This window comes from Trifolium pratense, linkage group LG4, assembly GCF_020283565.1.
Source record: "Trifolium pratense cultivar HEN17-A07 linkage group LG4, ARS_RC_1.1, whole genome shotgun sequence".
NCBI lineage: Eukaryota > Viridiplantae > Streptophyta > Magnoliopsida > Fabales > Fabaceae > Trifolium > Trifolium pratense.
In genome coordinates this window covers 27,967,967-28,040,055 of record NC_060062.1, presented here as the reverse complement: position 1 = coordinate 28,040,055, position 72,089 = coordinate 27,967,967, and the positions used below count along the sequence as shown (strand labels likewise).

General features: G+C 31.4%; 3 protein-coding genes and 1 pseudogene across 4 annotated transcripts; 1 reads left to right on the top strand and 3 right to left on the bottom strand.

Moving 5' to 3' along the window:
- Positions 1-25,821: 25,821 nt before the first annotated feature.
- LOC123922399 lies at positions 25,822-27,908 on the bottom strand (annotated as a pseudogene).
- Positions 27,909-31,491: 3,583 nt separating this feature from the next.
- LOC123922398 lies at positions 31,492-37,886 on the bottom strand. The gene is made up of 7 exons (XM_045975119.1): positions 37,782-37,886; positions 37,638-37,725; positions 36,650-36,833; positions 35,741-35,995; positions 32,329-32,470; positions 31,665-31,896; positions 31,492-31,586 (listed from the first exon to the last, which is right to left on the bottom strand). The coding sequence occupies exons 1-7, from the start codon at positions 37,884-37,886 to the stop codon at positions 31,492-31,494; spliced, it is 1,101 nt and encodes a 366-aa protein (XP_045831075.1).
- A 14,275-nt stretch (positions 37,887-52,161) lies between these two features.
- On the top strand, positions 52,162-55,222 carry LOC123920167 (glutamyl-tRNA reductase 1, chloroplastic-like). Its single transcript, XM_045972359.1, has 3 exons — positions 52,162-52,619; positions 53,156-53,397; positions 53,692-55,222. Exons 1-3 carry the CDS (start codon positions 52,385-52,387, stop codon positions 54,820-54,822), a joined length of 1,608 nt encoding a protein of 535 aa, XP_045828315.1. The 5' UTR covers positions 52,162-52,384; the 3' UTR covers positions 54,823-55,222.
- Positions 55,223-66,168: 10,946 nt separating this feature from the next.
- Positions 66,169-69,917, bottom strand: LOC123920166 (auxin-responsive protein IAA8-like). 2 transcript variants are annotated; one of them, XM_045972357.1, is made up of 7 exons: positions 69,773-69,917; positions 68,931-69,379; positions 68,555-68,727; positions 67,978-68,210; positions 67,737-67,869; positions 66,797-66,858; positions 66,169-66,425 (listed from the first exon to the last, which is right to left on the bottom strand). In XM_045972357.1, exons 2-7 carry the CDS (start codon positions 69,348-69,350, stop codon positions 66,388-66,390), a joined length of 1,059 nt encoding a protein of 352 aa, XP_045828313.1. In that variant the 5' UTR covers positions 69,351-69,379; positions 69,773-69,917; the 3' UTR covers positions 66,169-66,387. The 2 variants fall into 2 exon arrangements, with proteins under 2 accessions (XP_045828313.1, XP_045828314.1); XM_045972358.1 differs by having other exon boundaries at positions 67,978-68,207; positions 69,773-69,916.
- Positions 69,918-72,089: the final 2,172 nt, after the last annotated feature.

Sequence of the window (72,089 nt, the reverse complement as noted above, 5' to 3'; positions counted from 1 at the left end):
CTCAAATTTGGGCATGGAATTTGTGCATGATGATACCACTTTTTTTAGAAGAAATATATATATAAATAATTTATTAGAAGAAATATTTTAGCAATTTATAATTAAAGAGTAGTTAAAGATCACTTTGTTATTAATTTTATTATTTTAGAATATAAAAATTAATTTAAAATAGTTTTATTTAATCGACCTTAGTAATTTATCTAAGATTTGTATTTTATTTTTTATAACTTCATAGTTTATGATAATATTTAACATTATATTTAAATGATGTGAGTAAAAAATAATGAAAACATATACATTAGAAGTTGGTTATTAATTTTTTTTTGTCATGTAACTTATTGATTAGAAAGTCCACCTTTAAAGAGAATAAGTGGGGTATTCAAAGTTCGAACTTGGTCCCTACATATATAATACAATATCACTACAAATTGAGGTAAGCTCATGGGAACATTAGAAATTTGATTATATTAAAATGAAATATTTACTAAATGAAAGAAATGTAGGTTTTAATATAAGATAAAAAGAGAATGAAATTCTTTTATAGAAGGGGAGTGCAATTTTCTCTAATACATTTTATCTAAGAGAGAAAAAGTTCGTATATATTTTAATAAAAAAAAAGAGGAGGGATTCGTTGATTCCAAGAGTAAGTTTCCATTGACTTACTCCGCTTAATAACTCGATATCGGCATTATATTTCTTAAATCTAACCGTTGAATTCAAAGATCTCAATGAGTAGATCAACTCCAAAAAAAATTATAAAAATATAAAACCGTTTGATACTTTTTCTGATAACTTCAATTGAATGTACGACAAACTTTTTAAAAAAATCGTTGAATTTTAATAGTCTGAATACATACCTACATTTTTTGAATTTTTATAAAAATTTGTGGAGTTGATCTACTCAATGAGATCTTTGAATTCAACGGTTGGATTGAAGAAATATAATGCCGATATCGAGTTATTAAGCGGAGTAAGTAAATGGAGACTTACTCCTAGAGTCAACGGATCCCTCGTCTAAAAAAATAGTGTAATTTAAACATCTCTAAAAAATAAGATTATAATTTAGTCATATAAGTCTCCTCGACTCTCATCTTATAACATTATTACATTGTTTATAGGCTTAATTGCAGTTTTGACCCCCCAAGTTTCACAATTGCTTGATTTTGGCCCCCACGTTTCGATTGCTTGATTTTAACCCCCTAAGTTTCACAATTGCTTGATTTTAACCCTCTAAGTTTCAATTGCTAGATTTTGGCCCCCCAAGTTTACCCCCTTTTGCATTTCCTAGCCCCCGTTGAATATTTTGATTAATAATTAGTTTTGTGGCATTTTAAAATGAAATAAGTATTTAAAAATAAATAAATAAATTACAAATTGTTTTTTAAAAACTAAATTATAAAATATATTTTTTATTATATGTAGTTTATAAAATAATTTTGTTATATAAAAAAGTAAAAAAAACATTTTATGAACTATTTTTTAAAAACTTTGTAAACTTTTTTTTAAATAAAAAATAATTATTAAACATTTTATTAAAAAAACAATTTTTAATACATTTTTATAAAATCAGATATTATTATTTTTTTATTTTTTTTATTTAAAACATATTTTTAATTTTAAAAAAATGTCACATAAGCAATTTTTAGTCAAAAAAGTCAATGGGGGCTGACAAATGCAAAAAGGGGTAAACTTGGGGGGCCAAAATCGAGCAATTGAAACTTGAAGGGCTAAAATCAAGCAATTGTGAAACTTAGAGGGTTAAAATTAAGCAATTGAAATGTGGGGGGCCAAAATCAAGCAATTGTAAAACTTGGGGGGCCAAAACTGCATTTAACCCTTGTTTATATGTTATTTAATTGCATTTCTTTATTTTCACTTTATTCTTTCTCTCCCACTAATTATTAACTAGAAATAAACCCGTGCGTTGCACGGGATCGATTAAAATACACACTTAAAATATTTTCATAAATGAAAAACAATAATTATGATAAGTATCATTATATATAATTAAATAATTGATAATATTTTAAAATATAGTGAAATAGATAGGTTTAATATTAATTTATATTAAAAATAAGAGGATTATTTAGAAATATGAAATTTTGTATTTGTTTATATAATTGATTTGTATATGTATTTTTGCTCACAAATATATTTTAAAGACAATTAATATATTTTAATGCTCACAAAAATGATTTCTTATATTATTTATAAGTGTGAAAAGATGTATTATATTGTATCTTAATTGTGTAATTTTATAAGAATTTAATTTTTTTTTATGGGTCTCAGTAGTGCACTCTCGCAAGTTGTTTTGTTTTTTTTTTTTTTACTTTGGTGTATTTTTTATTATTTTCAATAAGAATTATAGCAATAGTCATCCTTGCTAAAAATATTGTTTATGAGAAAGAAAAAATCAAACTCAACTTATAGAATGTGATTTATATATATGGTAATTTCGTCTTTTTCATCTTTTGCTCAGATTCCATGAAATTATGTATGAAATAGCAAAACTCCATATTATCTTCCATCCAATTTATTTCTTATATTTTAAGAAAATAAAATTCTTGTGTTGATATATTGACTTCTTTTAAAAGTTTCTGTCAAACTTTCACTTGGTGGAGTTTATTTTAACTACTAAAGAAATTGCAAATGAATGCATGCAGATTTGATTAGAACATACTTAAAATATATTATTACAAATGAAAAATAATAATTATGATAAGTATAATGACATATATATTTAAATTATAGTTACATAATTTAGTTGTGATCCTGTTATATTAAAAACTAGGGATAAACCCGTGCGTTGCACGGGTTCGATTAAAATATATAATTAAAATATTTTTATAAATAAAAAATAATAATTGTGATAAGTATAATCATATATAGTTAAAAGATAGACATTAATTTAAAATATGATTATATTTAATATTAGTATATAAGTATAAATTAAAAAAAAAAAGTTGTTTAGAAATATGAGATTTTTCATTAATTTATATCGTAGTTTTGTTTATAATTTAATGTAATAGATCTCTTATAATATTTTAGAATCATATTTTATTTTAATAGTGTAATCGTATAAAATCTTAGTTTTCTTTATATGAATTGCAACTGTATAGTCACATGTACCACTTTGTTTTTTATTTTTGATGTATTTTTTTTCCAATAAGATCTTAGTTTGGATGTTGATTTTCTTTATAAGATCTTAGTTTATTTTTGTTATAAATGTGAATATTTTTTGTTGCCAATATATAAGTTTGGATGATGATTTCATATATATGAATTTAGGCTTAGTTATTTGGCTCAGGTAAAGAAAGTTTATTATTTTAGAAGAATTTCACATGTCATCTTATTATTTGCTTAAAAAAATGTTATATTTTTCTTACAAACATCTCACTATTTTATTTTGAGCCGTAACTTAAACATTTTTTTAACACTTTATAGAATATGTACTTATTTTATTTAAATATTTGCATTATTATTTAAATCAAATCAATAATTTTGGAATTTTTAGTGAATTTCAGATCACATGCACACACTATATGTAAAGAATGAGATTATCTAAATCACCTTATTATTTTGCATGTAATTATGTTTTAATATCTACAGTTTCTACAATTTCTAAAATTTATTTTGACGTATGAGCATCAACAATTTATATAGTTGATGATTTTTCATCTTAATCTTGAAAAATTATAACTATTTACTCTACCCCTTCACACAATTTAAGGTCTCTCAGATTTATAAAAAAGACGATTCTTGTTCTGATAATAAATTGTTTCTATTGAAGTTTCTTCTCAAACATTCACCTGGTAGAATATTTATATCCCATATTTTATTGGTCAAAAATTTTCATAATGTTTTTAGCTAGCGGTTTTATTTATCTTCTTTTTACTATGCTTAATTCATTTTTTTTATCTTTCATTCTTTTTTAATGATTTTTTTTGTCCCCTCATTTTTTTTTTGTCTTTTGCTATTGAATAATTTTTATTCGGGTTTTCAGTATAGTTTAGTAGTGCTTATTAGAATGCAATACTCTTTTTTTATAGAGGGGTACTTTTTTTTGATAATATAGAGCAGTACTCTTAAATCATATTCTCAAAATATTATGCACAAAAAATTATTAGATCGAATTGTAGTCTTGCAAGATCATAAAAGCAATATAAAGGATACAATTTATAAATCCAGTAACCTGGTTACACATGAAAATTATTAGAGTTGATGTCTTGAAAGATTTTGAGAACGTATAAAAAATTGAAATTTATAAACAATAAAAGACATATATGTAAACTAATATAATTTTTTAATCATTGAATAACATAACTGATATTCAAGAGATTGACTCATCAACTACCACAAAAACCAATACTTGAAATGTAACCATCAACCCATAAGGTATTCAATGCAAAAAGTTATTTCATTCTAATAGAAGGTGAATAATATGTAACCTTTGAATAATGAATAAGAATAGTAAATGTCATTATATATACATAGTATATTTTTTATGTTGAGCATACATAAAATTTATATATACATACTTTAGTGACGTATTTTCATTTTTTTTCTTTTATAATTTTGATCCTCTTTTTTTATTTTAGCACCATTAATTTACATTATTTGTTACTTATTAATTTCCAATACTTTCAAGGTATGCATAGATATAAATATACCATATATAAACGTAATATTATGTTACTTGCATTTTATTTTTTACAATATTTGCATTTGTTTTAAACCCATTATAATCTGCCTAGATATAATTTATGTTAGTCTCAAGACCAATGATTTGGATGATGAAATGGACACAAAATAAATTTTAGAGTAATGTTTAAATATAGCTAGAGAAAATTTTCTCTAAAGAATGCTATATAGGCAAAAATTTGGAGGCTTCAAAATAACCAAAAGTAAAATACACAGCTTGTTGAAGACGAACCGTCACATACATGTTATTGGTCATATATCTAGCTCCAAAAAATGCATGTTGATTTTCACATAACTCCATTATAGAAAAACGTAATCCACAATTATTAGAAGACATAATTCATAATGATTATGAATGAAAGATGTAGAACATAAAGACGGTTGTAGTTTTAGCACTTTTTTTTTTACCGGAAAGTTTTAGCACATATACAATGTAATATCCACAATATTATGAAATAAAATAATGGAAAAAGATTTGGTTAATCTAAATATACAGTGACTTCAGCTTCAATCCTATAAGAAAAGCCAATGAAAAATTTTAAGAGTATCATCAAATAGTTGTTTGAATAAAGCGATGATGATCCAAAATCAATTTTTTTTATTATAGATAGATAGATAGATAGATAGATAGATAGATAGAAAGTTGTAGAATTGTAAAAGTTATATTATTTATTTATTCACCTAGAATAAGAAGTTGCATCACAATGCTTGCTTAATAGATAGAAGATAGATAAATAGATTTGAAAGTTGAAAATAAATACAATATTCTAACAACTACTTAAAGCTTGCAACTGTGGAACAAAACACTAAATGACAATTTTCAACCTGAAAAAAGATAGAGATAATTAAAAAAGTTATTAGATATGATGTCTTATAAGATCATAAGAGCAATCAAACAATTATAATTTACAAACTTAAATGAAAGACAATTATCTCATACCTATGTATATCAATTTCTTAAACATTGAGTCGCATGCTTGGGAATGTAACTATATATATATATATATATATATATATATATATATATATATATATATATATATATATATATATATAAACACACACTAATGAATTTATGTAATCTTTAAAATAAACTCATAACGCAAAAAAATGAGAATTTGAAACGATGATACTTAGCTTGTTGAAGTTCCTTTGAGCAAGAAACACATTTCAGTACAAAGAGGTTGATAGATTAAGAATGAACACACAAAATGAGTATTACAATTGCATGATGTGAGAAAGTGGATAGGTTATTGCACATTTATACAGGATACTACTCAACTACAAATATGTTTAATTTTGTAAACGTTTTATATATATGAAAAGTTGTGCTCTTTCAAGTTCTAGAGGATTAACACAATCATAAATTATATGAAAATTTTCCGTTTTGTTTTAGGAGTATTTAATTTTAGTTGGTCCCTTTTAATTTAATTTTTCATTTTTTCATTTTTTAGTATTGATATATCCTTTTGTAAGCAATTTTATTAGAGGTGCCACATCATCACAATGAAGGCTTTGGAGCAACTCAACCTTCCTTTTACTGGTAAAAGATAAGAAAGTATGTTGTTTAGAAAAATGAGATTTTATATTGTAAATTAAGGACACAATGAATGTAATTTTTAGCGAGTCTCTTATAATACTCCCTTCGGTCGTATATATAAGGAATACATTGAGAAAAACACACATATCAAGAAGGCTTATTTTTTTATTAAAATTTCTAAAATGTTATGTGTTATTCCAAAATTAACCTTGAGAATGTGTTTGTGTAATTAATGCATAACGTTGGAATATGTTGCATTTTACATAATTTAATAAGGATATATAAGGGATTATCTATTTAATAAAGAATAAATTTAAAGAGTGTTTCTTATAAAAAGGACCAAAACAAATTTTCAAAGTGTTTCTTATATATAGGACCGGAGGGAGTATCTCATAAGTTTGAAGAGATGTATCATATTTTATTCTGATAGTGTAATCGTATAAAATAATAAATAAAAGGAAAAACATAATATCTCTTAAGTTTAAAAAGATGTATCATATTTTCTTTTTATGGATCGTAGTGGTGCAATCGCAAGTTGCTTTTCTTTTTTATTTGTGAGAATTTTTTTAGTATGTTGTCCTGTTTACCTTTTTTTAATTGCTTAATTCTTTTAGTTTTTTTTTCTTTGCGAGGTTTACCTCTGTCCAATTTTTTTTTATGTAATTGAGGTGTGAATTGTTTAAATAATTAAGAAGAGATTTGTTAGTGTAATTCAATAATAATCATCAGATTACCAATATATATAGTTATATTTAACCAATAAAAATTATTGTACTGATAAATTATTTTTTCAATCGATGTATATATATTCACAATGTTCCACATTCTACTATACTTACTTTTAAACTGTGATTTTATTTTGTGTATTGATAAGAAAGTTAAGAAAACTATATATACATCTCATAAAAAAAAACTATATATACAATATCTTCCTCTATTTTTCTTCCTCTAAAAAAATAAAAAGAAATACATATATAATTAGAAAATAGCATTGACAGGTTGGGAAGAAAGTAATCTACTTGCTTGTGCAATAGAGATCTTTTACTATTTGAGGATGTTTAAACAATGAAGAATGAGCACACAAAATAAGCATAGGTGAAGAGTTGGTAGACTAATTTATACTTATAAAGTAATCTTTGCTACAAAATTTTTAATAATTTATTATCGTTATAAGAAACTTGATTTTCTCATACATTTATTTTTCTTATTGTAACTAATTTACAAATGAAGGTGGATTTGTGGTTTTATTTTCACGATTACTTAAAAAGACAAATTTAATTGAATATAATAATTGCTTTATCACAAAGAATAAGTAATATCAAAATTAAAATGATGTTTTTTTTGTTACAAATAAAATGATGGTTTTGTTGTTTTAATAATTTTAGTGATATTTTCCTTGAAAAAATAAGCAATATTGTTGTAGGGTAGTAAGTAAAAATATGGTATTATGAATAATAACATATATAGTAGAAATGCACTCAAAGATATATACTTACATAAATTGTCACTTTTCACAAACTTCTTGAGCATCAAAGATGCAACAAAGACAAAAATAGAGGTCTCTCTTTTATTCTCTTATCCTAATTCACATGAAAAAATTGTCAAATCTACGTTAAGAAATAGAAAAAAAATTAAGAAAAAAGTTAGAAAAGTAGGCTAACAAACATTATATCAATAAAAATAAGGATTTCTAAAATTTTCACACAATGTAAGAGTAACATAATTAATAAGTTGCTATATATATAGAAACTAATAAATTGTGAAAAATATGAAGAACCTATTGAAGAACATCTATCCAATAGTTGGTTGGAGAAAAGTGGAAAACTCAAATTTGCACTACAAACATTTAGCATTTGTGCACAAAATCATATATTTATACACACAATGGTTAGGAATGGGAAAAAGATGAAGGTTTAAAGGATTGTATGATAAATTTATTTGTCATAGTTAAGGAATAAGAGTTAAGGAATATGAAAGAATGGTAGTTTAAAAGTTGGTATGACAAAGTTATTTTTTTTTAAATAATAGCGAATAATAATTAATTAATAAACAATATAACTAAAGTATTTTCTTCATAAAATTTATTTATTTTGTCAAGTATGAAAATTTTTTGAGTAGTAATTTTTTTATTTGGTTTATTTATTTAAAGTAAATTTTTGCAAAGTGCAAATTATATTTATGCATGCATAGTTTATATTTTATGTTTGGTAGTGTAAAATATGAAAGAGCATATATCTATTCATTTTTCTTTTATAATTTGATCCTTTTTTTTTTGTCTTTTTTTCATTATTACTATTATTTATGTTATATGTTACACTTGCTACTAATTTAAATTACTTGTCACTTGAACTTCACATGTATAATTATCAACATGAATATAGCATTTTTTTTGTTCTTTGCAAAAAAAAAAAAAAAATTGGGAGCCATTATTATTGTAACATATAGATAATTACTTTGGAGGATGAATTAACACACAAAATAAATTGTGGGACAAATTTTAAATAGATATGAGAGCTCTCTAAAGCATGTCACATCATCATAATGTTTGCTTATGAGTAACTCAACATTCCTAAATAAAAGATTAATCAATGAATTAACAATCATGAATTCTTGTTTATATATGCATGGAAATGTGAAAATCTCTTATATTCCAATTTCAGATAGTCAACTACCAGAACAACAAATATTGGAAATGGTCAAATGATATTTATTTAAAAGGTAGAGGCAGTGGCAAATATTGATTGGCATATTCACTTTGTTTTGCTTTGTCGTTCAATTAAATCAAAGATACCTGCAAAAAATAAAAAAATAAATAAAACAAAGATACCTACAGCAACACAATCATATATGTATATATGTTTTATTAATTAAAAAAAGTCAGCCTCCCCACACGTTAATTAATTTTATACAGACTGTGCGTTTGATTTACAAAAATAATTGTCCAGCGTTTGATTTAAAAAAGAAAAAAAGGACAGCACAAAAAAAGTCACGAAGGACGGGACTGATAACAATACAAATATACAAATACGAAAAGAGAAAGACACGGCCAGAGTTTCAAAAAGTTATTAGAGAATATATATAAAACATAATGGACTCTAAACTAACAGGCCCAATAACATAGCCTATTATTTTATTATTAAACACCTACTCTCAAACTCATTATGCATCAACAAGAAGCATCATGAGTTTGTCAAACAAAATATGAAAAACATGTATCAATTAAAATAAACTTCTAACACTACCCCTCAAGCTGAAGCTTACTAAGCTTTAAGCTTGTTACAAATTAACCCCAAAAATAAATCAAACTAATTAAGATCACGACCAACGGAGAGCAACAATTCACAGTCAACAGAGAAACCATCAAAGAGAAGAGCAGCCAAAAGTGCATCCAAACAGAAGAATCAATAGGGGGAAGTGCAATAGGGAGAAGTGCAATACAATCAGAAGAGCAATATAATCAGAAGATAAGTGCAATAGGAAGAAGTGCAATACAATCAGAAGAGAAGTGCAATGCAATCAGAAGAGAAGTGCAATAGGGATAAGTGCAATGCAATTAGAGAGAAGTGCAATTGGAGAAGAAGTGCAATACAATCAGAAGAGAGGTGCAATTGGGGGAGAACTGCAATACCTTCGACATCTGAAAGTGGCATTTCCTCCATCGTAACTTTATTTTCCTCCATCAAAGGTGAAGTAACAAGTTCTTTACCTTCCTTCATCTTTTCCACTACACCAAGCAAATCCATTTCATTCTTCTCAACTCTTCTATTCCAATTCCCTCTCCATCTTCTAATCATCACATAAGACAACTCAAAACCAACACAAACAAAAACATAAACAATCGCAAACAAAAAACCATGATGCTAAGAATCCGAAGCCGCGACGGTCTAGAACGAGTAAAACTCGATAACCCAAACGGAACAACAATTTCAGAACTCAAACTTGGCTTGACTTTTTAATTTTCCTTATGCAAATTTTTCCTCGGTGTGTGTTTTGGATATTAATTTTATGGAGTTTTTATGATTTGGTTTTGATTATTGCAAATTTTATTGATATATGTAGTTTTTATAATTTGATTGTTTAAATAATTGTTATTTTATTGAAAAAAATAAATAAAATATTTTCATATCTTCAAAATTTTGTTTTCTGGCTTTATACAATGCAAAATCAATTATTTTACATCAAAAAGGGCATTATAGTCAATTTTGTATTATTTTGTCCAGTGCTTGACATATCAAACAAGGTACAGTAGAAAAATTGATTGTCCTATGAACTGATAATCAAACAGAGTACAATACAAAAAGTTGTCCTGTAACTCAATCACATGTCCAGTACTATTCTGTCCAGTAACCATACTCTTGAAAATCAAACGCACTCAGATTCTTATATATTCCGTCTTATCTTAAATATAACATGTATTTGGTCACATTTTTGCTAAAATTCAAGATAAGAATAAGATATGAGATATATATATATATGAGGGTATATATAATAAAAAATAAAAAATTATAGAATATATAAAAGTTATATTTTATTTAGCAAAAGCAATAGTTTTTTTTACATGCATTCAAGGATCTTTAAGTTTTACATTGGTAACAGATGTAACAATATGTTTTATGTTTTTTAGATAGGTCATTTTAGTTTTAGTTTATTGTATTGTTACTCTTCCGGCCTCTGTTATAAAAGCGCTAAAATAATAGTTAACTTGTATTGAAAGTTGCTTCTTGTTATTTGGAAGTTAAAACGCATTGTTCACTAAGTTATTTTTGCGTTTTTGTTATGGGAAATAACTTGAAGGGAAACGGTGCAATAAATTAGAAACTAAAAGGACATATTTATTACCTAAAAAACTTAAAGGACTTATCTGTTACAAACACAAAACCTAAATGATCTCTGAATGCATTTAGCCTATTTTTTATGTGGATTGCTTGTTTTATAAAATAATTAAAAAGTATCTTTACAATGTATTACTATATATTATATACAGTTATCCATCTTGATAAGATGTTCCTGAATGGGTATAATTTTTTGGCTGGATTATAGTTTTTGTTTCGGACTGGACCAGGCCTACAAAGTTGGCATTCCATGTACATCTTAAGCCCAACAACACTCTCAATTATCCAAGCTAAGACGTATTACCCCATAGCGCACCATCCATAGCGAATAAATGACCTCTCTTAGGCTCATCGTATTCTTATGCTACGTTACTTATATATCTAATAAATAACTCATGTCATGAGATATTCATTCGTCATTCCACTCACAGAGTGGAACCCACAAGACTGTTATTCACGTAATCTCTTATATATGCATATGCACTCATTCTAAAGATACACATATATTTAATTTGTAATTTTTTTTTTATATTAAGTTCTTTGGAGAATGAGAAGTTTTGGCAACAAGAAAAGTCGCTGCGCAAAATTTCTTTTTTCTTATAGTAGGGGCTTAGAAGGAGCACATTTACAGTTGTGTTTGGACCTACAAAATGCAAAACAAAGCAAGATTTATTAAGTAAAACTACTACTAAAATCATGGATATTTTAGAGCTGTCAGTGGTTTCAAATTCTTTATGCAATCGCAAGAGATATTGGAATCCTTGCTATAGATGAAGTAACTAGTAGCAAGAAATTTGACTATTATGGTTATGCAGAATGTTAGTGGATCTAGATTTGTTAGAATTTTGCCTGAGTTCCTCTTGGTTGAACGAGATGACTATGCTTTTAATCATTTTGTCAAGCTACCGTGCAATCAAGGGATAACTGTTGTGCACAAAAGAACTCAAAGGCACCAAGGAAAGAAAAAAGTGAACAATATTTTTTGGTCCTACAAATATGGGTGTTCCCGATTTGGACTAGGATGGTTTTACCCAAATATGTTCCCGACCTGATCAAAGGTAACTGGGTTGAGAAGGCGTAAAACCGGATCAAAGTGGGACTTCAAACAAACTAACAACACAACTACACATTCAACACTCACCCTCACGCCTAGCGTGGACTTGGATCAAATGCCCACATTGTAGTCTTTAACCTAGCTCTGATACCATTTTAAAAATGGGTATTTTGGTCTAACTCATCCTTACAAAATCGGCTTGTAAAATGAGGATTGTCACTTGCTTATAAACACTTGCCGACACATTTACCGTAGCTATTTGAAAATACAACATTTCAGCTTGAAAAATAAACTCGAATGTTAATGAGCTTTCATAAAATACTACTATATAGAACATTTTTTATTTATCTTCGAGATACACCTATTCTCCTACCTAAGAATTCTAGAAGGTTAAAGCCAAAATAAAAACAAGATCAAAAGAGGGATACAAATTATACATTTTTTATTTATATTTAACTAATAGAAAATATGAGGTATAGTATAGGTCAACTTAATTATATCATTCTTTTTAGTGAGTGTGAGTGGGCCGGTTTTACAAATTATAACATCATCAATATGGATTAGTCAAAAAAAAATTGAATATGGAAATTTCCATGAGTAGTCACTTCAAGTTTCAGCTATATGATTTTATACCTTTGCAACTCGACAGTCAAAACATTAATGCTTTTATGTTCAAAAACGCTAATGAAAACAATGACATTATGAAAGGTACATATTTAGAATTGAATTGAATTATTCCTAGTCAAAGAATATGACATAAGGAATTAATTGGCTTATAAGTCATGTCATGTCGATCGTTTAATTTGAGCATCATATACATGATGATTTAATAGCAATTCATGATACGTAAGCACAGTCGTTACCATGATATCCACGTTCTATATGTGTGTTGCAATGAAATCACAATTCAAGTTTGAATGGTAATTACTCTATATAATCATGGAGCAAAGATCATCCTCTACTTTTTTTTTTTTTTTGGTACAATATCCTCTACCTTTCTTGTGTTACGACAATAACAAACTATATAATTAAAAAAAATGTTATCCTCATAAGTTTAGCTCAATCGATAGGAATATCTTATTTTGTATGCAGGAATCGGAGTTTGAATCCCAGACACTCCACTTATTCAGTTTAAGCATGAGACTTCTAGCTACCTGATAGAAAAAATAGAAAAATGTTAACGTCTTAATAATTCAAATAAATAAATATTATTGTAATCATTGCATTTCATTCAATTTAATTCTTTTCATACTAACTATTAAATATTATATATCATTTCTCATAAAAAAATTATTGATATATTCAAGATCATTATAAATTTATTATAAACACAAAGTGGCGGGTAATAAGTTGGTAATTATGTAACTAATATTAATTAAAATTTACCAATTAATTTTAAAAAAATGTAACTAAAATTTACACTAAAAAATAAATAAAAAACACTTCATAATTAATTTTTTTTAATAATTGTGAAACTATAATTTTGGTAAATTAATCCAAACTTTTAATTATATGAATATATGGCAAAATCTTCACTAGGAGAAAATAAAGCACGGAATTATGTTCTTACAACGTAACGAATTAAAAGTTCAAAAGTACACAATTTAGTGTAAATTGACTGAACAAATTATAAGTTTGTATACACAAGCAAATCCTAAACTTAATTTGTTTTCCCTCCACTTTTATATTGTAGTTTTTTATTAAAAAAAATATAATTTTGTCTTGACTAGGATTCGAACTTGCAACTCTTCATTACAATACAACACTTCAGCCATTATAGCAGGTAAACAAGTTGTAATTAAAATTATGTTCACAAAGTGTTAAGCACCATCAATTTTTATAGAAAACATTTCATATGGCAATTAAGCACCATCAATTTTCATTGCACAGTTTAAACCATTAAAAACCGATAATTAGAAATCTATAACAAATCATCAAATCTCTTATATTCTAAGCTTATTCGGATACGCTAACCCTAAACCTAATCCATTTTCCGGTCATTTTCCCTCTCATTTTAACCCTAATTTAATTCAAATAAAATGTTAAAAAATACCTCAACAAGAATCTAATCCATGACCTTTAAGATTTACTTGGTGAATTTACCACTAGGCTACATGAATCAATCTGATATAATTTGGTAATCCACAAGTAATAAATATGAAATCAATTTTTAATTTTGTTTAAATAGAAATCAACCCTGTTTTTTTTTATACAACTCCAATTTTTTTTTTTTATGTAATACACAATTCCATTTCTTTTTATACAAATCTTTTTTTTTTGTTTAAATAGAATTCAATTAATTTCTTTCCTCTCATTTTTTCTCCCGACTTTTACATTAATTAATTTTTCATTGGATTTTTGCAATATTCAGTTTCAAATTAATTTAAATAAGATACGTTATAGATTTGGATTTGAGTTATATCTCTTATATTTCAAGCTTATTCCGATAAGCTAACCCTAAACCTAATCATTTTCCCTCTCTTTTTATTGTAGCTTTATATTTATAAAAAAATTGATTTGTCTACAGTGGAAATCGAAACGGCATCCTTTACTTACAATAAAGTTTTTCAACTACTAGAGCATGTGTTTCAATTGTGATTAAAGTTAAAAATCCTAATATGTTAACTTATATATTAAATACCTAATATTTTTCTCGCTCATTTTCCCTCTCTTTTTATTACAATTTTAAATTAAAAAAAAAATTAAATTTGTCTACAGTGGGAATTAAACCCACATCCTTTACTTATAATAAAATTTTATTAAAATACCTTTTAATATTATAAATTTTTGTTACATATTAAGCTAATTAGATTCGTGCACCACACGGTTGGAAGTTCTAATCTCTTATATGTTTTACAATTTTAAGTTATGCAGTTTGAATCGGATTTTGGAACGAATATGTGGTATATATGCATAGTGTATAGTTATTATTCTTGATAACTAGTAGTAATACGGAAGCATGCATATAATAGTGCTATGGTCATAATATATAACACCATGTTCATATTGCCAACTGCATGCGTATCTCAACTAGTCCAAGATTAGAAGGCAAAAGAAGAAGAAAAAAAATAGTCCAACATTTTATCATAAAAATCAAACTAGCTAGTCCAACATGAGTCTTAGAAGCCAAGATAAACATTCTAGTGTAAGACATTAAAATATAAAAAGAAAATCATACAAATCCACCGTGTATTTGAGTGTAGTATTAAACCAATTGATTAGAAAAATAAATCTAACTAATATAAAATTGGTGTAAATTTGTTTTACACATGCCATACATTTTATTTAGTCTGCAAATTTATTATTTAACTTAACCAATAAGCACAAGAAGTGCTTATAGCTAGATAGAAAAAAGATTATATTTGTTCATGTATATATTAGAGCATAGGATTGTAAAGTTTAAATCAATTGACATTAAAGTATGTTAGTCTACCAACATAAAATAAAAATTGAAAGAGGAAACTTATAATTTTTTTTTTTTCCCCAAAAGAGGAGTAGCAAAGTGCTACTGCCTCAAAATATATATATATATATATAGAGAGAGAGAAAAACAAAAGAAGGAGGGGGACTAGGCCAAAACCTCCTTACACACGGATAAGCCTGAAACTAGGCTTACCCAAACTATTATCAACAAAAAAACCACTAATTTGTTGAGGAAGCTCATTCCATATAGTAAACCTATCAATAGTAAGACCAATGTTTGCCAAACCATCTGCACATTGGTTACCCTCCCTATACACATGGGAGACCACAAAATTCATGCTTCTAGTGATTCTGAGACAATTCCTCCATCTATTACTTAGCTCCCAAGGAACTAATACAGATGAATTAAAAGCCATAACAACAAGAGTAGAATCTGACTCAAGCCGAAGATTTTTCCAATTCCTACAATTAGCTAGTTCTATAGCTCTCATAGCACCACAGATCTCTGCCATGAATGCTGATTTCAAACCTGTATTCTCTGCAAAACAACATAAAAAATCTGCATTGTGGTTTCTAAAAATGCCACCACAAGATGAGGTAAAAGAGTTAGAGGCCCCATCTGTGTTACACTTCACCCAATGCTCCAATGGAGGCTGCCAAAAGACTTCTTTAAGAACAGTTGGCTTAGGAGGATGCAAATTAACATTTAAATTTTTTAGAACCATGAATTCTGTCATAGATGGAGAGGCAACACCAATAGTTTTGTTACCTGTGAGAGAAGTGTTAGACAAAATCCAAGCAAGTGCAGTCTTCCAATGAGTTGTTTTGTTATTAAATCTAGCAATGTTTCTAGCATGCCAAATAGAGTTCAGGAGATTAACAATAGCAGCTTTAATTGTTATCTTGCATTGAGGAGACCAAGAACCATCACACAAAAGCCAAATATCTTCGATGGATTGAAAATGCAAAGTAGTGTTCAGAATTGAAGCCATCCAGCACCAAAGAGAAAAAGCAAAATTACACTCAAAGAACAAATGAAAGGTGGATTCAGAATGAGTGTGACAAAGAGAACACATTGAAGGAATGTTACAGCCCCTCTCCATTAATTTATCATCAGTGGGGACCTTATCATGCATCAATCTCCAAACTAATAATGATTTTGATGGTGGAATATCTATACTCCAAATAGATTTAGCCCAATGTTTTGGAGTATAATGTTTTCTCTTGAAATCATATGCTAACTTCATTGAAATCATACCTGGTGGAGAATTATTCCAACAAAGCTGGTCAAGGGTTTCTTCAACTGGGAGTGTAATGTGTTGAACCATGGACAAGAGATTTGGAAACATGTTTTCCAGAAGAGGTGGTATGTGCCACTGATGATTTAAGATTAAATCACTGACAAGCTGAGGGAGCCAAATGGACACATTCTGATGAATATTAAGGGATTGTTGTAAAGGAATTCCACACCAAGTATCATGCCAAAGATTAATCAACTGACCTGTGCCTACATTCCAACTTGAATTTTCTTTGATAACAGGTATTTCATTTTTTATACTACTCCACAAAGAAGAGAAAATGTGATGTTTAATAACTTGTTGTCCTCTCAAAACTCTACTTTTAAGGATTGCAGCCCAGTCCTCATTAGAGTGCAAAAGATCCCAGCAAAGTTTAAGATTTGCAGCTTCATTAGTACTAATTAGAGATCTTAAACCAAGCCCACCTTCCTCATATGGAGCACAAACTTTCTTCCAAGAAACTGTAACCAGTTTCCTCTGAGCTATATCTCCACTCCATATAAAGTTTCTAGTCCAGCCTTCAATTGTTTTTAAAAGAGCAACAGGCCATGAATAAATGGAAATGCTGTAGACAAGCATGCTTTGGATGACAGATTTGGCAAGTTGAGTCCTTCCTGCGATGGACAAAAGAGAGGCTTTCCAAGCTGAAAGCTTGGATTTAATTTTGTCAGCAATTGGAATAAAGTATCTAGCCTTAGGTCTCCCTTTAAAGATAGGAACACCAAGGTAAGTGAAAGGGAGTGAACCAATGTTGAAACCAATTAGAAATGCCCCCTGAATAAATAGTAGACTTTGAAGCATTGATCACTTGACCTGAAATAATCCGTGAACAAGCTTTTAAGAGCTTGAAGACAAGATAACTTACCTCTGCAGAACACCATTATGTCATCTGCATAAAGACAATGAGATGGAACATAATTGTTTCTGGAGGCCTTGATGAGATCAACTTTACCATCTGCCACTAATTTAGTTATGCCTCTACTCAGAACTTCTTCTGCTAAACAAAAAAGAAGAGGGGACAGTGGATCACCTTGTCTAACACCCCTCTTACATTTGAAGAATCCATGTTGAGCTCCATTAAAGGAAATTGAAATGTTTGCAGACTCAAGAATTACTTTTATCCAATTGCAAAACATATAAGTATTTAATGAAAACTCAAATTCATTTAGAAAAATTCATAGGCCAATTTGGAGCAAAATTTTAATTCCATTTTATCAAATATTCAGAAAATTTGATATTTGAGTAATTCAAAATTAAAAAGTCCAAAGTTCCAAATTTTAAAAATTTGTTAAATGGAAAGATGTTTATAAGGAAATGTTGAACGGTGGTTTAGATCACTTGGCTAAGTTATAAAATCAAAGAAAAAAACTAATTTCAAAAATAAAAAAGTTTGGCACATTTTAGTTCCAAAAATTTTCAAAACTAAAAATTCGGAAATTTGAATTATTTTTTTTGTTGATAGACGAAATAACAAATCCATTGAAAACGCACACACAAAAAGTGGAGTGACCGGGGTTCGAATCCCAGTCCTGAGATCCAACACTAGCAATTTTGTCAATTGAGCTAGGATTTGTGGACAAAAATTTGAATGTTCTTTAAAAACATAAAAACATAAAAACACAAAAAAATTAAATTTTCAAATATTGAAAAATTCAGAAATTCAAATAAAATTGTAAAAAAATAAAATGAAGTTCAAATGTGTACAATATAATTAATTTACTTAAATTTTGGAGGTATGGAAACTTGGTGTTGGTGTATAAAGTATAAAATTCTGGAAATAATTGGTATTTTAGCGTTCCTTTTTTTTTTGAAGGAGAAATATAGTGGGCCAATCCAAATTGAATGTCATGTATAATTCACTTGCGAATTTCTTCCCCCCAAACGTCTCTCGCACACCCCCAAAAATCTGGACCAATAATCTAGTTGCAAAACACTTTAAGATTCCATTAGAAAATATTCAGCAACCACATAATACACACCAACAACATCTATAACAATATAAATATAAATTAAAAACATCAATTAAATACATGCAAGAGTAGTCCATCTAGGTTAGTTTAGTGGTGTTGGTTTGGAATCTTGGAGTGTGCTCCTCTCAAGATCACACTTTCCTTCGTCGCAAGGGAACGAACAATGAGATTGAATCCCTTAAAGATTAATCGGTTCTTAGATCGGAGTATATGTTGAAGGAAATTCTAGATGGTGTCATGGTGATAAATGAAATCATTGATCAGGCTAAAATGCATTATGTTGAAGGTAGACTTCGAAAAGGCATATGATTGTGTCAACCGGAATTTCTTGGAGTATATGTTGAGCATAATGGATTTCAGTGCTAAATGGATAGCTTAGATTAGAGCTGCATTTTTACAAGTAATATGTATATGTGCTTGCTAATTGAAACCCGACTGAGGAATTCTTTTTAGGTAGAGAGAGGCTTAAGACAATGAGATCCTCTTGTTCTCTTCTTGTTTTTAATCGTTGCGGAAAACTTAGCTGGTTTGATGCAGTCGGCGATCCATCAAAAGTTATTTTCGGGATTTAAGGATCACAATAAATTGACTTTTAATATGCTTCTATATGCCAATGATACAATTTTAATTGGAGAAAGACACTTGGGAAAATTTATGAAGTATTAAAACTATCCTTCGAAACTTCGAAGTGATCTCAGGGCTGAAAATTAATTTCTTCAAAAATAAATTTTATATGTTGAACATTGATGATAACTAGTAATAGACCAGTGCTATCGCACGGGTCGTAACGTTACGGGTTATTTATTTTAAGTTAGACTTTGATAAATTGACATTAGAAAATCAATGAGATTATATATTGATGAATTAATTAAGTAATATGATTATTTAAAATATGATCGAATAACAAAAAAAGTATTGTAACATATCAATACGAATTACGTGATGGACACAAATCAATGTCAATATAAAGTAAAAATACGAATCATTCATTTGGTTACATAATATGGAATTAGGTATGAAATGAAAGTTACATTCCCACAACATTGTTGATCAACATATAATTAGACATGATTAAATTACAACTTAGATTTAAAGAAACAGATGAAAGTAGAACTGATATACAACTTATAGTTGTATAATTATTGAACAATTGAAATGGAAAAGTTGAACTGGTAACTTCAACATTTAGGTAGTACACATAAAAAAACATTTTGAAATTAAGTTACAATATTGAAAACTTGACCGACATTTGGATCAAATCGATTTAATTGAATTCGAATCGTATCTCCTAATTTGATACCGTTGTCAAAGCAAAATTTTTTCCACCCAGCAACAATTTTGACATTTTCTGTAGGATTTTCTGGATATTTCAAATGTAATTTTGAACTGTTTTGTTGTGGGACTTCCAAGATGATGTTTTTAAAGTTGAAGTCACGAACATACCTCGACAATTCATTTGGTAAAGTCTAAAAAAGTAAAGTATTAGATTGAATGTGATTGAAAAAATACAAAAAAAATAAACAAATTAAAATCTATAATAAGTAGAAAAGAGGGTAGTATAACTAACAATTTGTGTTGTGGTGCAGTGGTTGAAATCAGTAAGACTGAATTCAAAGGTATGTGTATCTGGAACCTTGTAATCTTTGTATCCCAATGAAGTAAATGTGACATATGTATTGGTCATAGAGTTTTCATTCATTCTTTCATAGTAATCCAGACCATGATGGGCGATGAAAGCAGCAAAGTCAGGATCGATTTCTTCGTGATTCTGAGTTTGAAATTGACTAAAAAAATAATGATTGTTTAATGTTTGTATCAAGTATTAACGAAATATTAACATATAATAATTTATAAATAAGTTTGTCAACATATCAATACCATATAACGATTTGATCAAAATAAATTGTTTCACTAACAGCGGTACTTCGACTGTGAAAATTAGGAATATTCGAAGTGATGAAAATTTGTTGACCTTTTTGATGGTAAAAATGTTTTCACCATAGTATGTAATTTCAATTTCAATGTGTTGGTCTAGCATTGAATAATGTTGTCTCAATTTATTCCAACCTTTAGTTAATAAAGGATGGGAATAGTCTCCATTGAACATGATTTTATTAGTTTTGCCATGCTCATCTTGTAAGTTTCATGTTTCTTTGAAATCATGGTTGTGAAATTCTAGAAAGAAATTAGGATTAATTTTTCCGTATGGCTATTAAAAAAAATGGAAGAAAAAAAAATTTAGTGTCGAAATTATAAAGTTATGCATTCAAATTAGAATAAGAAGAATTCTAACCTCATTTGGAACATGTAGAGTTTTGAAAGATGCAATAGCTTGACCTTGTATAACATGATTTGGTGAAGTCATTTTAAGAATTTTCAAGTGAGGAAATGAACTTGAAGTTAGGGTTAAAGTTTTGTGATTTGTTATGTGCCAAATTTTTGTGATTTGTTATGTGCCAATTGAGTGGTTTATAAAGTTGTAAAATGAAGATGAGGACAAATTAGGAAGTGAAATAAGATTCACTAATGATTTGATACAATATTCATTTTTTGTACAATTGTGACAATGAGTAGACAACATGAAGGAGTAAGTAAATTTTTTTTGTCTTTTTTCTAATAATGTTGCTTGTCTCAAACAAATTGCAAGTGAATAAAATCTGACAAAAGTTGGTAAATTATCAATATTTTTAAAGAAAAAAATCAACTACATTATTTGAAAAGAAAAAATAGGAAAATGTCAAATAATAAATAAACCTTTCAATTAAATGAACATGGAAGAAATGTTTGAACCTAAAGTATATTACTACATACATGACTTAGTTCGATAAGGTTGCATTGATATAAGTCACTTAGATATTATACAATACATCATTGTTTTTAGTAATTAGGGACAATAATTTCAAACATAGATTGAGCTAGACTGAAACAAACGCATGATATAATAAGTTCAAATTAGAATTACATCATGATGAAAGATAATAAAATGTCTTAGTTAAGTCAAGAGAAACAGTTCATGTCATATATATATATATATATATATGGAAACTCATTTTTGACCTTTTACATTGAGAAGCTGAATGATCAATGTTGATGGAGGTTTGTCAAGCTTGAAAATCAATTTGTCACCTGTCTTCAAATTGGTTGTCTTAACGATTCGAGACCATTCTTTTGATATGTATCTTTCAAATTTGTTTCTCTTAGTAGCCATGATGTTGCATGGAATAATCATGAATGTGACTCCATTGATTTGAATTTGAACCAAAATATTGGTAACTTTTGGGTTCAAAACAACTCTTGCAATTTCTCTTAGGATGTGCTACAATTGAAAATTGACACACAAAGTTAGACCAACTGTTAATATTTTATAAAACCTAGATCAAACTGGATTCTATTCTCACAGACATTAAAAAACCATACCAGGACTTTACTTCCAATTTTTCTTGACATTGCTTCAGTTACTACTGTATCCCATTCATATCCGGCCTCAGTCTTTTTTATATTGATCCTACCATTGAAAACTTTGTTAGAAGACTTTGTTCTCTTCTGGTGTTGTTCTCCTTTTGAAGGCAGTGTTGGTTTCACTTTTGTTAACTCCTGCAACTATTTTGACATAACTAATTAGGAAATATATTGGAAGAATAGTATATAAATCATTAAAAAACTGATATATAATACTATTGAAATGTTTACCTCAGACTTCATTGTTTTGTTGCTCAACATCAATCTTTTTGATCTCCTCAAATGTGATTGATGAATATTGTCATCAATCAGATTTTCCTCATTGTTTGGCTTCCTTTTTTGGGTTATTTTGGACTTTTCAATCTCCAATTCCTATAAGAAAAATTCGAATGTTAAATATGTCTGTCTGACAGATGAATGTATTTTGAATTGAGACAATAGTTTGTTAGCTTACCGAGTTTGGTGCACTTGCAGACATAGGAATCGTTTGATCAGAATTTGATTCAGCTGTGTTAATTTCTTTGGTTAGATCTTGACTTCCAACTAACTACAAAAAAGTAAAGAATAAATCTGAATTTTATTGTAATAAATATGAATGTATTTGTAAACTGAAATTATGTTTTATCTTACGCTATTTGGAATGTTTGGGGATGTAGCCAAGTTTTGCTCAGCAGTTGTTTCATTACTTGGCTTTGTATCCGGTAATATTCTCATCAAAAACTTATTATCGCCTGGTACATAACTCAACTTTACTCTTGTTGGTTTAAGAAAACCAAAAGATTTTGAAACACTCAAACCAGATGTCAGATTCATCCCAGTATTAGTTGTGTGATAGAAGACTGCAGTGCTTTTGTAGTTTGGAACTCGAATCCAACAAAATTTGTGTTTCTCAAAAGATGTTTTCCATTTTTCATAAAAATCATCAGGAATGTTAATGTTTTCCTAAACATCATTAAAAACATGTTGATGAATAAGGACATAGGGAATTGTAATTAAAACAATGAAATGATCAAATAGCAAATAGGAAAAACATGGAATACCATTTTAGGATCAATGACAGTGTCAAAGAAGTTGGTATAGTCAGCAATATCTTCAGCAGTTGGTACTCTGAAGAGCAAGAAATAGGAAATTAATTATCACAGTGATAATAACACCAAATCAGATAAAACCTAACAAAGTTATTGAACATAAACAAACCACCATAATACACAATAGATACTTGCAATTTCAACATATGAAATTTTCAACATATGGCAAAAAAAAAAACATAAAAATCTTATAAACCCTAAATAAGAATGCAAGAAATAACCTTGGGAAAGACGCTTGAATTGATGAATGAATGTTTTGGTCACCAATTCTTTCATTAGTTGCCTTTGTATCCGGTAATAATCTCATCCAAAGCTTATTATCGGCTGGTACATAACTCAGCGTCACTCTTGTTGGTTTAAGAAAACCAAAAGATTTGGAAACACTTTCACCAGAGGTCAGAGTCATTCTAGTGTTGGTTTTATGATAGAAAACTGAAGCGTTCTTGTATTGTGGACCTCGAATCCAACCAAATTTTTGTGTCTCAAAAGAAGTTTTCCTTTTTTCATAAAAATCATCTAGAATGTTAATGTTTTCCTAAACATAATTAAATAAATGACACTGTAAAATGATATATGAACTTGTAAATAAATCAATGAAATTACCAAAAAAAAAAAAAAAAAACTATACCGTATTGGGATCAATTACAGTGTGGAAAAAGTTCCTATATTTAGCAATATCCTCAGCAGTTGGTACTCTGAAAAAATATAAACATTCAAGGTAATATGTCAGAAATAGTAACACCAAATCACATAAATCCTAACAAAATTGAATCCCTAAACAAACAACCATAATACACAATAGATAGTGGCCAATTTGAATATATGAAATCTTCAACATATGGCAAAAACAAAAACATAAAAATATTTTAAACCCTAAATAAGTATTTGAGAAATAACCTTGGAAAAGTAGATGGCATTGATGTAGTCATGTTTTGCACTACAGTTGTTTCATTACTTGGCTTTTTATCCGGTAATATTCTCATCCAAAACTTATTATCAGCTGGTACATAACTCAGCGTTACTCTTGTTGGTTTAAGAAAACCAAAAGATTTGGACACACTCGAACCAGAGGTCAGAGTCATTATGGTCTTAGTTTTTTTATAGAAGACTGCAGTGCTCTTGTAGTGTGGACCTCGAATCCAACCAAAAGTTTGTTTCTCAAAAGAAGTTTTCCATTTTTCATAAAAATCATTAGGAATGTTTATGTTTTCCTAAACAGAATAAAAATACTGTAAATGAAAAATGATATACGAAATTGTAATTAAAACAATGAAATTACGAAACAACAAATTGAAAACTATACCATATTGGGATCAATTACAGTGTGAAATAAGTTCCTATACTTAGCAATATCCTCAGCAGTTGGTACTCTGAACAAAGAAATAAACATTCAAGGTAATAGGACACAAATATTAACACCAAATCAGATAAACCCTGACGAAGTACTCTTTCATAAACAATCATCCATAATACAGAGACATGTAATTTCAAAATATGAATTGTTCAACATAAGGCAAATACAAAACATATATTTTATAAAATCTAAATAAGTAAAAGTTCATGTCAAGAAACATACATATCTCCTCGATAGATACATGCAACAACGATTCAAAATTGACGAAAAATCTAACCTTCGTGAAGTAGATGCCATTGATGTTGAAGATTTGTCAGTCGATTTTGAGTTTGACTGAAAAGAAGACGATGTTGGTCAAACGCTGCCGAAGATCCAAATGTTTGCAAAGAATAGGGTCTCGAGCGAAAAAGGTATGGATAGTAAAGTTAATGTTTTGTCTCACTTGGATGGTTCTTATCCTTTCTAAGTGATAAAGACATACTTGTGTGGTCCTTCTTACTTAGATTTGATATCAGTTTGACTAACATGTAGGTCCCACACTTTATGTTTTATTATCAATTATGTGAATACCTTTCAGGAAACTAAGTTAATCTTTTGGACAATTTTGTAGGCCAAGATCGTTATATATTACATAGAATTGGCTACATGTATCTTAAAAAAACTAAGTTTTCAATGTCTCTCTTAACACATCAACAAAAAATATTTAGTATTATTTACATATTAATTTCAAAGCTCATATCAATAAAAAACTTAGTCAGTAGTTTGAATTTAAACCATATGAAACTTGCATTACCAAATGAAATTTCTTTGAATTGATATATCAGTAGAGCAATTGGTGTTACAAAACGTAGTTAAAAAAGGATATAACAGGGTGGATAAGCATTAAATTACTAACCATATATGTTACAACCAAAAACTACATGAAATTGATATATTCAATAAGTAATTGAATTCACTGTAACATTAACATACCTTCATTTTGTCTTCCAACCTTCAAAAAAATGAAAAACATGATTACATAATAAGAAAGAAAATTGAATATGCAATATAAGGACTTAACATTGTATGTACCTATTTTTTCCAATGAGATAGTTAAGCAAGTTCAGATATTGTTGAACACTTCTTTGAAGACAACATTGTTAGTCATTTCTTTAGCAACTTTGTTGTCATCATGAATCAACAACTTAATGCCTTGTTTGCTTTTAACTCTTGAAACATCAACATATATTTGACCATGACTAAAAACATCTTTTGGCAAATAAATACCAACATGATCCAAAGACTGTCCCTATGATTTGTTAATGGTCATGGCATATGATACCATTAGAGGGAATTGCCTTCTAGTCAATTTAAAATGCCATGGAGATTGTGATGGAGACATATCTAATATTGGAATGTAAACTACATTGCCATAATGCTTGCCACCAATTATTTTAGCTTCAATCACATGATCAGCTAGCTTGGTTACAATTATTCTTGTACCATTACATAAACCTTGAGTTTGGTCAATATTTCTCATCAACATTATTGGTGCTCCAACCTTCAACTTAACACTGTGACTTGGAAGACCAGAAGTCCGTAGAGAACTCAAAAATTCAGGAGTAAAAAGTTGTGTAACTTGATAATCATGAATTTCTGATCTGTCAATATCATTTGCACTCAAGTATTCTTGCTCTTCACCTAAACACAATTCATATAAGAATAAAAGATTTGTCAGTAACTTCATGATTGTTAAAGTATTGTAAGTTTGGATCAGTATATGTTCACATGGCATAATGTTGAGCATGTTTTCATTTATTGAATCAACTACTTCAATTGTAGATGCTAAAATTGCTCTGCTGAGCAAATATTGATAATCGTTGTAATTCTGCAAAAAACTTGGATAAGTACTATCAACAATTCCTTTGATGGGATCATCAAAGTTTTTAATGAGGAGGTCATCTGGAATTTCAATTTGTGCAATTCCATCATTAGGTTCAGATATTCTTCCTTCTCCAACTGCCAAGAGCCAATTTGAAAAAGATTCAATCTCATTGTTTCACTCATTATTTGGTCCTTGTCGACATCTCATATTTTTTGTTAAAGTCAAAACCTCTACATGATCCCAAATGTAAGATGCATTGATTGAAGCATGGACAATATCAGATTTGCTTCCTCTTGGAATTACTGGAAGTATTTGTCTAAAATCACCTCCAAACACAACAACCTTTCCACCGAAAATTTTCTTCTCCTCTCCCTTTTTAGTCATTAGATCCTGTAGACAACGGTCTAAAGATTCAAAACAGTATTTGTGAGCCATTGGTGCTTCATCCCATATGATTAACTTTGTTTGTCTGAGCAACTCAGCAAGGTCACTGTCATGCGGTATTTTGCAGCTCGAATTATCTAAAGTTGGAATAGGAATTTTAAATTTTCACTACTACAAAAATGAGCTATAATAGCGCCTATTTAATAGCGCTTTTTGAAAAAGCGTTATTAAAACTTAAACACGGAGCCTTTTTATAGCGCTTTTCGTAGAAGCGCTTTTAAAGCCTTGAACTCAGGGGTGTTACAATAGCGCTTTTGAGAAAAGCTTTATCAAATTCAAAAACGCGGAACTCTATAATAGCGGGTTTTACATGAGCGCTATAGTAAGGAAAATGAATTAATTAAAATATGTAGTGGGTGAGTGTCGAACCTTTGATCCTTGGTTGCTGAATAATAAAAAAAAATCAAATTTTTAGAAAAAAAAACTTATAGTTTCCTTTGACCGGATCCTCTACTCACAGTTTCCTTTGTTCCAATTCTCTTCTCTTTGTTCATCTCACTCAAACCCAACAACCTTCAAACCACCCAGAAACATTCATCTCACTCGATTCTTCAAATTACCCACTCACCTTCAATCTTCTTCAATCTCATTCCACCTAGAAACCCTCAACCTTCTTTACACCTTCGTCACTCTCACTCCATCCAGAACCCTTCTTCTTCGACCTTCTTCTCACCAACCTCTCTCACCCAGAAACTCACTGAAACCCTAAACTCCATAGAATGTCAATTGATTGAACCCAGATTCCCATTTAAACCCTTAAATAAAAATCAATTGAACCTTGAGAACTCGCTGAAACCCTAAAACCATCTTTCCTAATCGTTCATCATTGTCCATCGTTTAAGAAGTCGTTTACCCAGAAACTCTTCATCGTGTTCCGCCATCGTTCATTGCAGTTGAAGCTCCATCTTGTCATAAAAGGTTAGGTTACTCAGTCTTACTCAATCAATCAACAACATATTGGGGATTATGTTGTTGTTGTTTTGATTTAAGTGACAGTAGAGGTTACTCAGTCTGTGGTGTGTTTGATATTTGCAGGAGAGATTTCTAGATATGTTGTTGTTATGTTGGTGTTACTGAATTGTTTCTTTGAGATTGTCTTCCTTTTTGGTTTGGGAGTGTAGGTATAATTTTGGAGTGTGTTTTAGCTTGATATGGTGTGTTTTTGTCCCTTTTATGTGCCTTAGTTATCTTTCAGTTTTTTGGATTTTTATTTGGTCCTTCTAGAGGCAGATTGGTAGTGTTTTTAGTTTTGAGCTTGGTGATGAAGGCTTTGACGAGGAATGAGTAATCTGAGTTTGCCTTTATTTACTTTTTAGTTTCATCAGTAATTAAAACTAATAGTTTACCTAGTATGCAATTTTATCCCCATCAGAATTGGATTATTCTTGATGTTCAATTATGTTTACAAATTATTTGCATTAGTGCCACTACAAACAATTGTCTAACATACAGAAGCAGGCAGAGGAATATCCTGCTTTGATCATGGAAGAATTAGAGTCTGATAACACTGGATTTATCATGGTAATTATTATATGCTACTGATTTGATCTTCTCATTCATATTTTTCACCTTGTTGTTGGTGGTACTTTACTTGTTATTTGGTAACTCTGTAGATTTTTTTAAGCCTCTTGGCAATTGCATCACTTTACTACTCCTTATATAAAACTTTCTTTCCTGCAATTAGAGCATCATTACATGACATCTAGAAATTTTGTGTCTCACATTATAATTTTATTCCTCATTTCTCTGTTCTGTTGATTTGATTGATAGTGTAATAACTGATGGTTATATTGTTAATTTTTAATTTGATTAGTATTTACAAAAATTGCAGGGCAGTCATGGATTCCATAGATTATTTTGATTTCGGCGAAACCGCCGACCCGGCTATGAAGAAACTTCTTAATGATAAGCACATTAAAAAGATAGAATCTTCTTGATTGTTTTTATTTTTCATTTTAATTTCATTGATTCATACTCTCTGTGATTGTTAATTGTTAATTTTATTGATAATGATTGTTAATATTAACAAGTATTACTAGTATTTTTAATTTCTTACTCTCAACACCTTGGTTGCCCTCACGCCCTTCTTCTACGTGGACGTGGTCAAATGTAATGATGCATTACTACTCCTATGATACTTCAAATTCACATTTGTTCAATATACGTTTGTTAGGTTTCATTTAAGTCATTTTAAATGAGACTTTAGAATACAAGCTGATTGAAAAGCATTGTGATATTGAATTTTTTTTCACTTCTATGTAATGCATAATATTTTCATTGATGTCATAGGTTCTGCAGGCTTCCAGTGATATAGTGATATATTTGTTGAAGTTCATGAGATGTCTTTCCATTCATAAGGTATATGTTAATGACTTTCTTTATGATGCACTATGTATATGGATGGGTATTAGCTTGCTCAAGTTCTCAGTTCACGGTTCTTTTTTATAGTTAAGGTTTGGCTAACTAAAAATTTGTTAAAGTTACGAAGAGAAGCATAGCAGAGTTTTCCTATTGTACATTTGAAACATGTTTTTACCGTGTTATGATTTCTGCTGTGAAATTATAATTCATTTGAAGTATTTGATAATGCTACAGTTCGGAAAACAATTCCAATTTATTGTTCCATAGTCCTTCGTATATCGTTTACCACATGTTTGATTTCATTTTTACTAAATATTTTCTACTAAAATGAATTCACACATAATGCAGTTCCCTTTGCTCTCTAGAAGTGGAGTTTTGGAATTATCAATTGTCTGCCAAAGATTATGAATCGGATGAAGAATGTGTCGTACACCTTAATGACATTCCTGACGGGGCCATTGAACTTGTGGCAAAATTATGATATCTAACTTTATTGGGTGAGTTTCCATTTCTTTGATTTTTTTATTTGATAAAGCATACTACTCCGCTTTTTGATTTTGATGTGTTGGTTATGAAGCTTTAGTTTTAGGCTAAGATCATTGTTAGGTTCTAAGAATTTTGAATTTGTGTCAATAAATTTCTAGGTTCCAACTAAAGAAAGCTGGCATTGCTTATATAAGACATCTTGCTGTCAGGCTTCCTGAGGTTAGACATCTATTATCTATATCTTTCTTTGAACTTAATGATTTTATGTCTACTTGACTACACGAATCAAGTTGCAGCCTACAAAATTAAACACTATATTTGTAGTTTTGTATATTGTGAATTGAATAACTTTCAGGTGAAGAAGTGGAGTTTTTGGAATTATCAATTGCTTGCCAAAGATTACGAATCAGACGAAGAATGTGTCGTACACCTTAATGACATTCCTGATGGGGCCATTGAACTTGTGGCAAAATTCTGATATCTAACTTTATTGGGTGAGTTTCCATTTCTTTGATTTTTTATTTGATAAAGCCTACTACTCTGCGTTTTGATTTTGATATGTTGGTTATGAAGCTTTAGTTTTAGGCTAAGATCATTGTTAGGTTTTAAGGATTTTGAATTTGTGTCAATAAATTTCTAGGTTCCGACTAAAGAAAGCTGACATTGCTTATATAAGACATCTTTCAGGTGAAGAAGCTCTACACCAGAGGGAAGATTGAATCAAATAGTATAAAGATCTAATGGGAGAGTGACTTATTTAAATGGGAAGAAATTGTCAACGTTGCACTCGTGTGTAGACATTTTAGGTGACTTTGTTCATTATGTGGAATTGCATACGCCTCTAAGTACTAAGGAACCACATGTAATTATGAATCTTGTGACAATCTGAGGTAGTAATTAAGGATTACTAAGGTTTTTTCATGTACCAAAGATCAACTATTTTGAAACCAGTGGTGTTATACATATGCTTATCAGCAAATGATTAAGTTTGCCATTTTAATACCTCTAGTAGATATATTTGAGTTGTATTTTCTTATTTGGATTATTTTATAACCAATATTGGTTATGTTGTAGAGTACGTCACTTATGAAGGATTAATAAAATTTGTTTAGTTTTTTTTTTCCCCAAGTATAGCATAACTAACAAAGATTCTGAAGAAAAAAAAATTATTTTTTTTATTTGAAAAAGGACTTATAATAGCGCTTTTTGGTTACGGGCGCTATTAAAAGTTGTTTACTTGAATGACTATAATAGCGTTTTATATGCAAGCGCTATTAAATAACTGACATATAATAGCGTTTTCTAAAAGAAGCGCTATAAAACCTTGTTTCCATAGTAGCGGCAGACTATATACGATAGCGGTTTTTTCAAAAAGCGTTATTAAAGTTGGACATTTGATAGCGCTTCAAAAACGCTATTATAGGCATCATACCTATAATAGCGGTAACAATAATAGCGTTTTAAAGCGCTATTAAAAGTTAAAAAAAATGCTATAAAAGACCTATTTTTGTTGTAGTGAAGCAATTGGAATGTTGCTACAATCAATATATTAACAAACTTAGTATACGTCAATGGATGACAATTTGTTATATACAACATAAGGTGCAAATATTGTTATTACCAAAGGTCTCGAAGAGTAAGGTTAACTTGAACTTTCCTAGTTCCAGCAATAGACTGTGAATAACTAATTTGATCCACCAATCCAACAATATCTGAATACAAAACCATAATTGTGTTAAATAAAATGATATGTTTGTGATTTGTAAATGCAAGACAACAATAAACTATACCATATAATAAATCTTCACAAAAATCAAGATTGATGATTTCACTAAAAGGTTTCAACTTTGTGACTGCATCAGGAATTTGATGGACATTGACATCTTTTACTAAAGTTCCACCATTGAACCTCAGCTTGTAATCATGGCACGATGTTTTGAACTGGACATCATTTTTGGTAACTTGAAAATTTTGCATTGTGTAAGTGTTGTTCACAGTTATAGGAATGTCTTTTTCAAATTTCTGATGTAGCTCGTTAGGAATGAACACAGATATATCATCTTCCAGAAATTCAAAGATAAGTAGATTTGATAGTTTGTTGTACAACTCACTTGGTACTATAGTTTACTTTGATTAACAAACATATATCTTAAGATTTATATACTTGAACACCAACACATTATTTGATTGATCAAAAACATACCTTCATATATTAATACACTTTTTTGTCTTGAACATTAAAAATGTAATAATTTTCTATGAACAAACATGTAACACGAATATTTGTTCCACCAATAATTAGACAAACATGTAACATCAACTTTTCATCCACCAACATAATTTATGAACAAACATTTAACATCAAATTGTTAACAGATCATTTTGTCAAATTTTTCAAACTATAACATCAAAACTTTAAAGACATATAAAAAGCTAATATCATTAACAGGTTACCTTGTCGTCCACAACCAGAAGTTCAATAGACTCTTTTCCATCCTTCATGTTAGTCCATTTTTCCTTGACTTTCACAGATATCTTCCAAAGATCCTTCGTGTCGTTTATGTCTTTGACACTCTCGAATTTCCTAGCCATTTTCCTGACGAAAACACGAAAAGAAAAACATTTTTTAGCTGAGTTCAAGCTACATATTAAAAAAAATTCTACCTGCCATAGATCTTTGTTTTTGTTGGTATTATACAAAGAAGATGAAGTATAAAAACATCACGAAAGTTGGACTCAACATATTTGAGTAAAAATAACTAGTTCAGGTTTCAATAAACACGACATGATGTTCGATTTTTCTCATTCCGAGTGATTTAACATATGAAAATCACAGAATCATAAGTTTATTCGACAAAACTGTGATTTTATTCTCAACCGTTTTCATTTTTGAAAAAAAATTGGAACCGATTTGATATATGTTCATTCCAAGCATATGAACACAATATGAAGCATAGCTTGAATAAAATCAAGAAGAAGATGAAGTAGAATATGTTACCTTGTTGTCTCAATGGATGAGAGAAGAGAGGTTTGAGTTTGGGTTACCGTGAGAAAAATGATTTGAGAGGGAAGAGTGAATTTTTGAAGGATTTTTGTTTGTTTCCACACAAAAGGTGTGATGTGACATAAAGGAGGGACTTGAGTATCAATTGGATTGGTTAAAATTGAACCATGGATTGGTTTGAAGGTGTGAAAACACAAGAAGGGGGGGTTGAATTGTGTTTTAGTCAAGTTTAAAACTTTTTTAAGTTCTTAACTTAACTACAACAGCAGCGGATAAATAACACAATAAAACAAGTTAAGAGAGAGAGAGAGATCACACAAGCAAATTATACTGGTTCCTCTCACAAAACGAGAGTAGTCCAGTCCCCTTGCACTTCCAAGGGATTTCACTATAATCACACAAGATTACAACTGCTCAAGCACACAAGCAAGAGACTTCTCAACACTGCTCAAGCACACAAGCTTAAGACTTCACACTTAAGCACACAAGCTTAAGTTACCTCAAGTACAAGATATAATAAAGTAATGGAAAGTATACAACAGCTCTTAGTCAGAACCTAGAAGAACAAATACTAAATATTTGAACTAAAAGTGCAACAACACAGTTCAGAGGTTCAGAGCTTTGTATGAGGAATTCAGAGTTTTTTCGTGCGTGTTAATAATCCTTGATGTATATTAATTACAACTGATTCCTTTAGAATATATACGACTAGAAAAGAGTCGTTGCAAAGAAGACCGTTGAAGTAGATAATCTTTTGTCTTCAAGCAGCTTGTCTTGATGCAGTTTGGTTGTATCCAAAACTAAGTAAGAGTTTCAGGTACTTTGACTACTGCAGAGAAGACTTTCCTTATTCAGCTAACACAGCTGATGACCCACGTTCTCAAAAGAGAACAGACATAAGGAGATTAGCTGTTCTGATCAGGCTTGAAAGGTCCTTTTCTTCATTGGTAGAAGAGTTGACTTGCAAAAGAGAATCTTTACAAACTTCAAGAAGATCATCAGAGTTTGATGAAGCTAAGACCTTAAGAAGTTCTGAAGACTTCATCGTCTGAAGATTACAACTTCTGAGTCTCACAATCTTCTGATCGCTTACAAACTTCTGAAGTCCTTATCTTCTGATCATTAATCAGAGCTTAATTGAATCTAAGTCCTGCACACTTAAATTAAATTTTTAGTACTTCCAATTGTTTATTAATACTTTGTTATCATCAAAACCTTAATAGATTTAGGGGCAAACATTTTTAAATCAATTTTGTTCCAACAATCTCCCCCTTTTTGATGATGACAAACATAAGTATTAATTGACAATTGTTGTTAAATTAACTTATCATGTTTCTCTTAGGTTTGTGAGGTTTGCAAGCTCCCCCTAAGATTGATACTCCTTAAAGCCTAAGCTTTAAGTTTTATCCATGATATTTTAATTTAGTATAAGATTAAGATAATTTGGAATAAAACAAATTTCATATCTTTCTTCAGAGTGAGAGGTTTGCAAGCTCTCCCCCTAAGTCTCATAAGGCTAAGTTAAAATTGCACTCTTAACTTATCCTTACTTATGAAATTTATTTCAATTTCAACTAACTTAGTCTCCACATTGAAATACGTAAAACAACTTAACAGAAACAACTTTTAACTTAATGGATAAGAACGTGAGCGTGGTTTCAGCTTTGAAACTTATCACTTATCAATTAATGCGTAACTACTCCCCCTTTTGTCATTATCAAAAAGTAAAAAAAATTTAGATAACCAAGACAGTGAAAGAAGAAGAGTGGTTGTTACAAAGGTGAATTTATTTCAAAAACAAAAAACAACGCGCTAAAGAGTTTATAAAAGGTGAACGAGATAACATTCATTCTTCACATAAAAACAATAATAAACGAGTATCAAGAAAGATCAAGAAGAATGAGAAGATTTAGTTCACGTATCGCAGAGTTTCGAAGAAGGAAAGAAGAAGAAAAACGCGAGAAGGATGAGAAAGATAAAGAAGACGACAAGAAACCACAAGATGCTGAGATTATAATCATTTCATCAGATTCTGAAGCTGAAGAAAATGAAGATGATGCTGACTATATTGAGTTCTTGGCTGGCTATGTTCCAGAAGAAGAACAAGAAGAAGAAGAAGAGCAGAACCCAGATCCCATAGAAATTTCATCAGAGGATGCTGAGGAGAAATCTGAGATTTCTTCTGAGTATTATCCATCTGACTAGGATTAGATTGTCTTTTTCTTTTTACCAATGTACTCAACATTGTTAGATCATTAATAAAAAAAATTTCTTTTAAATTCATCTTGTGTCCTTATGTGCTTGTTTATCAAATAAAATAAAAGTAAACATCACACAGCAACCAAAATATATCAAACCAAAAAAAAATGAAAATTAAAATAAGATTGTTCAGAAAATAAAAACATGAAGGACATAAAGTGCAAAGAATCCTAAGGTTTCTTGAGAAAGGCTAAGAGCTGGTCAAATTTGTCATTCAGAGACCCCACGTTGGAAACTAGACCATCCACTTTAGATTCCAAATTGAGGTGAGCTGTCCTTTGCCTTTCCGAACCTTCTTGTTGCTCCCTCAGAGCTTCTTGAAAAATCTGCAGCTGATCTGCAACCAAAGGTGCTTGATCTGCAACCAAAGGTGCCTGTTCTTCAACCAAAGGTGCCATGCCTTTATCAGAGGAGGGTTCACCTTCCTCTGGATAATCAATCATCAGAATATCAGTATTTGGATCATCCTCTTGGTTCATCTCAGGGATTTCTTCAGCAAGTCTTGCAGCAGCTTCAGCCAGACGTTCATTCTCAATCCGTTGATCCTCAAGACTCTTGAAAAGCTTAGAATCCACCCAGCATTCCTTAAAAACAGACATATGCCTTGCAGTAGCAGCAATAGCAGCCAGCTTAGCACGCTCATGCTCTTCATGGTTAAACCCAGTCAGCCTTTTCAAACTAGCTCTTGCTAAGCTGTCCTTCAGCAGATGTACCAAATCCAAATCTCGTTGCCCAATCACAGCCTTGATCTCATCACCCATTGCATCCAGAGCTTTGCAGATTTTAGCCTTGATTAGTGACACCTCCATATCCACATCAGAGGGACACACCAAAAACTTGTCCTGAATATGGGATAACCTAAGTAAATCATCATACAGCTGATTGGAGAGGTTACCAAAAGGGTCAGAGGATGAGGGTGAGATATTGGGAATGGTAGAGAGTTTTGTTGGTTCATTAGCAGGGTTGTCAATGATAACAACTTCTGCTTCTGAAGGGTTAGGGGCACAAGTATGAATGCGTGGATTAGGAATGGGTTCAGGAGTTGATTCAGAGGAAGAGATGTCAGATGTTGATTCAGGGTAAATGTGTTCAGGTGATGGTTCAGGAGATTTGTGCTCAGGGGTTGGTTCAGGAGATTTATGTGGAGAGGGTTGTTTGGTGGGAGAGGTTTGTTCAGCAGTTGAAATATCTGGTTGAGGTTCAGATGGTGGAATGTCAGGTGATTGTTTTTGTGGTTGAGGTTGAGGTATAGGTGATTTTGGTTTAGGAGGTGAGGAAGATTTGTGGGTTGCATGAGTAAGAGGCTGATTATTGAGGGGGTCAGGGCTCAGATGTTTTTCTAGTTCAGAGAGAGGGTTATCAGAAGGTGAAATGTTGGGAAGAATAGTTCTAAGCGGTTTGGTAAACCCTAATCCAATTTCAGCTTCATTAAAGATGTACTTAGGAGACTTACCTTTGGGATCAGGAACTTGTTTCTGATGCATCCTAGTACTCAGAGTTTCTTCATCAGACTCAGTTTCTGAATCAGACTGAGATTTAGAAGAGTCACTATCTTCACTTTCTTCTTCATCATCAACAACAATAGGCTTCTTTGATGAAGTTGCAGCAGCTTTTCCAGACAAAGCTTCATGTTTCCTTTTCGTTCTTTTCTCAGCAATAGCTTCTTCTACCTTAACTTTCTTCTGAGCCAGAAGATCTGGTTTTTCTTGATCAGCTTTCCTCTTAGGTTTCCTCTTAGGATTATACATGTTTACAGGAGCTGGAGGGATCATACTCCTATCAACAGTATATCCTTCTTTTCTAAGAACTTCCAGATAATCTTGGATGATGTGCTCAGCATCCATTTCAGAGATTACTGGATAACCATCTACATACAAACGATCTTCAAGACTGGCTGTAAATTCTTGTGAAGGTTGAACCAACTTTGATGAGATGATGCGCATTTTGGTTAGAAAACTTGCATTCAGAATCTCAGGAGTGAACTTCTTTTCCACAAGTTCTGGATGGAATTTCTTTAGATTCTGAACAACATGACCTTGATAAAGAAGGTCTGAGAGTAATCTTGGATAAGCTATGGCTGTTTTCCTCTGAGATTTGCTTGAGAAGATTGCTTCACAGATCCTCTCAAAGAAATATTCTCCTAGATTCACTTTCATGCCTTTCAGAAGAAAGTAGATCAGATGCCGATGAGTCCAGGAGATTGTATCAGTACCACCAACTCTTGGACTGATAGCAGCTAGAATGATCTTGAATAGCACTCTGCAGACATCAGTCAAACCCTTGACTTTACCCTTCAGTTTCAGATCTGTACATATCAGAGCCAGAAGATCATCTCTGTACCTTGTGCCCTTCTCAAAAACATCTAACTCTATCCCAGAGTTATCCAATCCAAGCAAAGCATTGAAATGAATAGGAGAGAAAGCCAGATTCATACCACAGATATTTGACCTAATCTGTTTTCCAGTGAATTCTAGTAAACCCATTTCTTTCCTAGATTTACCTTTTAAACTAGGATTCCTTTCAATATCAGCTAGTTCTTCCTGCTTAGCTTCAGCCTTATCAAAAACCTTAGCCTTCATCCAGAATTTCTTCAAGAGATCTGGGTAAATAGGACCATTAAGCATGTTGAAATACTTATCCCAACCTTGTTGGAGAAGTACTGTTTCACATCGAACCCATTTGCCTTCAAACTATCAAAGTCTATCATCTTCTCAGAGAGAAAGATGAGCTCAGATTCTGGAAACTCCATTTCGTTCCCAACGATTTGAAGATTTCTAAACATGAACGGAGGAATCTTTGTTGTTGAAGAAGACGAAGAACCGGCCATGATGGAGTTTAGGTAAGGGTAGGAACTAATGAGAGAGAAAGAAAATTTTGTTGAAGGTTTAGAGAGAAAAGAAAGTGTAGGTTGTGAAAGTGAGAAGTGTGCAAGTGTATTGTGTAAGTTTTATTTAAATGCACACAGTTAACACGAAAATAGCAAAAGTGGGAAGTTACGCTAATTGACAGAAAGTTGAATACCAAAAATCATCATTAACCACCCACTACCTGACACACGTAGACCACGTGCAGAAATTTACTCGGTAACTGCTATTTTAATGGACAACTGTTCAGCAGCGAATACTAAACGTTTCCCACTTAAATAGTTCAGAGCCTCTGAGATATTTAAAATTCTCTATCAGAGTTAAGTACTTCAGAGTTTGTGTTTCAGATGTTCTGAATCATAAGTTCTGATATACATAACCTCTTACACTTTAATTGCCAAAAAAAAAATTTTCATTCAGAGATTGAAAACATGTTCAGATGTTTCTTTATAAAATCAAATCTTTCAACAGGTAAGGCTTTAGTAAATATGTCAGCCCATTGATTTTCAGTATCAACAAACTTAATATCTATAATGCCTCTCTGAACATAATCTCTGATAAAATGGTGTTTGATTTCAATATGTTTGGCTCTAGAGTGTAAAATAGGATTTTTAGATAAATGAATGGCTGCAGTATTATCACAATATAAAGGAATATTGTGGCTGCTTACCTGATAATCTTCTAACTGATATTTTAGCCAGAGTAGTTGTGTGCAACACTTAGCTGCTGAGATGTATTCTGCTTCTGCTGTAGACAAAGCTATAGTAGTTTGTCTCTTACTAGCCCAGGAGATAAGGTTTTCACCAACAAATTGACAATTGCCACTTGTGGATTTTCTTTCAATTTTATCTCCAGCATAGTCAGCATCACAGAATCCATTTAGCACATAATCATTGGATTTCTTATAGAGAAGTCCAAGATTAGTTGTTCCTTTCAGATACCTAAAGATTCTCTTTACAGCAGTAAGATGAGATTCTCTAGGATCTGACTGGAATCTTGCACATAAGCAAACACTGAATAAAATATCTGGCCTAGAGGCTGTCAGATAGAGTAAGGAACCAATCATACCTCTGTAGACCTTTTGATCTACTTTTCCTTCATCTTCTGACTTGCTCATGTTGGTAGTTGAATGCATAGGAGTGTTCATTATCTTGCAGTCATCTAGATTGAACTTTTTCAGAAGTTCCTTGGTATATTTTGATTGATGAACATAAGTTCCTTCCTTCTTCTGATTGATTTGAATTCCAAGAAAGAACTTCAATTCTCCCATCATGCTCATTTCAAATTCATCCTGCATTATCTTAGAAAAATTCTTGCACAAGGAAGCATTAGTTGAACCAAAAATAATATCATCAACATAAATTTGAATGATTAAAATGTCTTCTTTGGTTGTTTTTCTAAAGAGTGTGCAGTCAACCTTCCCTTTCTCAAAACCCTTTTCAAGAAGGAAATTACTGAGTCTATCATACCAAGCTCTTGGAGCTTGTTTCAGACCATACAGTGATTTCTTCAATTTGAAAACATGTTCTGGGTTTGAGACATCTTCAAAACCAGGAGGTTGCTTAACATACACTTCTTCAGAAATAAAACCATTTAAGAAGGCACTCTTAACATCCATCTGATACAAAGTTATTCCATGATTAACAGCATAGGATAGAAGTAACCTTATTGCTTCAAGTCTAGCAACTGGTGCAAAGGTTTCAGTATAGTCAATCCCCTCTTGCTGACTATAACCTTGCGCAACCAATCTAGCCTTGTTTCTTACCACTTCACCTTGTTCATTCAGCTTGTTTCTGAATACCCATTTTGTTCCAATAATGTTCTTGTGAGAAGGTTTGGGCACTAGAGTCCATACATCATTCCTTTGAAATTGATTCAGCTCTTCTTGCATTGCTACAATCCAAGCATCATCTTTTAGAGCTTCATCAATCTTTGAAGGTTCCATCATTGAGATAAGACCAACTAAAGATTCCTCATTTCTCAGTTGAGATCTTGTCTTCATTGGACTATCCTTGTTGCCTAAGATCAGTTCCTCTGGATGTGATGATTTGTATTTGAAAGTATTTCTTGGGGGCTCATCATCCTCAGACTCATCAACAGCAGGTTCAGCAGTTGCTTCAGTTCTTTGTTGTTCAGAGTCTGTAGGGACTGTTATGTTCAGAGGTTCTTCAGAGAATGGATGTTCTGAGTAGTTTGGAATATCTGAATACTGATCCTCTGATACCTGAAATCTAGACAAACCTTCCACAAGCTCTGACACTTGATCAGGCTCTTTGTCATCAAATTTGACATGCATAGTTTCTTCCACAGTGTGTGTTTCAGAAATATACAGTCTGTATGCTTTTGAGCGTTCAGAATATCCTATAAAGATACCCTTATAACCTCTAGCATCAAATTTCTTTAGATGGACTTTGTTGTTTAAAATGTAACAAGTACATCCAAACTGATGAAAATAAGAAATATCAGGCTTTCTTCCTTTGAACAGTTCATAAGCAGTTTTGTTCAATTTAGATCTGATATAGATCCTATTTTGAACATAACATGCTGTGTTTACAGCTTCTGCCCATAAAAATTTTGCTACATTAGTTTCATGCATCATGGTTCTGGCCATTTCTTGCAGAGTTCTATTCTTCCTTTCTACAACCCTATTTTGTTGAGGAGTTCTAGGAGAAGAGAATTCATGCAAGATGCCATATTTTTCACAAAAGTTTTCAAAAGGTTCATTTTCAAATTCTCCACCATGATCACTTCTAACTTTTAAAATAGTGTAGCCTTTTTCATTTTGAATTTGTTTGCAGAAGATGCTAAACTCATCATAAGCTTCATCTTTTGTTCTTAGGAATTTTACCCAAGTCCATCTACTGTAATCATCAACAATTACTAATCCATACTTCTTTCCATTGATAGAGGCAGTGTGAACTGGCCCAAAAAGATCAATGTGAAGAAGTTCCAATGGTCTTGAGGTAGAGACAATGTTCTTAGGTTTAAAAGATGATTTTGTAATTTTTCCTTTTTGATAAGAACCACAAAGTGTGTTTGAGTGATATTTGATTTTTGGTAAACCTCTGACAAGGTCAAGCTTGCTAAGCTTAGAGATTAACCTCCAGTTAGCATGGTCTAACCTCTTATGCCAGATCCATTTTTCTTCACTCAAGGTCAAAAGACACATTACTTTTTGTTCATTCAAATCAGAAAGATTAATTTTATAAACATTGTTCTTTCTCAGACCTTTGAATATAATGGAGTTATCAGATTGTTTAGACACAGTACATGATTCCTTATTAAAAACAACTACATAACCATTGTCGCAAAATTGACTTATGCTCAATAAGTTATGTTTGAGTCCATCTACTAACCAAACATCATTAATAGATAGGGAAGAATTACCTACTGTACCTGTACCTATTATCTTTCCTTTTTGATTACCTCCAAAGCCAACAGATCCTCCTTCTTTCATAGTCAGCTTAGAAAATAGTTGTTTGTCACCAGTCATATGCCTTGAACATCCACTATCCAGATACCATGAGTGATTCATGATACTTCTTTGAGTGGCAGGCTGTATGAGAAACAACTTTAATCATTGCGGTAGAACTCTTCATCACAGTTAATGATAAAGTCATCCCAGTATTCTTCCTCTTCATTTTTCAAGTTCTGATTGTTAACTTGAGAACTTGTCAGCCATTTGTCTAGGACATAAGCCCTTCTTCTTTTGCATAGAACTTGTTTCCATACTCTAGGTAGGACATATCCTTTCCTAGTTGGTAAATCTGAATGTTAGTCCACAAATGCTTACTATGTTGTCTAGTGTTAGAGAAGGATCTTGGTTTTGAGTAATAACCTTTTTGAAACCTTTTCTTTGTTTGAAATCTGTTATTATTCCAGGATTTGGATTGTTTATGATTCCAGGGTTTGTATTTATCACCAATCCCATGTTCTGATTGATTATATCTACTGACTCTCGAATCATAAATAATCTGAGTCCTGTACTTCATCTGAGATTTGGAGTTTGAATTTTTTCTTTTAAAAACTTCTGATCTTTTAGATTGACTAGCTTCAGGTACTGAAGTTCCTTTGGATCCAGAATTTGAAGTCTCAGATGTTGAAGCTTTCAGAACATCTGAACTAATGTTCTCAGGTTCTGAACAACTTCTATCTTCTGAACTTTTCTTTCCAGATCCTGAGACACTTGGTTCCTCTGAGCTGTCAGCTTCTAAATCACTCAGATCATCATTGTCATTTTCAACAATACCAGGATTCTTTCCCTCTTCACTTGGTGGAACAACATAATAAACCCAAGATTTTCCAACCTTTTTGGCAAAGGTCTTTAGCTTTGAATATGTTCTACCATATTCATAGCCAAGTCCTTCTCCTCTATGTCTCAAAACGTTATAAATTCTATTAGCAGCTTTGCTCTTCCCAAGGTTGAGATGCACAAACTGTTGAAGAGCTATTTCCTGCTCATCAATAGGTTTGTGACAAACAGCACAACCCTTTTCAAAGTCATTTACTCTATTCAGAGTTTCTTGATACAGACCTTGAAAATGTTCTGCTTGTTCAGTCAGAGTGTTAAGTTTTTCTTGTAAAACTTTTTGTTTACTTAACACTCTGAGATGTTTCTCAATGACCTTGTTAAGTGCAGTTATAAGTTGGGATTTAGAACAGTCAGAAAATACCTCATCTGTTACTTCTGAATCTGATTCTGATTCATCCTCTGAGTCTGCATCTGAGTCAGTTGAAGCCATTAGGGCTAGATTTGCCTCTTCTTCTTCCTCAACTTCTTCCTCAGATGATAGCTCTTCAAAAGTAGCCATCAGACTCTTTTTCAATTTGCTCTTAAATTGTTGCTTCTTTGAGCTGTATCTTTTGCTTTTGTCTTTAGCAGACATTTCTGGACAGTCAGCAATAAAGTGTCCTGGCTTCTTACAGTTGAAGCAGTTCTTCTGATCATCCTTTTTGCTGACAAAATTTCTGGAGCTGTTACCTCTGAAATTTCTTTTGTTAAATCTGTTCCATTGCTGAAACTTGGTGAATAAAGCAAACTCATCTTCACCCATTTCCTCCTCTTGACCATCTGCAGAAGATTCCTCTTCAATGTCAAGAAGCTGAGTCTTAAGAGCTTTAGAAGGAGTCCTAGTTGACTGTAAAGCCACAAACTTGGACTTCTTCTTAGCTTCTGAATCAGCATTCAGAACCATCTCATGGCTTCTGAGATTGCTTATCAGAGCCTCAAGACTCAGAGTCTTGAGATTTTGAGCTTCTTCTATTGCAGTGACCTTAGGTCTCCAAGCAATAGGAAGACTTCTCAGAATCTTCTGAACATGGTCATAGGTGGAATAACTTCTCTTAAGAGCTTAAAGACCAGATACAAGGATTTGAAACCTTGTAAACATAGTTTCAATGTTTTCATCTTGTTGCATAGTGAATAGTTCATATTGCCTTATCAAGAGACTAGCCTTAGCCTCTTGAACCTTTTCATTACCATCATAGGTAGCACACATAGAGTCAAAGATAGATTTAGCAGTAGACTTGTTTTCTATTCTGACATAATCTTCATGTCTAATAGCACCAACAACAATGTCCTTTATGTTGAGGCAAAATCCATTTTAGTGTTTTAATGACAACAAACCTTATGGAATAAATATTAAGTTTTATGAATGGTGATCTACTGATGTTTGCACTTGAGTTTTTGTTAAAAGATAGGTAATGACAAAAGTGGACAATCTAGAAGCCACTCACATCAACAAGTACATTTTATATACTCAAGCAATGAAAGAATTAGAGTAGCATCAGATGATCATAACAATAGCATCACAAGCTTCATGAAGATTTTTAAAGGATGTTGTTTGAATCATAAAAAGTTTCATTTGAAGATTCAAACAAGAAAGCAAGTTTCATGGTTAATAGTCTTCCTCATCACCACAAGGTTCACAATGAGCTTAAAGATTCAAGGAAGAATATGAAGATCATAGTTGATGGAAATACTTGCATCACAAGCTACACAAGAACATATTTGATGTTATCATGTCAAAACTCACATTGAGTTTTGTTACATGCTTTGAGGATTTACTACTACAATTAACATCAATGGAAATGATGCATATGTTGAAGATCTTCAAAACCTACTCAAAGTTTCATCTTAGCTTCTCAAGACAAGAATGATCTAAGAATGATTTTCCATGAATTTACAAAGGAGCTTATGCACCACAAGGCATAAAAGTTTTAATCATTGTCTAAGCTAGAAAATGATAATCCTCATGATGAGTACTCCCACGCCTCCACTTAAAGCATCTCAAAGTATTCAATGAACAAGCAACAATGTGTGCAAAACATCAAGAGGAATTGTGGAAAGTTTTGCAGCAACATGAAGATCCCTCCTTAAGAAAATCTTGAGATACTGTTTCAAGAATGATCTGAGAACATTCTTAACAGACAGACTGCACTTTTGAATATAAGCACATTTTGGATTAAGTGCTTTATGATTTTATAAGTCAACTTTGGACAAAACAAATAAGCACTTTACAAAGGAAATATGGATCAAATCTCTACAGAAGATAATATCTTTTTGGATCAACACTTTTGATGGAAAATGAGCATATACCTTTCCTAGTCATAATTCATGCAATGAATTATAAGTTTGATCTTTTATGATCTTTTATGGTATTGATCATCCAATGAAAATACCTGATCATATATCATAGGCCAATCAGATTGCAACAACACATTATGAACTATGAGTTGTGATGTACTTGCAAAATGACTATGTTGGAACATTCTTCAATGGTGTTGTCATACAAGTACATTTTTGTCTCACATGCCTTTGTACTAATCCAGCTGGTTTATTCCCAAGCTAAGGCTATCTCTGAGTTGTCCTTGAGCCTACTGAACAGCTGCATATCACAAAGGAAATAGAGATGAAGCTTCATCACACTTGCTGATACAGTCAAGACTGGTTCAAGACTGATTCAAGAACGTTCTTGCACACAGTTTTGCAAAACCACCTCCAACTGTCATGAGTCCTTTTACTGAGGTTCCAAACGGCTATATCTGACCTCTGACATTGGAAGGATGCAGGAAACAACTCATTTGTACTTGCCAACAGCTCACACTTCTTTGGCTCTTGTGGATCAAAGCAAAAATTCAGTTCAAGACTATTTCAAGACTAATGCAAGACTGATCCTGCACACAGTTTTTCAAAACCATTTCCAACTGTCATAAGTCCTTTTCTGAGCATCCAAACGGCTATATCTGATACATGACAGTGGAAGGAAGTAAGAAACAACTCATATGTACTTGGTAACAGCTCACACATATTTGGATCTTATGGATCAAAGCCAAATGGAAATCAAGACTGTTCCAAGACTAATCAGAGAATCTACAAATTATGCAGAATTTGTCTGCTGCATATAGAGCACTGAGTAACAGCTCTATTTTGCCCTCTAACTGATATACTTGAAGGCCAAGACTCACACATAAGGTTGCATCTATAAAAGGCAAGCAAATCCAAGAGAAAGAGCAAGAGTTCAAGCTACAAATCATCAAATACTTGTTTTTGTCTACAAGTCCTAAAGCTCTTCTTTCATCACTCAAATTCAGGCTCTTCATTTACATCATACTTCTGAGTTTATTGAGTGTTTCTATTTGCTTCTCAAACAACCTTTGAGTTTCTACAAGCAAATTTTCCAAGAGACCACTTTTCAACATAACCCACTTTTAAGTGGTTATATCTTTGTCTCTCAATTTTACCACTCACACTCCAGCTCTCTAACAACCTACTGGATCACAATATTACTGAGTGTATTGAGTGTATTTTGTATAAGCTTCTCAAACTAGTTTTGAGTTTTTGTATAAGCTTAGATCCAGAACAACTTCCTTTGTAAAAGAAGATGGCTCAAGTCAATACGTAACTATTGATTGAGTGACACCTCTTTAAGGCTGAGGTAGATCAAGCTTGTAGGGCTTGGAGGTTTTGATCTTGGTTTAGATCAAAGAAGATTTGTATTTGAGATCAGTAGTATCTCGAGATCATAGTGAAAACTCACAGGCGTGGGGACTGGACTAGCCCAGGATTTGGGTGAACCAGTATAATCTTTGTGTGTGAATCTCTCTAACCTTTAACTCTTTATTTTATGTAAACACGCATCACACGAAACACTTCATTTACAGTTACTTTGAAATTCTCACGCAGCTGAGATTGTTCTTAGAACAGTCTGATTTTTAATTCACTAACATTTATCCAAGTATACACTTGAGATCAATTTAGTAGATTGCAGGATTAATTTTTAAAAGGGTCACAATTCAAACCCCCCTTTCTTGTGACTATTTCTTCCACTTCACTTTACTCTATGATGCTTAGTGTAGGTTTTTAAGTTAGCTGGTGTGAGTAACTTTCTATGCTCAATGGACAATCTTCCATGTTCATTTAAGTTTTCAAAAGTTACTCCCAGCTCAACCAAATCCCACAACTCATGATCAATAGCAGTAATATTGCTATACAGTCTTTCCTTCCACCACTCAAATAATGATGCATCACCATTGAATATAGGAGCTTTCTTATTGCCACTATGTTCATGTGATTCATTACTTAAGTAGTCAAAACCAAAAGCATTTCTAGGACCACCACCAGCACCACTGGCATCACCGGCTTCACCGGTTGTTCTAGTGCTACTATCGTCTCCTCCAGACATAGTGTTCTCACAAGATCTTTACTGTCTCACTGTTAAGTGAAAGTAACAGACCAGAGCTCTAGATACCAATTGAAGGTGTGAAAACACAAGAAGGGGGGGTTGAATTGTGTTTTAGTCAAGTTTAAAACTTTTTTAAGTTCTTAACTTAACTACAACAGCAGCGGATAAATAACACAATAAAACAAGTTAAGAGAGAGAGAGAGATCACACAAGCAAATTATACTGGTTCCTCTCACAAAACGAGAGTAGTCCAGTCCCCTTGCACTTCCAAGGGATTTCACTATAATCACACAAGATTACAACTGCTCAAGCACACAAGCAAGAGACTTCTCAACACTGCTCAAGCACACAAGCTTAAGACTTCACACTTAAGCACACAAGCTTAAGTTACCTCAAGTACAAGATATAATAAAGTAATGGAAAGTATACAACAGCTCTTAGTCAGAACCTAGAAGAACAAATACTAAATATTTGAACTAAAAGTGCAACAACACAGTTCAGAGGTTCAGAGCTTTGTATGAGGAATTCAGAGTTTTTTTATGCGTTTTAATAATCCTTGATGTATATTAATTACAACTGATTCCTTTAGAATATATACGACTAGAAAAGAGTCGTTGCAAAGAAGACCGTTGAAGTAGATAATCTTTTGTCTTCAAGCAGCTTGTCTTGATGCAGTTTGGTTGTATCCAAAACTAAGTAAGAGTTTCAGGTACTTTGACTGCTGCAGATAAGACTTTCCTTATTCAGCTAACACAGCTGATGACCCACGTTCTCAAAAGAGAACAGACAGAAGGAGATTAGCTGTTCTGATCAGGCTTGAAAGGTCCTTTTCTTCATTGGTAGAAGAGTTGACTTGCAAAAGAGAATCTTTACAAACTTCAAGAAGATCATCAGAGTTTGATGAAGCTAAGACCTTAAGAAGTTCTGAAGACTTCATCGTCTGAAGATTACAACTTCTGAGTCTCACAATCTTCTGATCGCTTACAAACTTCTGAAGTCCTTATCTTCTGATCATTAATCAGAGCTTAATTGAATCTAAGTCCTGCACACTTAAATTAAATTTTTAGTACTTCCAATTGTTTATTAATACTTTGTTATCATCAAAACCTTAATAGATTTAGGGGCAAACATTTTTAAATCAATTTTGTTCCAACATGGTTGGCTTGCAAAATTAGTTACCTTTTGTCTCACAAAACACAAATATGGCTTAGTTAGGAGACTATATGGCTTAGTTCCCTCAAGTGTTAGTTCAGTTTCAATTTTTTTGGAAAACAAATACCCCTATTTTGGACAGGTGGCAGGTTTTTAAGCATGGGCGGCTTGGTTTTTACTAGGTACTACAAATTTCTTATATTGTAATTGATTTTTTTGAATGCAACTTCTTTCCTACCATACAGTATCGATTCTCTTCCTTTACGTTTTTGGAGCAACGTTTGCAAACCAAAATTCGATGGTGGCCTTCAGGTGAAAATTTAGAACAATTTAAATGTGCCATTCTCATGAAATGGAAATGGATAGTGCTTACACCATTTATGTTTCTTCGGTTTTTAATTTTACTTTGTGAGAAAAAGTGGATCATCAGTGCAAGAAGAAATTTTCAGGGTGCGTAAAGAAAAAAAATACAAGATATATGCAAATTTAAGAAGATCGCCTGCCTCCCCTCCTCCTAGATTCGCCTCTGCCTAGATTCGAACTCATTTCTGTGCAAATCAATGTCATGTAGTTACCAAATGAGTTGTACTTACAAGACTTTCTCGACAAAAATGAGATGCTATTAAATGATGATGGAAACTTCGTACATATAACATAATGATTACAAAATTAACATAATGAGTGAAATGCCAAATACCTCCTTGAAATTTGGAAATAGGCAAATACCTCTCTAAAATTGTAAAACGTCAATTAAATTGTTCCCTGCTTTGTTTACCCCGTCTATTTTGATGAGAAAAAGATGGATGAGACAAGAATTGATAAAGAATATGATGTTGGTGATTGGTGTTTCTTGTCTGGTTCTAAATCTGATGACTCGGATTGATCTATTGGGTGGTTAGAACCTCTTGGTTCTGATTTTGAAAGCAATGATAATGATGATGTGGATGATTCTGGTGATGATAGTATTGCTGTTTTGGTTCCTTGTTATTCACCTGGTTGCAAGGAGGTTGAAAGATCAAACAATGTGCTTTTGAATGCCCAAAATAGACGGAGTAAACAGAGCAATGGGGCAATTTGATTGACGTTTTACAATTTCAGCGGAAATTTGCCTATTTTTAAATTTCAGGAGGATATTTGACGAATTTTGAAATTTTAGGGGAGTGTTTGACATTTCACTCTTAACATAATATTCCCTTTGCCTCTAAAAGAATGTCATTATTTTACACAAATTAACATATGACATATTTTAAAGATAAAAAATTTATTTTGAAAACAGTATATTTAATTCTTTGAATTTTAAATTTTTTTTTAACTAATATTTTTCTATTTGATTCTTTAACAAATACTCATAAAATTTGTTAGCATGTGTCTTAATTTAATATATATTTATGCTGTTAATAGTCCATTGATTTACAAAATGACCTGAAAAACATATTTATAAGTTGGAGCTATCCCTATGTAAATAAATAAAGTAAAAGCGATCATCATCTTACAGAGAAATTCTTGTATGAGTCCTCACCTAAGCATTAATGATTACACACAACCAATCAAATGATTACAAGTAATTAATATAGTAGTAAATAAAATAAATCTCTACAAATTAAATAAGGAAAGAAAAAAAATGTTCACTTTATAAAAAAAAAGGGTAAATGATCATTTACCCCCATGCAAAATAAGTAAATTTTCGTTTACCCCCCTATGCAGATTTTTTTTCTATTTACCCCTCTGCAAAATTTAGATTCCCTCATTTTGCCCCCTGGATGTACAGCAGGACATGTGACTGTGCAAATCTGCTGATGTGGCTTGACCAAGTGGAAAAAATCATTTATATTTATTTTTTAAATTCCACGTCAGATAACATTTTTTAAAAATGAAAAATAATTTTTTTTCCTTCAAAATAAAAAACCGAATGTTTTTATTTTTTTCCCCAAAATTTTTTTAAAAAAAATTCCGAAGCGAATTTTAAAAATTTCCAAAAAAAATAAATAAATAACTTTTTTATTTTGCTCTCAAAATAAAGATTTACTCCGAAATAAAGTTTATTTCTAAAATAAAAATTTGAAAGATTTATTTTCAAATTTTTTTGAATTAAAAAAAACATTAATATTTATTTTTTAAAAACAAAACTTTATTTTTTTTTTGTTAATCTCTTTGAATTAAAAAAAAATAGAAAAATAAGTTTGATTCATGTTTTTCTCTTCTACCAAAACCATTTGCCCTAGAACTAGAAAAATAGAAAGAAGCATAAGACAACAACGAAGTAGAAGACGACGATGAATACAATCACGACGGTGTAAGCAAACGACTCAGGCGAACATTCTTTTTTTTTTTTAATTCAAAAAGATTTGAAAATAAATCTTTAAAAGCTTTATTTTGGAAATAAACTTTATTTGGGAGCAAAATAAGAAAATTTGTTTTTTAATTTTAGGGAAAAAATAATAATTTTGTACGGAAAAAATTTATTTGTAGGAAATTTTTTTAAAATTTTGTAGGAAAAAAATTTGATTTGTAGGATTTTTTTATTTTTGAAAAAAAAAATAAATAAGAAAATTCGTTTTTTTTTTTATTTTGTAGGAAAAAAAATTTAAATTTCTTTTGTAGGATTTTTTATTTTGGAAAAAAAATCGTTTTTTTAATTTTGTAGGAAAAAAAATTAAATTGTTTTTTTGAAAAAAATATTATCTGACGTAGAATTAAAAAAATAAATATAAATAATTTTTTCCACGTGTACAAGCCACATCAGCAAATTTGCATAGTCACTTGTTTTGCAAGGGGGTAAATGATCATTTACCCTAAAAAAAAATATTATCGGTCATATTTTTTTCATTCCAACTAATCTTTTTTTTTTTTTTTTATTTGCTACAAACTAATCAAATAAGGAAAGAAAAAAAATGTTCACTTTATAAAAAAAATTATAATCGGTCATATTTTTTTCATTCCAACTAATCTTTTTTTTTTTAATTTGCTACAAACTAATTAAGCTCTCTTTTTTAATTTTTTTTTTTTAGTTTACAATGATATGGGAATCGAACCCAGTACCTGTACTTTATTACCCAAACCCCTCACTACTAAACTAAACCTAATAGCTTTAATTTTTTATTTCTTTGTTCCAATTATTTGTATACTATTATTTCTATGTGTTTTGGAAATTTAGGGACTATACAAACTATTATAGCCCGTTTTGTAAAAAAAAAAATAGTGGGTAGTTAAACAAGCCATAAGTTATAAGTTCAAAATTTGACATTACAAAACATAGATATATGAATATGTACAAACTATAACCATAACTTAAATTCAACTAACAACCGTTAGTAAAACTCAATTTAACAAATATTAGAAGAATAATATTGTATTATAAATTCGTCAAAAAAAATTGTAGTATAAATGTATAATTTTTTTTTGTTACAGTATAAATGTATAATATAAATTAAAACATCCTTTACCTTGTTAAACTTAAAATATAAAGGAATAATGCAAAAAAAAAATGGAACAAGAAATAAACGAAAAAAAAAATTTGAGTTTTTGGAACAAAAAAATATGAGGGATTGATAAATAAAAAATTAAAGTGCACGCGTGTTTTTATTATTATTATTTCTTTCATTATTTTTAGAGATTTAGTTTTAATTACTACTTCATTAATTACTAATAATTATTTATTATAAAATGACTTTACTATTAATTACTTGTAATCATTTGATTGGTTGTGTGTAACCATTAATGCTTAGGTGATGACTCACACAAGAATTTCTCCTTCTTACAAATCAGTTTTGTAAGGTTAAATTAGACCCAATATAAAATTCTGAGATAGTTTTAGAGTCTATCCAAGATTCATTGGACCACCACCGCTTGCTATTAAATTTCCACTATTCGACTACCCACTATTTATATCTACAAAAATCTCACATTAATTAAATGATGACCTAAAAATATATTTATTATTAAGAAGTATCACATCGATTACGAGATAGTCTAAATATATATTTATAAAATATAAACATCCCTCAACTTACTATGAACGTATGAAATTTCATTTCCTATTTGATATTTTTAGTTAAGTAGGTTGATAGAGAATCCATTTAACTTAGCCGTTTTTATAAAGTTGAAATAAGTCTAACTCTCAATTTTAAAATTTATAAATAAAATTAATCTTCACCTTACATGCCAATTTTATAAGTTGAGCTAGCAAAAGCAAAATTCTAATTTTTTTTTTTTTTTTGTGTATATTCATGAAATTCATATCGAGATAGAGATGGATCATGAGGGAATTGAAGGATGAAAATAAGAGAGCCTAAGATAGGAAGATTGGGAAGGAAAGGAGTGTGGATAAAACGTGTCCTCGCTAACCAATCAGAACACAGAGAAATCACACCCTTTCAAATACTTCCAAAAACTTTCCATACGCCACATCCTTAATTTGCAACATCATCATTCATTTCCACACAAAAATTCCAAAAACCAAACCAAACCAAAACATACACAAACACAAACACAGTTTTAGCTTCAACTAACAATACCAACCTCATTATTATTCTCTAACACTAACAACAATGGCTGTTTCAACTAGTTTCTATGGTCCAAAATTGGAACCTTTGTTCATCAAATATTGTTCTTCTTCTTCTTCATCATTATCTTATGTTACTACTCATCTATCATTCTTTGGTAGAAACAGAAAGAGCCTTGTTCAGTGTCAGAGAGGTTCAATTATTCGATGTGAGGCTTCGTCTTCTGATAATGCTAACTCTGTTTCTGCTCTACAACAGCTTAAAACTTCTGCTGCTGATAGTAAGTCATTTTTTAACTTGTTTTTAGTTAATAATGAATGGTTCTGTCATATGCTTAAGACTTAAGAACTGTGTTATTTTATTTTATTTTTTTGGCTTTCACCACCAGTTTAATCTGATTCGTTGTTGCCGGATATCATCTATCCATCTGAATATATGAAAATCATGTATATTTTACACAGTCTAGGAATGTCATGTATAATTGAAAAGTTGTGGTTAATGACTTACAAAATTATGGTTAATAACATTCAAAGCTGTGGTTAATTACGTTCGGTGGATGATTAACGATTCACGACGTCTTGCTAAAAATGGAATATCAACAGAACATGCACACTTTATTATGTTTTGGTACATGTTAAAAATTGAATAACATGACATAAAATGGTTAGTCAGATTCCTCGGCAGATATTAGTCAAAATGCTTAGTTAGGTTCTTCGACAGATATTAGTCATTAGCGAAGCTAGTGAATACTTCACACTTGTAACATGATTAAAAAAAAACACATGAAACTGACTTTATGAAATTGAATTTCAATAGGATACACAAAGGAAAAGAGCAGCATTGTGGTAATTGGGCTAAGTGTTCATACTACGCCGGTCGAAATGCGTGAGAAACTTGCCATACCAGAAGCAGAATGGCCTAGAGCCATTGGTGAGCTTTGTAATCTGAATCATATTGAAGAAGCAGCTGTTCTGAGCACATGCAACAGAATGGAAATATACGTTGTTGCACTTTCTCAACACCGCGGTGTCAAAGAAGTCACTGAATGGATGTCAAATGTATGTTCACTTCTCTATCTGAGTATTAACTTATTCGAGTTTATCTTTTGACAAAAACACTTGTGAGACCATTTGAAAGATCTTATGGAAACAACTTATGACTTATCTATAAGCTGTTTTCATTTTATACTTGTAAGCTCTACAAGATAGCTTATGGAAACAGCTTATAGCCTATAATAGAATAGTTTCACTTTATTTTATCTTTTGCTATAGAAATAGCGTATACATAAACACTTATATAATAAGCATTTAATTAAGCTGTTTATTTATTCTTATTCTATTTTTGTTTTGCAGACAAGTGGTATACCTGCATCAGAGCTTTCAAAGTACCTATTTTTGCTATACAACAAAGATGCAACACATCACATTTTTGAAGTATCAGCAGGACTTGATTCTCTTGTAATGGGAGAAGGTCAAATCCTTTCACAAGTCAAGCAAGTTGTGAAAGCAGGACAAGGAGTTAATGGCTTTGGAAGAAACATCAGTGGTCTATTCAAGCACGCAATCACCGTCGGTAAAAGGGTCCGAACTGAGACTAACATTGCGGCCGGCGCAGTTTCCGTGAGTTCGGCTGCGGTTGAATTGGCCTTGATGAAGTTACCTGATCAAGCCTCACATGGAAATGCAAGAATGCTAGTTATCGGAGCTGGAAAAATGGGGAAGCTTGTGATTAAGCATTTAGTTGCAAAAGGGTGTAAGAAGATGGTAGTTGTTAATCGAACCGAAGAGAGAGTCGCAGCGATCCGCGAAGAAATGAGTGATGTTGAGATAATCTACAGACCGCTTTCGGAAATGTTCGAATGTGTCGGCGAAGCAGATGTAGTTTTCACCAGCACTGCATCAGAGAATCCTTTGATTTTGAAAGAACATGTTAATGAACTTCCTTTAGCAAGCGAAGAAGTCGGACAGAAACGCCTCTTTGTCGACATTTCTGTTCCGAGAAACGTCGGTTCATGTGTCAATGACATTGAGTCTGTGAAAGTTTACAATGTTGATGATCTTAAAGAGGTTGTAGCTGCTAACAAAGAAGATAGGTTAAGAAAAGCAATGGAAGCACAAGTAATTATCGACGAAGAATCGACACAATTTGAAGCATGGAGAGACTCATTAGAAACTGTTCCTACCATTAAGAAATTAAGGGCTTATGCTGAAAGATTAAGGGTTGCTGAGCTTGAGAAATGTTTAGGCAAAATGGGTGATGATATTAATAAGAAAACACAAAAAGCTGTGGATGATCTTAGTAAAGGGATTGTGAATAAAATGCTTCATGGTCCAATGCAACATTTAAGATGTGATGGAAGTGATAGTAGGACTTTGAGTGAGACACTTGAGAATATGCATGCTTTGAATAGAATGTTTAGTCTTGAAACTGAGATTTCTGTTTTGGAACAGAAGATTAGAGCTAAGGTGGAGCAAAAACCATAGAGAGATTAATATGAGACCATTTACATTGATTATTACACTCATTTATTTTTCTTATGAAAGAGAAAAATACTCACTCTTTTAGTTTTTTATGGCTTTCACCACCGGTTTAATCTGGTTCGGGGGTCAACTATGACATCAAGTGGTTCAGCCTCCTCCCGATCGCAGTTTCGTGGGGGGATCGAATCATGGTCCTTCCTATCAAGTTCAACACCAATCACCACTAAACCATGTTTCAGTTGCATGATTGAAACATAAAATTGAAGTCTCTATTTTTTAGGTAATGTATTTATATTATGCCATGTTGAATGTCTGTATTGTACAAAATAGAGGAGTTGTGGCTAGTTTTGTAATTATCATCATCATCATAAATAATCTATGCTTATGAGTTGTGCCCTACTAATAAGATTCTTTGATTTTAAATTTTTGGTTCTTAAAATAAATGGTTCCGATAATTGATCCTCCATTTAACTTTAACTTAGGCTAATTAACCACTTGGTAATGTTAATGAGATTTGTTTTGTTGGTGTTTTGGATGCTAATTTAGTAGTAATTTCTAACAAAAGTGGTTGACCTAATAAATTTACGAATATAAATATTTTTCTAGATGAAGAGTTAAGACCAAATAAAAAAGAAATTATATTGGAGGTGTGATTAATCGAAGTTACAAGTCACTTAAAATTTTACATGATATGTGTTAAAGTTCAGAGAGAAAGACAAAGTGACGGCTAGGGTTTCAATAATATTACAATGAGATTACTTGACAAAATAAGGATTACAAAATAATTTATAATAATTCCTAATGGACTACTAAACTACTAACATATAAAGCCCAATACTTAAAGCCCCAATAATATTATTATCTAACACTTCCCCTCAAACTCACGATGCATTATCAGATAATCATCGAGAGTTTGTCAAACAAAAAACGAAAATCAAACTACTCAAACTAAATATTTTATTTCTAATACTACCCCTCAAGCTAAAGCGTACTAAGCTTTGAGCTTGTTACAAATCAACCCGAAAATAAACTAAATTAACTAATAGCTTCAAATTCAACTTCTTCAGATTTCAGACTTCGAATTGTGAGTATTCCTTCACCGGATTCAATGTGAGTATTCCCTCACCGGATTCAATGTGAGTATTCCCTCACCGGATTCAATGTGAGTATTCCCTCACCGGATTCAATGTGAGTATTCCCTCACCGGATTCAATGTGAGTATTCTCTCACCGGATTCAAATTTCAAATTGTGAGTATTCCCTCACCGGATTCAATGTGATTCAATGTGAGTATTCCCTCACCGGATTCAATGTGAGTATTCCCTCACCGGATTCAATGTGAGTATTCCTTCACCGGATTCAATGTGAGTATTCTCTCACCGGATTCAATGTGAGTATTCCCTCACCGGATTCAAATTTCAGATTGCGAGCTTTCGCTCACCAGACAGACACCAGACAGACAGATTGTGAGTACTATCTTAACTCACCAGACAGAACCAAACAAAACCAACCATAACAAAACAAAACCAATTCGGTCAGAACCAAATCAAATCAAACGAAACTGAACCACAAAAACAAAAGATCCAAAATCAGTCCAGAAAAACAGAACCAAGACATGTACAAAAGACCAAAATAAAATCAACTCAACCACCACACAGTATTATACCAGTATCACCCTTGTTTCTACTATCATGTAACATGCAAAAAACAAAAGTTGCAAGTCCAACAACAAAAAACACAATCAAAGCAATAAATCTACTACACCAACTAAATCAAAAAGCAACGAAACTATGAGACATAAGCACTTTGTGGCCACCAAAAAGAACAATATCGACACACTCACATTTGTTTGCAGAACACATGCTAAAATCAACCGCAACGGAAAATCACATCAAGAGAGACCCAAAAACGCAGCAGCACAAATTCAACAGAACAAATATATTCATTCTCATCAGATTTTCGGCAACAAATATATTCCCAATCTTTTGGGAATTCGAAAGCGGAAGCGACAAATAGTTCAAGGCGGATCGAACCTTGCTCTAGATACCATGTTAAAGTTCAGAGAGAAACACAAAGTGACGGCTAGGGTTTCAATAATATTACAATGAGATTACTTGACAAAATAAGGATTACAAAATAATTTATAATAATTCCTAATGGACTACTAAACTACTAACATATAAAGCCCAATACTTAAAGCCCTAATAATATTATTATCTAACAATATGTACCCAAAAACAAATGTTGCATGATGAATGGTACAACTTTTTTTTTTTGAAAAGAGAATCTCAAGCACCATTGTTGCAGACCATAGGGGAAGAGAAGAAGAAAATGAGCGCTGAACCAAGCAAAATTGATACAAATTAGGTGCACTGTTGACTATGCCTTGAAATCTCAGTTACCAGAAGTCAGAAAAATATGTGTAGAATTTGTTGGCTGCGCGAGGCGCAGAGGTAGCTGCACGAGGCGCATGCTTGTTCTGCTTTCAGGATTTTGGTTTATGCCTCCTGCGCGAGGCGCAGGTAGGGCTGCGCGAGGCGCAACACGGAACCAGAATTTTGCATCTTTGCTGATTTTGTGAAAAAAAATTATTTTTATCTTGGAGGACACTCTGACTTGGATTTGTTTTATTTTAAAATAGTTACTAATTTTTAGGCATATATTTTTCTATAAATAGGGAGTGTTAGTGAATAAGAGAGCAACATGTGAGGGGTTAGTGAATAAGGATTTGCCGCAACATCAAGGCTAGGGTTTTTGGAGAGAAACAAAAGGGTTGTCTCTTGGGTTGACTCTAGGTTGGGCAAAGAGTTATTCAATACACCTTGGGAAACACTTATCAAATTGAGTCTTTTGGCCACTGGAAGAGATTCCGGTTTTGAGTAGAATTAGGATTAATCCTTGTAACCTAATTGGAAACTTTTTTGTAAAGTTACTCTTTGATATAGTGGAACGGAGGGGATGCTCTCTCCCCCATACTAGGTCATTGTTGGACCGAACTGGGCAAACAAATTATGTGTTCTTTCTTCTTCTTTATCGTTGTTATTATTATTGCTTATTCCTCTTGTTTATTGGTTGTCGTTCTATTGTTCCACACATCAAGTTCTTTTATTGGTGTGATTTTACGATGAATTCACAACACGCACGGTGGGAAACAATTCATTACTCACAAAATTGTTGGTTACACATCATAAGGACTAGAATAATCTTCTATAAAAAAAGGACTAAAATCATCTTAACTACATGACAGTTACAAAGTGAAACTAATCCTAACAAACTATGACAAAAAATAGTTATGGTAGTTGGATAACTTGTGAAGCAAGTCTATCAAGTGCACATTTTGTACATGTACAAAACTACCACTATATTAACCAATTGTTAGTTAGTTTAGCGGTGATTGGCGCTGAATTTTGTATGAATAATTACAGTTCGATCCCCGCAACTGCGATTGGGAGGGAACTTGAACCACTTGATGTCAAAACTGACCCCGAACCAGATTAAACTGGTGGTGAAAGTAAAAAAAAATTACCACTATATTATGCATCTAGAATAAAATATTCTCAATAGTTTAAGGCAAACAATATTAACCCTAATATGAAGGTGATGAAGTTTGGCCTAATCTGGAGATGAAAATCAAGAGAAGTCATCTCGCATTAGAAGAGAAATAGACGATTTCAATATAAAACCAAAGTTAACCTTTTCTGCAAAAATTTAATAGAAAATGTGACAAATAGATATATTTTTAAAGGAGCAAAGAAAAACGTTTAATCGTTAAGGGTGTGTTTGATTTGCAAAAAAATGAGGGACAAGACAGAACAAAAATAGTTATCCAGCGTTTGATTTAAGAAATAAAAAAATAAAAAGAAAACAACACAAAAATGTCACGGAAGACAGAACAACTGTCCAGTTTTTTGTTACCCACTAAAGTGGGGGACAACTTTTTGTCCAGCGGACAAATAAATGAAATTACGTTTTTGTCCAGCGGATAACTATCCTCTTCTTTCTTGTTATTCTCCAAACCTATTCATTCCCTTTTTACATTGCAATCTTATGCTACCCGGTGCACTGTAATTGATGACTATCACTATACACACAAATTCATGAAATAATATTCAAAAGATTAAAACTTTATGAAACCCAATTGATATAAAAGATTAAAACTTTATGAAACCAACGAGAAAACCCCATGACCCAACTCTTCCAATATGTTAAACCAACGGAACCGGAGAAAGCGGAGGCGATAGCAACAAGGAAGAAAGTGAATAAGAGCTTGAGATTACAAGGGAGGAAAATGGAGTGTGAGGAAATTGAAGAAATTGATTCATTCACTACAATTTTCCACTTTATCCAAGATTTATAAAATTAAGCTAAGTACTAATTGTATTTTGACATGTTATAAACTCAGATGTTTTTTTTTTAAGGAATAAACTCAGATGTTATAAACTCAAATTTTAGTCTATGCACAAGAATCAAACATTGCACATTACAAAGGGTATTATAGTAAATTTTGTATTTTTTGCTTTTCCTGTGCACTGATTATCAAACAGAGTATAATATAAAAAGTTATCTTGTAACTCAGTCACTTGTCCAGTACTGTTCTGTCTCGCAACCATTTTTTTACGGATCAAACACATCCTAAGGGACTAATGTAAAATAAAAAAATTCTTTAAGAGACAAAAATGCTAATTAAGCTTAAAAAGAATCTTAAAACTCATATAATTTATATTTTAAAAATGTAAAACAATGTCTTTACAATCTAAAATATACTTTTGCTGTCTTTAACTAACATTTTCAATGTATCAATAATGAATTGGTCTAAGTGGTAAGAGTCTTGGTCCCCTTAACCATGTGGTCAGGGGTTCAATTTTTAGCTCATGCGTACCGAGTAAATTCAGTTGGGAGGGGGGAAATTCACCTCGTATGCCCCACAGGTTCTTCGACGGAGATTAATCATCGCCAACACCATAAACCAAATCCTAAATAAGTAGCTATGTATTGTACGTATTGTTAGAATATGATATAATTCTCAACTGATTTGATACTTGGTTAGTTGGACGATAGTTTTAGTTTGTTAATAAAGTTAGTTACAACTAACTAAGTGAGTTAGTTACAACCAAGTTAGTTAGTTTGTTAGGAAGTTTGTTACTTATTTTCAAAGCAAGTGTGCTTTTAGATTGTATAAATAAGGAGCATGTGTATCACTTGTAATACAACTTTTACATGGCCCATTAGTGGAAGAATAAAATTTTTCTTTTCTCTTCATTAGCAATCTAGAGTATTCTTCTTCTTCCTCATTCGAAGTTCACTCATCTATTTCGAAGCAAAGTTGCTCGAAACAGAGTTCATGCTCATAGGCTTGCCTTGAGCCTATGTAAATTATGTAGTGTGTGTGTTTGATGCTTCTTGTTGCGCCAACAATTGACATCGAGAGCCTGGTTCAATTACAGGGAAACACGAGTGAATTGTGAGGATAAATCAATTGGGGAAACACTGAGTGAGTTGTGTGCATTGATTTCTTGAAAAAATCAAGATGAATACTCATGGTTTTGGAACCAAAATTCTGGTTCTTGATGGAAAGAACTTGGATAGGTGGAATGCATTGATGAAATCTCAGTTTGGAGCTCAAGATTGTCTTGATGTGGTTCTAAATAGTTATGAAGAGTTGGTAGAAAATCCAACGAATGAACAAAGGAATGCATTCAAAGAGAACAAGAAGAAAGATTGCAAAACCTTGTTCTACATTTAACAAAACTGTGATGCTCAACACTTTGATCAGAAGATTGCTAAATCAACAAAATCTAAAGAGGCCTGGGATATTATTGAAAGCTATCATGACGGTGGAGCCAGAGTAAAGAAGGTGAAGTTGTAGGCATATAGAAGACACTATGAGTCAATTGTGATGGAGAAAGATCAAAAGGTAAGTGATTACTTCTCGAAACTTCTTGCACTTGTGAATCAAATGCAAAACTGTGGAGAGAATATCACTGATGAAATGGTAGTTGAGAAAGTTTTAAGGTCTTTAACTCCAAGTTTCGACTATGTAGTAGTGGCTATAGAGTATTCGAAAGATACAACCACTATGAAAATTAAGGAATTGCAAAGTGCTTTAGAAGCACATGAGATCAAAGTGCTTAGTAGAGGTTCAGAGAGATTGAATCAACAAGCCCTGCAGGCTCAAGCCAACAAGAAAGATGATAGTAGCAAGAACTACAAAAAGAAAGGAAAAGGTAGTTGGGAAAATGGTGATAAGTTCAATATAAATGATAAACATGAATCTTCCAAAGAAGAAGGGTTTGTCAAGAACCAAAATAAGAAGAAAAGGGACTTTGATAAGAGTAAGGTAAAGTGTTATAATTGTGAAAAATATGGTCATTTTGCTAATGAGTGTTGGTACAAGGAGGACGAACAAGAAGCCAATGCAGCAGAAGAAAGTGATGCTAATGTTGTGTTGATGATGGCTACTACATGTGATGATAATGTGAAAAATGAAGAATGGTATCTTGACTCAGGGTGCTCGAATCATATGACACCACATAGATAATGGTTAACCAACTTTAATGCAAGCAAGAAGACAAGCATAAGGTTGGCTGACAACAGCAAACTAGCAGCACAAGGTACTGGTAACATTGTCATCAGAAGCAAGAATGGTAGAAACGTGATAATTGAGGAGGTACTGTATGTGACAAAGACGACGTGTAATTTGCTTAGCGTAGGTCAATTGGGGCAAAAAGGGTTCTCAATGAACATGGAAGATAATGCACTGAAGTTGTTCGACAAAATGAAGAGTTTGGTTTTGATGTGCAATTTGTCAAAGAACAGGACCTATAAATGCAACATTGCAACTGATGCTATGATGTGCCTGGCTACAACAACGAGTGAAGATGTTGAAGCATTATGGCACAAAAGGTATGATCACTTGAATTTTAGGAGCTTGAGTAATTCGAATTCTAAGGAATTGGTGATTGGCTTACCTAAAATTAATATCATAAATGAAATTCGTGAAATATGTGTGAAGAGTAAGCACAGTAGAAACTCATTTGTGTCTGATATGCCTAAGAGAGCTAGTGCAGCCTTACAAGTGATTCATTCAGATATTTGTGGTCCCTTTGAAGTGCCATCATTAGGAGGACGCAAGTATTTCATCACTTTTGTTGATGAATATACAAGAATGTTGTGGCTGGATACAATAAAGCTTAAGAATGAAGCTTTAGATGTGTTCAAAAGATTTAAAGTCTTAATTGAAAAAGAAAGTGATAAATCAATTAAGATTTTAAGGATAGATCCTATGCACAAAGATGAGGTTCAATATAATCATATCTATCTAGATTTAAGTGATGAATCAGATGGAGAAGAGGGTTATGAAGAAGTCGAACCAGTCAATGGTGGTAATCAAAATCAAGGTACCAATCATGAAGTAGATATGCACAGTTCAAGTGATGGTGATGATAGAATTCATCTGTCAACAAGGCCTCAAAGATTAAAGCATGTACTAGCCAGAGCGAATGATTGTGAAGTCACTCATGACAATGCAGTTAATGATAAAGGTGAGCTAATTCATTTTGCACTTCGAGCTAACTCTGAACCAGTGAATTTCAGATATGCTTTGAAGAGTAATGAGTGGAAGAAGGCTATGGAAGAAGAGCTTAAGTCAATTGAGAAAAATCACACTTGGAAGCTAATTGTCTTGCTAGACAAGAAGAAGAAAATAGATGTGAAGTGAGAGTTCAAAGTGAAACTGAACTCTGATGGCAAAAATACAGTAATAATTTGCCTATATGTTGATGACTTGCTCATAACTGGAAGCAAAGCCAACGAAATCGAAGAGCTGAAGTGTAAGCTAAAATCAGAGTTCGAAATGATTGATCTAGGCAAGTTATCATATTTCCTAGGAATGGAATTTGTAATAGTGAAGGATGGTATAGTAGTGAATCAACAGAAGTACATTGGTGAGTTACTAGATAAATTCGAAATGAAGGGCTGCAATCCAATTTCGAACCCATCAGAGACAAATACAAAACTTGATGAGTACAACAATGAAGAGAAGGTTGACTCAATAATGTTTGACAGATGGTTGGCACATTGAGGTATGTGTGCAACAGCAGGCCAGAAGTTTGCTATTCAGTGAGTGTGATTAGCAAATTCATGCATGATCGTAGAAAATCTCAGTTGGCTGCTGCAAAGAGGATCTTTTGGTATCTTAAAGGTACTTTGGATTATGAATGGAGACCAGGTTCCATTTCATTAGAGAGAAAGTAATGAATGGAGTCGACTGAAGTGCAGGTAACAGATGGTTTTACAAAAGCTATGAAACTTGACAGATTGTCTAACATGCACAACCACATTAACTGGTGCATGATGCACAAGTTAGCCATATCACTATAACGAATACGAATTTTACAAAATTCACCGTTGGATAAAAAATTTATATCATTTAGATCATCCATAAATTTTTTAAATTTTTTTTGAAAATCATTTTATATGATTGAGACTCGTCGAGATTAACGGTATTCAATAAAAATTCATAAACCGTTAATTTTGATGGATCTCAATAACGTATCAAATGATTTTCAATTTTTTTCAAAAAATTTATAGATGATCTATACGATATAAACTTTCAATCCAACGATGAATTTTATAAAATTTGTATTCGTTATAATGTTTTCGATTACTCGTGCATGATGCATTGCATGATGCACTGCATGATGCACAATTTGAGAGACTTATTCACCATAGACTTTGCCCTTTGCAAAGCACAACAACTTTAATACTAGTATAATCTTTTTATTTTTTTCTAAGCCTGCTAGATTAATCTTGATCAATATTCAAAACAGTTACAAGCTGGGGACCAGTAATGTTATCATAAAAAAATATAAGCATGAGATGAATGACATAGACATATAACAAAAAGTTTAAAAAAAAAATGTAACATAAACTAATATATTTCATATCTAATCTATATAAGAAAGTTGATTCATTCTGGAAAACTCTCAATTATCCTTATTTAAAATACTGTCATGTGTCCAAATTAAGGGTAATTGATATTAACTAAGCCATATTGAAGCCAACTAAGCCATAAAAAAGTTACTTTCTTACAAGTCATGGTTACATAGAAAACTAAAGTACTCCCTCCGTCCCAAATTATAAGGGAAAAAAACCCATTTTTTTTGTCCCAAATTATAAGGGAGAAAGTCATTTTCAAAAATGTTTTTTCTTTATTCTCATAAAATTAAATGCAAATTGCATTTAATTTTATCTCTCTACCCTTTTTTCAATAAACAACAACCAATAAAAATTGTTTTTACATCTTTCTATGCAACTTATTCCAAGGAAAACCCACAAAAACATATTTCAAATTCTCATGTTTTACTTTTTCTTAATAAATGTGATTTATTTATTTTCTCTTATAATTCGGGATAGATGATGTAGTTGCTTTAACTAAACCATATTGGAGCCATTTCACTTCTTTTAAGTTTCCAATATCCGACAAAATTTCAAATTCAAATTTTTCCCCTCTTCCATTTTTTCAAAATTCTATATCATCTTTACTAATTTTTCATCTCACGTTTCATTCATTTTTCTGATCTTTCTCTTCAACTTAAAATTCAGAAAAATCATATATGAATTTTATTCTTTCTCTCTCTAGCTCTTCTTTCTAGCATTTTATTCTTTCTTGATTTATTTGTTATCCTCAACTACATTTTTTCTAATAACTTGAGTTTTTTTGTATATTGCAGAATCATTGAACAAAATTCTCAACAAGATGAAGAACAACAAAATTCTCAACAAGATGAATGACGGTATAAAAATGATCAAACCATTCTCATTTCAGTCTTCATTTTTTTTTCATATCATCTCTAATCATTTCTGCATTCTTCATTTTTCTTTTCATTTCATCTTCAATAATTTCTTTTTCTTTTTCTTCCTAAATTTCATCAATGGCCACAAGACAACAACAGTAAGGTATGCAAACATCATTTCCCTGATTCAAGCTAAAACTAATTTGTATGATTCTTTTAAACACTGAGGCAAAAAATAATTGAAATTAGCATATTAAAAAAAATAAGATACAAAATAAAATTCATAATTTTTTTCTATCTTTTACTCAGATCCGTGGAACATATTACATAAACAGTCCTACAAAAAAGATTGATAATACAATAGTAAAATATAGGGGAAAGACAAGTGCTTTATTGTTTTGTCTCCTTCACCAACTTATTTTCTTCACAATGTTTTGATATTTTTTACATTGTTTTTTTTTTACAGAACAAAACAGATGCAAGATGTGAAGAGAAAGGGTTGAAAATCTGTCAAAAGAAAGAGAGATGATAGGAATAGTGGGTTTTACTCAAACAACTTTCAAAGATTCGTGATAAAAATAAATTTATTTTTCCCATCAATTTTATAGATCCAGAAAATGAAAAACAGATAGAGTAGAATTTATTTTTCTTTTTATGTATGTTGCTACATGTTTGGATTTGTACAAATATTCCTTTAGAAGATGAAACAACTTAGAATTTGTTGCTAAAACAATTTCAGATTGTCTTTATTTTTCACTTGTGAGAAAGTTCTAACTCAGATTGTCTTTAAAATGATTATCGATCCCGAGAAAGTTTAACCAATTACAATTTTTTTTAAAAAAATTATCTTATACGGGATAAGTTTTAACTTATATAAATTTCAAATTAACTATGATATACAAGACAATTTTTAACTTATAAAAATTTCAAACGCAAGACAAATTTTAAATTATAAAAAAAAACTATTTTATACGGGATAAGTACTAACTTTTATAAATTTCAAATTAATTATCATATACGGAACAAATTCTAACTTATAAAAATTTTAAAATAATTATCATACATGAGACAAATTCTAAATTATAATTTTTTTTAAAAAAAAACTATTTTATACAGGATAAGTTCTAACTTATATAAATTTCAAATTAATTATCATACACCGGACAAATTATAACTGATAAAAATTTCAAAATAGTTATCATACGTGAGACAAGTTCTAAATTATAAAAATTTCAAAAAACTTATTTTATACGGGATAAGTTCTAACTTATATAAATTTCAAAAAATTATCTTATACAAGATAAGTTTCTATTATTTTTTTCACTTTTTTAATTAACTCAATTTATTATTATTTTTACATATTTAAACATACTATTATTTTTTAATTTATTAAAAACTTCTTTATTTAACATTCATACTACTTTAAATATCAAAATTTATATAAATCTATACCAAAATTAGCACTATTATACAAATGCTAATTAATGTAGCATTACCTTACGATCGCAGGGGTCTCTTACTAGTTGAATTATACAGTTTTTTGTATAGTCTTCAACGCACAAAACCACAATATATAATGCAATTCAATATTTCACACACTAAATAAATCCTTCACAATAGGACATATATATATATTATAAGTATTTCACACTAACATGTCTTACTAAAGCAATTAAGCTTACTGAAAACAAAAAAAAAAAAAAAAAAAAACAGAATCATTTTCACACCATAGACAATTAGATGGATAGTGTGTGTGACCATTATATTGATACTGCTTAGTTCCTGCTTTTACTTTTTTCAACTGCTCTAGGGGCTGCAAAAAAAAAGGACCACAGCAATAATTTGTACTTTGAATTGGAAATTATAATAAGCTGAAGTAGGATTGTGTCATTTTTTTTTATCTGAATTATGTGCATTCAGAGAGCATGCGGTCAATAATCGTCTAATTGAAATTGGACGGTTTAGATTTTAACCTCAGAATTTTATATTAAATATAGATAAAAAATTGTATTAAGATCTAAACCGTCCGATCTTGATCGGGCGGTACCAAAGATCCGACTGCACCATACTTGAATGCATTTAATTCATTTCCGTCATTTTCTCGTAAGTACTTCTTTTTTTAAGATTATTAAGTATGCATTTTAATTTTGAAGATTGATGGTGTTAAATGAATGGACTACTAACCTAGACCAATGGCATCGGAGCTCTTCATGATTCTTAGTCTTTTGCATGTATCAATAAACATCCTGCAAAGAGTTGAGATATCAAACTTATGTCAACTACATTCCTTATAAAATCAAAGTGAAATAAGAAAGGTTAGTAACACTAGTTTTGTATTGCGGTGAGTTTGGCAAAATCACGGTGCCAAACATGCACTAAATATGTCCATAAATATAGAACATTTTTTCTAAATTAGCATCTATTTTATAAGACTCCAAATTTTTAATTGCATTAATTATTTTACATTTTTTATAACCACTAAATAAGCCAATATAAACAAACTATGAAAGGTAAAATTAAAAAAACAATAATAATTGTTAACAAATTTAATTTTATGGCTACTTATACTTAAAACAAGGTAAGCATAACTTAGAAAACAGAATAATCACACTTCCAAGACCTATGTCACATTCATTAAGTTCAAATTGGCTTAAAATGTTTGTACATTTTAATCTCGATGAAGTCACATTGTTCTGATTATACTCACAGGTCACCAACACAGTAAACAGTGCAGTATGATTTATATCCATTATTAGCCAAGCCATTATTGCTTTTGTACAGTCTTTTATTATGCCAAAAATGCCAGTTTTCTAACATCTATTAATATACCTTATACTAGGACCACCTATGCCAAAATTTGCATTTCTCTAACTATATCATTCATATCACAATATTATGTTTTAATATATGTTTACAATGTGACAACTGACAAGAGTTCAATATATAATTAAACATTTATTTATATAAAACATATCTACATTTAGCAGTGAGCACGTACTCTTAAGATTGAATGTGTCTGGTGTCTTACACGTGTTAGTGTCTAACATGACATCGACGTGTTAGTATTTCATAGCTTATCGATCATGTAAAAGAAAAGGAAGTACACAAATGAAAGAGAACTTACTCCCAAGGAACATCACCCACAAGCATCCAATCACCATCTTTATCCTCATAAGTAATAACATATTCTGACCCATGAAGAAGATCCCTCAACTTGGTTTCATTCAGCATCTGATTTCCATGAGATTCACATTGACCTGAAATCACATTAACATAAGCAGTAACTTGATCCAGACACAAAAATTGCCACAAATCATTGAAACAATAATTTGTTTTCTTCGAAAAATGAACCTATTCCTACCTACCTATGGTGAAACAGCTGAACATCTTCTCAAGAGCAGATGATAGTTGTGAATATGCGGCGTAATTCTTCAAGTCTACTTTTCTCAAATAAGGAGCACCATCCATGCTGACCTTCACAAACACGGCACCTCCTGATCCCAATTTTCCATCAACCTCTTCGGTGTTCTTTGAAGCAGTTGTCAGTGAATTTTTCCTAAATGATCTTATTGGAGGCCAACCAACAACCTGTGCCCTGCTATACAAGACTCGTCATCGTCATTCAAAGGTCATTTCCATTGTTAGGACAGACCAAAGTTATAAAAGAAGTTCACAACCGCGACCTGAGCCACGATATCATGCGCATTCGTAATGCAATTGCGATTCAAACAGCATTAGCTACACAAAGTTTTAAAAAAAGTTCACAACCGTGACCTGGGCCGCAACATCATGAGTTTTGATGTTGCAACCTATAATGCGATTGCAGTTCAAGCCGCATTAGGTCACTTGACCGTGATTCTTTGCAGTATAAAAAATCGCAACAGAGCTGTTATTTAAAACCTTGAACCAAACTCTAATGCTAATTCCCACCACCCTACTTACTTGGAAGCTGGTGCAATGCTATTTCCATTATGTACAGAACCATTAAGACTTGGTCTGCTTTCACCGACACCATGAGGCCTCTCAAGACCAACCTTAACTGTTACTATTTCATCGGCTTTTGCTTTCTGCGCCGCAACACTCTCTAGCAATTTGGAGCTAGGCTTCAATTTCCCCTGTATAAGAAATTTGGAGGAGCTTAAATTTTAGTACCAACTTCCTTAGATAGATCATAGATAGTTCTAAATTGCAGTATGCGATTGCGGCCGCATCAACAACATTTTTAGACATTGCAATATAAAAGTTTGCAACGTAACTGCAGCTACAAACACGTAATTTAAAACCATTAGACCCTTTTGATTGAATTGGTAAAATTTACCTCTGAGAAAACATCCATGGCATCAGAAAACCCTCTTTTGTTACCTAAAACAGCAGCCTTTGATTCAAAAAGATGATCATCTTTTTGAGGATGCAAAGGAAAAAGAGGCTTTTCATCAAACTGATTTGAACTTCTCAAAAAAAGATCTGATGAATCTCTTTCAGGTGACAGTGATCCTGGAAGTCCCAACCTAAGCTCAGTAGCTTTAAGATTCAAATTACTTTTAGTCTCATCAGAAAAAGATTGAATTTTTGGAACTGGACTATCCACTGATGAACAATTAGATGATGATGATGATGATAATCCCATGTAGTTGAACTCTTTTGGTTTTGAAACATTCAAACACAAACTTTTTTCCAACAAAGTAAGATTGTTTTCATCTTCCTTATCACCTATAATTCCTAGCCTTGGTAGAGACATCACTATCAATGTTTCAAAGTTTCAATACCCTATAATCAAACAATAAATAACATTTGTCATTGTTCCTAAACCAACAACTTATGAAAAAACACAACATAGTAAAACAAAAACAAAGGTAAATGAAAAACACATGAAACAAACTCTTCAATAAATCACTTTCCAACCACCATTTCAGTAGAAAGACATAAACTTTTGTTAATGGGGTGAAAGTGTTTTGAAAAAGGAAAACATTTATTGAAAATTTCATAAATTTGTTGATAACCCATTTCACAGAAACTGATATTTTTGTTTATGGATTGGCCTTAAAAATACTTTTTTTTTTTTTTAAAAGGAAAAACATTGATTGAAAGTTTTGAGATTTTTGGTAACCCATTATTGAGAAAAATGGAAGCAAAACTTGGGTAAAGATGAAAAATTGTTACCTGAAGAATCAGCAAGATCAGAAGGGTGAAGAAGATGAGAAAGAGTGAAAGTGTTGAGAGTACAAAGAAAAGAAACAAAATACAAAACTAAGGAAACTCCATTTGTCACAAAGTACCATAAACTTGACACCATGCATTAAAACATTATTATACAAGACTTTTAATATAACCAAAAAGGAAAATGTTAAGAAAAAGTTGTATGATTTTTTTGGAACTTATTCTTATCACTTTTTAAATATTAATTTTTTTATAACATCATATCGTATAAACATATGAAAAGAAAATACTAATGAAATGTCATCACTATCCTTTTTTCACCTTTTTCTTTTTTTACACATTATTAAAATGAAGGGTATTTTTGTCTTTTTATATCAAATTTTAATAAAATAATATTATTAATTATAATAATTATACTCTATTACATGTTACTTTTACATTTTATTTTTATTATTTATATGAGACCTATATTTTTACTCATAAGTTAACAAAATTATTTATTTTTTTGATAATTTTTACGAGGCCAATATTTATACTCATATATTGTTACGATGACCTAATTTGTTTAGTGTTTTAGATGAGACTTATCTTTTTACTCATATATGAATAAATTTGTCTATTTTTTTATAATTTCTACGAGGCTTATATATATAGCCTAATTGACTGCAAGTTCAAACTTTCCTTTTCATTTTTCTTTCTCTTAATTTCCTCACCGGTCTCACTCCCCCTTTCATCCATATGGCTCCAAAGTATGGTTTCATGAAATGCCTTAGCAGAGACGGAGCTACATGTATCACTCTATGGGCATGTGCCTGCACAATTTTTTTTAAAAAAATTGTATATATATATATATATATATATATATATATATATATATGACAATAACCACCCACAACAATCACAGTATTGGAAATATGAGCATACTAGTTAATATGTGAAATGTGCAATATGCATACTAGTTAAATTTATTAATACAAGCACCGCCTGTAGTCCTATAAGTGTAGCTCAAATGGTAGCTACCAGAGACATTATTGGAGTGGTCGGGGTTTGAACCCCAGATTTCACGTTAACGTTCTCCATATATATTAAATGTGTGAGTCTTGCAATTAGAATAATTGACAAAAAAAATAAATAAATTAAAAGGTATACTAACTAATGTTCTTGGAAGACTAACTAGTTAAGAAACTAAAAAAATAAACTTTATATTTATATTAAAAACAATAGCTTTTATACTTTTAAAAATTTGATTATACAACCTTCTTTAACTAGTAGAGACACTAATTAACATTTTTCAAATTTAAAATATAAGAAACTTTTACCATTTGTTCTATTCCAATTTTTTTCCATATATAACACATACAACCACTATATAACCTTCATTTTATCTTTTTTTGAAGAAGCTAAATTAGCCCGCCCAAATTGGCGCCAGAGAGAATCGAACCTCAGACCTCAAGAGGAGCACACTCCCAGGTCCCAAGTCAATACCAATGCACAACCTTCATTTTATCTTGAAAGAGGAGTTAATGTGTTTTTACTTTTGTTCAATTATGAAACTTTTTTTATGTTTAACTTTATCGCCCCACAACCTAAATTTTCTGGCTCCTTCATTGTGCCTTAGTAAGTTATTCAAATGTGGGGATAACATTAACTCATCAGCACACCCTCTTGCCCCAATATAGGTAAAATATTTTTCTAACATATTTGTCAACTTTGATATTGCAGCAATATTTATTAATTGTTTCAATGAATCAAGCTGCTGAAGGAATCATAATATGTTATTTCACTATTATTACCTCTCACTACATGAATATATAACAAGTTATTTTGGTCTCATTTACAATTGATAATCTTTGTCTTGGCATTGAAAAAAAAAGAATGTGTGGTGGATGCAACCATGACATAGTAGATGAAAATTGGTTAAACCGCATGAGTACTAGGGATGACAAAAATATTCATACTCGCAAATATCCACGAATAAAATCCGCCACGGATACGGGGCGGATAACTTAATCCATCACCGGATAAAATAAATGGATATTTTAATTACCCGATATTTAATGGATATGAATACGAATTTAATTGTATGCAAGACCACGGATATCCATACCAGCTAATAAATACGAAAACTACTTAAGTATCCTTAGTTATTAAATATAAAATAAGCTTTTATATTTGGCATAACTTTATGATGAATTTTAGTTTAGTTAGAAATGTATGTATATTAATTTTTAAAAGAGAAATATATGGATATTATATTAAGTTTTGGTAAAAAGAAAAAAAAATGAATGTGGTGACATTGTTGTAAATTCAAAGTGAAATG

Coding starts and splice junctions, on each gene's coding strand:
- LOC123920167 (XM_045972359.1), top strand. CDS start 52,385: ATGGCTGTTTCAACTAGTTTCTATGGTCCAAAATTGGAACCTTTGTTC. Junction 52,620..53,155: donor TAAAACTTCTGCTGCTGATA/GTAAGTCATTTT, acceptor GAATTTCAATAG/GATACACAAAGGAAAAGAGC. Junction 53,398..53,691: donor TCACTGAATGGATGTCAAAT/GTATGTTCACTT, acceptor TTTGTTTTGCAG/ACAAGTGGTATACCTGCATC.
- LOC123922398 (XM_045975119.1), bottom strand. CDS start 37,886: ATGGAGTTTCCAGAATCTGAGCTCATCTTTCTCTCTGAGAAGATGATA. Junction 37,726..37,781: donor AACAGTACTTCTCCAACAAG/GTTGGGATAAGT, acceptor GATCTCTTGAAG/AAATTCTGGATGAAGGCTAA. Junction 31,897..32,328: donor TTCTGGTTGTGGACGACAAG/GTAACCTGTTAA, acceptor GAGCTACATCAG/AAATTTGAAAAAGACATTCC.
- LOC123920166 (XM_045972357.1), bottom strand. CDS start 69,350: ATGTCTCTACCAAGGCTAGGAATTATAGGTGATAAGGAAGATGAAAAC. Junction 68,211..68,554: donor AGCATTGCACCAGCTTCCAA/GTAAGTAGGGTG, acceptor AGTCTTGTATAG/CAGGGCACAGGTTGTTGGTT. Junction 66,426..66,796: donor CTCCGATGCCATTGGTCTAG/GTTAGTAGTCCA, acceptor TTTTTTTTGCAG/CCCCTAGAGCAGTTGAAAAA.